This window comes from Phyllobates terribilis, unplaced genomic scaffold (assembly GCF_046119375.1).
Source record: "Phyllobates terribilis strain yellow unplaced genomic scaffold, ASM4611937v1 Scaffold_2__4_contigs__length_985480577, whole genome shotgun sequence".
Classification (NCBI taxonomy): Eukaryota; Metazoa; Chordata; class Amphibia; order Anura; family Dendrobatidae; genus Phyllobates; species Phyllobates terribilis.
The window spans coordinates 266,759,340-266,831,428 of NW_027362762.1; the positions used below are offsets into that span (position 1 = coordinate 266,759,340).

Genomic DNA, 72,089 nt, shown 5'->3' on the forward strand with positions numbered 1-72,089 from the left:
GGTTGTATTTAGTAGTATACAGGAAGAATAAGTTTTTTTCACCAACAGGAGCAAAACAGTAACAATGCAGTGACAAGACAAGAATCTGCAAAACTAATGATATGCTAAATAGTTGTATGTCAAATTTATGTATGAAATAGCCACGATGATTGTCTGTAAAATTATGGTAGTCTCATGTTCAAAGCAGTCGTGGATGGTGAGATATGGATCCTGAAAATCAAAAGTTCAAAACAGTGTGTTACGGATCCGGGTGGTGGAACCTCTGTGCCGCGGTGCAAGGAGGGACCCAGAGGGGCGTGACTAAGTATCAACTCAGACCGACCCTGGTCGTATGGCGGCTAACGACTCCGTGACCAGGGAGGGACCGAGCAGAGGGACCAGGTGCTACTCTGGTGACGACCTTGTAAGAGAGCAGGTGGCTCCCACGGGTCTGCAGACTGGGACTGACCGGTATAGCGGATGGACACAACAGGCAGGCAGAAGTCTCCGGATAGATGACAGGCGGTCACGGCATGTGACGGCAGAGCAGGTTGAAGTCTCTAGGTAACAAACAGGTGGTCACGGCAAGTGACAGCAGGAGCCTCCAGGTAGGCTACGGCAAGTGACGGCCAAGCAGGCTGAAGTCCCTAGGTTAGCAGGCGGGTAGTCATGGCTAGTGACAGCAGGAACCTCCAGGTAGGCTATCAGGTAACAGACAGGTAACAGACGAGTGCTCCCAGGTGAGCGGGCTAGCAGGCACGGCAGGTAACAGGCAGGTAACTGGCAGGTGCTTCCTGGTAAGCAGGCGGACTTGCCCATAGACAGACTGGTGGGTAGAACGGAAGGCAGACTGTCGGGCTGGAGAGTAGTCAGGCTGGCGGACTGGAACAGTAGTCAGGCTGGCAACTGGATCTGAGGGTTGAAGCAGAGGTAAGTATGCTGTGCATCAACTTTTGCTCGGGCACCTCCAATTTGGAGGAGGTGCCTTATATATGGGAGGACCCTTGGCTATTGGCCGGGGACTCCTTAGGACGGCGCGCGCGGCCCCTTTAAGAGAGAGGGAGCATGCGTGCACCCTAAGCACAGTGCCCGGGAAGCTGCGGACACCAGCAGCAGCAGGAAGAGGAGCGCAAGAGGACGCCGCATGGGGGCGGGGAGGTGAGAGGAACGGCATCTCTGCCTGCCAGGGGGCAGAGACGCCAATGCTACACAGTGTTATCCTTTTGCTCGTCACTGTAGGTTCACAAGTTTCAATTGATAGTGAGAAAGATGCCACTGAAACGCCTTTAAATGTGTCTCTATCTCTCAGGCGTTTATCTCAATGGACAGCAAATGTCATAGCCTCCTCTAGAGACTGCAGCCAGGAACAGTAGACCAGTGTAGACCAGCTTATCTTTAATCTGATCCCAAAGTCCCTGGCAGAACTGACTCCAAAAAGCAGGGTCATTCCAGGAGGTCTTTCCTGCAAACAATCTAAACTCTGAGCAGTAGTCCCCAGCTTTATGGCCTCCCTGAACCAACTTACCAATCTTGGATTCAGCAACAATTACTTTATCAGGTCATCATGAATGAGGCAAAGAGCCAAGAAAATTGCCTCAACAGAGGAAAGCACTGGGGAATCCTCAGGCAAAGAAAATGCCCAAGCCTGTGGATCTCCATGGAGTACAGACAAAACAATGCCCATTTGTTGACTCTCCGACCCAGCGAATACAGGACGTAGGTAAAAGTAAAATTTACACAAGGCAGAACAAAAAGAAAACTTACTTCTGTCCCCATTGAAGCATTCCATCAATTTTACCTGGGGCTCCACCACAATGCTCTGTAGGCTTGAGTTCTTCGGAGCAGTAGAACATGAAAGCTGTTGTTGACTCTTGATATTTGCAACCACCAAGAATATAGACTGCAGATGTGTGGCCAATGTGTTAACTGGATCCATGCTGACGCCTCAGAATGCACTAATGAGCTGGCTATAGTGTTATGAACGTGTACACACTCACACACGGGAAACACCACACCTGCACCCATCTGGTCCCTGTACAGATTATAAAGGCTCTAGACACACAACTAAAAACACCACTTTAGACCTAAATCCCTAAAAGGCCATCAAGGGGCTTCTCATACCTCCTGAGGAACCAGAATGGAGGCTGCAACATACTGCCAACAAGGGGAAAGGAAGTCTGAAGAAAGATATGAAAACCCAAGGTGAGAAACTAAGACACATTCATATAGGGTAGAGAAGGAAAGTTAAGGAAAACCAAAAATAAAAGAAACAAGCATAACCTTCCAGAAACTAAACAGTGGTAAAAGGAAATGGTGCTGGGAGGGAAAGCAAACAGAATCACTGCAAGAATAAAAATGGATTTTACCAAGCAAGGTAGACCTTAGCAGAGGCTGGAACTCCTGAACAAACATTCACCAAGAGGTATGGCCAGCAAGGAAGTGCAGTGAAGAGTGAACGTATAAAACCCCACGCAGAATGTGATAGGGCACCCAAAAACAGGAAAATGAGAAACACTTGGAGAGGAGCAAATCAAGAAAGAAAAACAAAGGCAATAGAAATCATCAGCATTTGGACAGGGAAGAAAGTGCAATAGCTCAGCAGACAGTGGAACTGACCACGCAGCAACAGCTCACCGGATCGAATTCTCAAACCAAGCTATGACAATAGATCAAAGGCCTGCATCTCTGATGGTATGGGGTTGCACTAGTGCTTAGTGCACAGGCAGGTTACACATTGTGAAAGCCATTAATAGCTATCAATGCTGAGCATTATACTGTATATTGGTTTTAGAATAACATATGATCCCATGTAGAAAATTTCTATTTCTGGGAAGGAAATTGGTCTCCTCACTGCCTATATGTTTACAGAATGTTGTAAAAAGAAGAGGGGATGCTACACAATGGTAGATATGACCTTGTTGTCATCAATTTCTAAATGATTTATTTTTTTTCAAAAGAAATAGAAAAATGTTAAAATTTCACCTTCTGATATGATTTCTATGTTTTATTGACTAAAATATGGGTAAAAGAAATTTGAATTCTTGTTTTCCTTACATTTTACATAGTGTCACACTGGGAATTGGGATTGTACATATTTTGACATATTTACGCTAGTGATTAGCTCAAGTGCTCATTACTCGAGCTTGCCTAGGGTGCTCAGGTACACACTGAGTATTGTGGGTGCTCGAGTGACATGTTTACGTCTTGGCGGCCGCATGTTTGGTGACTTTTAGACATCCACAAAACATGCAGGGATTGCCTGCCATACACGGTCAATCCCTGCATGTTTTGTAGCTGTCTAACAGCCATTAAACATAAGGCCGCGGGGACGCAAACATGTCACTCGAGCACCGGCGATACTCTGTGCTTACCGGAGCACTGGCGCTCATCACTTTTTTACACCAATACTGTTCCATACAATCTTGCAGTGTAGTAATACAGTATTAGCAGTCTCTCACTTTGTTGTGTATAACATTTTTGTGTGGATCTGCTATACTCCACAAAGTAAATGGTTGATATGCCGCAAACAAAATTTCCATGGTCAGGAGGATGAGTTTTGTGTTAGATCATTTATGTTTTTTTGGGTGTGATTACGGTAGATTTGGCATAACTGTTCCAAAATGAAGCCCGTCTGGATGACTAGTATAGATGAGCAACATACATTGAGCAACGTTTTGAAAAAGTAATTTTTGCAAGATTGCTTAAAAGCCTTTCTAAGATGAGGGCATGCTGAAGGATGTGTCGCTACTGTTAGCCTGAGTGTGCTGTTGACAATTTTTTATTTAGTTTGACTAGCAGTGTACTGGTGACCTGAGCCTAATTGTATTGGAAAAGGGAGTCCTATAGGTGAAAAATTTGATTTTCTTGGCTATCTCAGTTATTGAAAATCTCCAGAAACAATATAGAAGTGCTCTTAAACTTTACAGTAACTTTTTTTGTGTTTTAATTAGATGTTTCCAAATATTTTGAAATATTGACTATGTTTATGAATCAATCAGTACATGCTATGCTTATCAACATATGATACAAAAGCCCACATATACTGTATACTTTACCGTAATGCAAAGGTATTAAAAAGGGACACAAACAATAACTAAAATAGCTTTATTGGTCATTTTAATAAAATTGCATATACTGCCTCATAAAACTTTTATATAAGGACATTTATTTGATTCCCTTATCTGAATGCTTTTTTTTCAATATATAACATAATATTTTTTATTTGGAAAAATAACAACATAGTTTTGTGTTTACCCGTTTTGAATATAAAATACGTCTAAACAGATATAAAATCCATAATATAGTTGTTGTACAAAAATATTACATACCTGCTTAGTCTCCTGCTGAGCTATTGAAGCTCTAGTTACTACAAATTATGTAAGATTTTAATTTGTTTCATAATACATAAATAATTTTGTGCTCATCTCTAACACACATATAATTTAGTTATCATGGCCAATACCAAGACTTTAATCCATGCTTCTATGGTATAAAGACAATACATTTTATTGAATATGCTACTGATTGTCAGATAAATATACTGTAAATGAGGATATAAGATGGTAATAAAAGTAGTGGTTATAAATAATTCCCACCAGCATCCGATGTTCATATTTTGACATATTTACACCAATATTGTTGCATACAATCTTGCAGTGTACTTATAAAATTTTAGCAGTCTCACACTCTGCTGTGTATAACATTTTGTGTATATCTGCTATTTCCCACAAAGTGAATGTTTGATGTTCTGCAAGAAAGATTTATATTTAAAATGTATCTGTCATTTCAGGTATCATTTTAGAATAAGCTGTCATGTATAAACACGATTGGTTAAAGGGGTGGTCCGGCACTTAAAATGTATTTTCTAACATTCTATCTTTACACCCTAAGCACTTTTGTAATTTGCTTTATTACACCATACCCTAAACTTCTCCCTATCTACCTAAGCCCTAAATGTGTTTTTTTTTACTGTACTTCCTGTGACATTTCGTTTGAGAGGAGTCTCAAACGTGACGTCACAGGAGGCCAGGGCTGCACTCACTCCCCAGCATCCATCGCCTCTCCTGGAACAGGACGTCACAGGGGAGACTGCTGCAGTTACTCACTAGTTTCTTGCATTGCTGCCCCCTCTGAAGACAGCCTGGATCCTGGGTGATGGTCGCTATGGCAGAGATAAGTTCAGCACCGGCACTCTGCTTCTATCTCCGCAGATTCTTACTGAAAGAAGACGACATCAGGGGGTGGAAATAGAAGCAGTGAGTGACACTAGCACCTGTGACATCCTGTTCCAGGAGGGGTGTTGGATGCTGTGGGAAGTGAGTGCAGCCCCAGCTTTTTGTGACGTCGTGTTTAAGACTCCTCTCTAATGAAACAAAGTGCAGTAAAAAAAAAACAGAATTATAGATTAGAAAGAAAGGGAAAAGTGTAGGGTGTTAAAAAGTGTAAGAAAGCAAATTACAAAAGTGGTTAAAGTGTAAGGATAGTTATTTAGAAAATACATTTTAGGTGCTTGACCAACCCTGTAAGCACTTTTTCTGGCCATTACATGATTTGTATCCTGTATTTTTCACTAGTTTTGCATGCACTATCTCTAATTTTCAGTTGAGCTAGTGGGTGGAGAATGGCTATAATGATATCTCCCATGCACAGAATACAGAAACAAAGATGTCTGCTCTCCTGTCTCTATGTAGCACACATACAGATGCAGCAACATCATGGAGGACATTATACAGCAGTACTGAGCAGTGTAGCTGTTAATACTACCCTAGAGTTTAAAGTTATTATTTTAATAAAAAAAATAAACTTACCTGGCTATACATTAGACTTTGTGTATACCTGCATTTAATAATAGAATATTAGAACTGTTGAATCCCAGACATGGGGGATATCATGGGGTCTTATTGACTATAATATGCTCCATTGAGTTACTGCCATGATGTTCTATATTCTTGTCTGAATCTGAAAGTGGCCTTCAACACAGGTGTGAACATAGCCTTACCTGGTTATATGTTGTCAATTCAAATGTTTACATTATTTACATGTAAGAAGCCTTTTTCCAGCCTCCTGATCAACATCAGCATCTCCCTCCTGATTGGAATATTATTTACTAATTAGAAATAAACACAATATTTCAACCCTACAAGGAAGCATTTGAGCAGCTGCACCTGACTATGGTGCCTGAGGGAACCCAAAGATCCCAGTGCCACATAAAAAGACACCTCTATAACTGGCACATGATGAGTAGAAGAACTTATTACATATTGCCTCGAAAAATGAAATGTTAGTGTTTAATTTTTATGAATGATTTATAACACAAAATGAAATATTATCTTTAGATTGTCTCCATTACTGTCTCAACTGTAAAACGTCTATCAATAATTTAAATAACAGAAAACTTTTTCTCTAGCTTTGATATTTTACGAAGTCTTCATTGTACATGCTGACTGCTTTGGTTTTATCAAATAGAACTTCATAGCAATATGTAATTGTATGAATTGTATGGGAATATTACAATAAAGTATATTAAATAACTTATAATTTGTAAAAAAAACAAATCTGATGTTGAATATTTTTAGTAGACCACAGTACTTGACAGTTCTTTATGATTAAAAGACATATATAACCCCAAATTTAAACTTCAAACTAACCACATAGCCTTGCAGGAAATGTAGCAACAATCAAATTAATTCTTTGTGTTTTTCAATCTGTTTCTCCGTTGCCTTAAAAACAACTTTATTGTTATATGTGAATGAAGGTGTTCAGTGCACCCTTGGTGTGGCCAAATGCCGCAGTGCATTGTTCCATCCACTTATTTAGATTACTCCCATTCCTATGTTAATTTATTTTGTTGGGTTGCCCAGAGCCAGCTTTGTCTGAAGATAAACCTCAGTTCTGCTATCACTGTCCCTGTGCTGGAGAGAACACACATCACTCTCTCCTTTCAGCTGCCATTGATACACAGCTATATCTGAACGATGTCATCAGCGATGGCGCCCTTCATGTACATATCACAATAAGGTCGTTTTTTCGTCAACGGAGGAACGGATTTAAAAGCAAAAAGAACGCTTTTTATTCTTGGTTCTTCTGGGTTAGTTAGATGTGTAAATTTGTGGTGACAGACTTCCATAAAACTACTTTTTTAACATCAGTATTATTAAACCTAGATAGAATGTGAAAGTGTCTTTGCTTAAGTGCTGATGCAACACTTAAATTGTTTCTTGTATGTTTATAGAGGGTTTTTAGTCCTTTTGCATATTTTGCTAGTGAATTTCAGCCATTATATCGAAATCACATTGTTATGTCTTCTGTTTCATGTAGAATATCTTTATTTGCATGATGGATTGTCTCATACGCATGATCATGTCCTTTAAACTTCATACATGATTGTTTATTTTCCAAATCTTTGGGTTGACACCAACAGCATAAACATGACTGGGGAAAAAACAAAATATAAAAATATTAAAACAGGTTGGTATATACTGTACATCTCTTACAGAGTAAGATGCCATGATAGATACAAAGTATCACAGGGCATACCACATTTAGCTGGTGCTTAAAATATATACCTGACTGCAGAAAAGAAAAGTTTACCATGGTAAAGGTTTGTGAATTGTGAAACTTTCTTTTTTTCTTTTAATGACTCAATTTTTGGGGGCAAAAAATAAAACAGAAGAATGTAAAAAAATCCATGGTTGATGGATTAAGCGTACAGCTATTTGACACACTTGTATTTCTACCTTTAAAAGGAATCTGTCACCATGTTTTTGCTTCCTAATCTGAGAGCATGATGTAGAGACCCTGACTCCAGTGATGCATCAATTACTGGGCTGCTTAGTGTAGTTTTGATAAAATCACTGTTTTATCAGCAGGAGATTATTACTAGAGGACTAGTTAACCTGCCGGCAGGTAATCATGCATATTCATGATTATATTCATGCATATATTCTATATAACCCCGCCTCCATCACTGATTGGCTGCTTTCTGTGTACACTGTATTTGAACCTTAAGCTGCCAATCAGTGGTGGGGGTGGATCTGCTGCAGATAAAATATCAAAATGACAGTATGCAGACCAGTAAGTAACACATCGCTGTAATTAGGGTCTCTTCCCCTATATTTTGATGCTCTCAGATGGGGTAGTATAGTATCATTTTTAATGATGAATGGGTTTTCAGTGGAGTAAGTAAAAAATAAAAAAACACAACATAATAAACTTAGTTGCTTATTTTTTTTATTTCCTAGAGGATCTGTAAATTTAGGTTTATTCAGATTTATCATTCTCAGAAATTCTTAAAAATGGAAACCAAAATGAAATAAAAAATAATAATTAATATAAAATATTTAATATCGAACATAACTTATTTACTATGTAATTTAGTATTGGATTTTATGCTGCACTGTAGCAACCTGTGTCAGTAATTTGCTGCAAAACTGCAAATAAGAGCAGAGGAGATGTGAAAAGAGGCATAAATGCAATAAAAAAAGTGTTCTCCTTTATTTGGGTCACGCGTCAGAAATCACACGGGGCACTATATTTGTATACATTATAATCATCTTATTATGAGATTATATTTAACAAATCCTACTACTTGTGTGAGTGAATTATTTTACATTAACACAACTGATATAAAAGAACTTACCTTGAAGCAGTTTTTATACTTTGTGCTGACCAAATAAAGTGCTATTGGATTAATGCAGGAATTTAAGTTGGCCATATTTAAACCAATGTAGTTTACTGAGATGAAAAAGCTGTAAAAATAAATACATGTAGAATGTAAATTTTATGTAATATTTTACATAATAGAAGTACTACTACAGTCTAGTTCCCTAAATTAGTTTTTTATGTGTTCAAAAACGAAATCTGTCAACAGTCACACAAGAATGATATTGTAGGAATAGTTTTGTTTAATGTTGTTAAAAGGAAGCTCCTGGGACATACAGTGAAGGAAATAATTATTTGATCCCTTGCTGTTTTTGTAAGTTTGCGCACTGACAAATACATGAACAGTCTATAATTTTAAGGGTAGGTTAATTTTAACATTGAGAGATAGAATATCCAAATAAATCAAGAAAATCACATTGTATAAATTAGATAAATTTATTTGCATTTTGCAGTGAGAAATAAGTATTTGATCCCCTACACACCATTATGAGTTCTGGCTCTTGCAGCCCAGTTAGACGCTCCTAATCAACTCCTTAACTACATTAAAGACAGCTGTCTTACATAGTCACCTGTATAAAAGACTCCTGTCCACAGACTCAATTAATCAGTCAGGCTCTAACCTCTACAACATGGGCAAGACCAAAGAGCTTTCTAAGGAGGTCAGGGACAAGATCATAGACCTGCACAAAGCTGGAATGGGCTACAAAACCATAAGTAAGACGCTGGGTGAGAAGGAGACAACTGTTGGTGCAATAGTAAGAAAATGGAAGAAATACAAAATGACTGTCAATCGACATCGATCTGGGGCACCATGCAAAATCTCACCTCGTGGGGTATACTTGATCATGAGGAAGATGAGAGATCAACCTAAAACTACACAGGGGGAACTTGTTAATGATCTCAAGGCAGCTGGGACCACAGTCACCAAGAAAACCATTGGTAACACATTTAGCCTTAAAGGTTTAAAATCCTGCAGTGCCCGCAAGGTCCCCCTGCTCAAGAAGGCACATGTGCAGGCCTGTCTGAAGTTTGCCAAAGAACACCTGGATGATTCTGTGAGTTATTGGGAGAAGGGACTGTTGTCAGATGAGACAAAAATTGAGCTCTTTGGCATTAACTCAACTCGCCATGTTTGGAGGAAGAGAAATGCTGCTTATGACCGTAAGAACACCATCCCCACTGTCAAGCATGGAGGTGGAAACATTATGTTTTGCACGTGTTTCTCTGCTAAGGCCACAGGACTACTTCACCACATCAATGGGAGAATGGATGGAGCCATGTACCGTAAAATCCTGAGTGACAACCTCCTTCCCTCCACCAGGACATTAAAAATGGGTCGTGGCTGGGTCTTCCAGGAAGACAATGACCCAAAACATACAGCCTATGCAACAAAGGAGTGGCTCAAAAAGAAGCACATTAAGGTCATGGAGTGGCCTAGCCAGTCTCCAGACCTTAATTCCATAGAAAACTTATGGAGGGAGTTGAAGCTCCGAGTTGACAAGCGACAACCTCAAAATCTGAATGATTTAGAGATGATCTGCAAAGAGGAGTGGACCAAAATTCCTCCTGACATGTGCGCAACCCTCATAATAAACTACAAAAAACATCTGACTGCTGTGCTTGCCAACAAGGGTTTTGCCACCAAGTATTAAGTGTTGTTGCCAGGGGGATCAAACACTTATTTCTCACTGCAAAATGCAAATAAATTTATCTAATTTATACAATGTGATTTTCTTGATTTTTTTTGGGATATTCTATCTCTCAATGTTAAAATTAACCTACCCTTAAAATTATAGACTGTTCATGTCTTTATCAGTGGGCAAACTTACAAAAACAGCAAGGGATCAAATAATTATTTCCTTCACTGTATGGCAAAAGTATTCGTAGCACTCCATGCACCCAGTGTGTATGGTAAAAGAGTATACATTATCTCATACCCTGAGCTGGTATGTAGCAGTTTATACCTTATTTACTTTATATGAAAATGTAGTCTATTTTATTTCCTTATAAAAATGGATACCATTAAAAAATGAAAAAAAAAAATAAAACAAAAAAACAAGCCATATATTTTGGATGTTTTAAAAATATGTAACTGTGCTGAGATAATCATATAAATGTGCCTCTGCTATATACTGTATAATGGCTGTTCACGGTCAGTGCATTCCATAGCTCCTGGTTACGGAAGGAAGCATAAGTCTGATATCATAAGTGATTATACAGATAAAACAGCAGGGGCTTGCAGCTGCTACTTTCTGAGGTAACACATTTCCCTGTTTTATCACAGGAGTGAGTGATTTTGCCATGTCAGCAGTCCATATATGCTCAGCAGCTGGAACTCCTAGTCACTTACTTGACTTATGATGAGCTCAGTGTGCTGGAGATGAGACAGAACTGCTCCTGTGATGAAACAGGCAGTAAAATGTTTTACTTCACAAAAAGCAGCAGCTGTGAGCCCCTGCTGTTTTATCTGGTATAACAAAGGACTTATGCTTACACCCCTGGCCAGGAGCTGTAGTATCTGCCGACAATGAATTGGTGCACCTTGCACAGTCGGGCTCTGCCATAATACATAACATACCATGGGCACATTTTTAAGATTTTCTCCACACAGGAACAATTTTTTAACCCATCCTATTGTGGAAGTTATTATTAGTTCAAAATCTATTAATTAAAGTGTTCTTTGTTCTTGGGCCATCATATTCTACTGTATGCCTATTAAGTGGCATATCTTCAAGACTTCTGTCTGGGATATATCTTCTACTGAACCAAAGAACTAAAAGAAATAATGGGGGAATTCCTCAAGAGTGACTTTATTATATGGCAGTCTTGAACCAAAGACCGCTGGAGGAAGATGCACCAGATTCATTAAGAGGCGTCTGAATTTGGCACATACAGTATTTGAGCTGCCGATGAATCAGAGTTAGAAAAAGTATACTAACAATGGACTGGAGAAATTTGTGCTATAATTTACGCAAACTTTGTAGGGTATATTATCTGAATATGTTGGGCTGGACCTCCTCCCACCAAGCTCCATTTACTTCTGAACTTGTTTAAAGAGATTATCTCACTAAGACAACCCATTTATATGTGCCACATTATGGGATATGGGCATCATAGAGGAGGGTTTCTAGATCATAAACCCCTCTAAAAGTCCCAAAGCAATGGCACTTAGTATCAAAGGCTCCTGTTTTGGTGGACGTGGTCTGTCTGTATATTACAGGGCAGCTCATTAATTTACCATGTAATACTGCATTGGATGGTTGGCTTCTATTTCCACTGGTAAATATATTTTATTGTTGGAGTTTTCAGAAACCAAAAATGGAGTAATTAACTGATTACTGGGGTAATTTAGTTACAAAAAGCAATTGTTTTTATGAAAGTGGGACAAATGCCAGAGAAACAATCAAACCATTGTGGTAAACAGTATCATGAGAGGTTTATTCTTACACAAATTATACAAACATGACATACAGCATTTTCACTGCAATCCACTCTTACCTCAGAAGATCACATGTCATAATGTATCCTCTGTAGTCAAATATAAACCTGATCATCTTACTGAGGTGCAGAGGTAGCCAGCAAATGGCAAACACCAACACTAAGCAAAAGACAGTTTTAGCTACATCACGTCTCTGAAAAAAAAAAACATGTATATGACATACTGTATGCAATTATTTATCTCATTGATTAACTTTCTCACTTTAGTTGTAAAGATCAAGTGCAATCATATTAATTTTAATTTCACAGGATACAAGCCCATGGCAAAATGGCAATACTGGGCAAAAGCTGAGTCAGGCTTGTTTGTTCTGATTGTTGGCTACCACATGGTTTTACAAAAAGCAACTTTTTGATGTTTGTTTGTTAGTATAAATCAACCAGCCGTATTTCTTGCAGGCCGCTGGAGGCTTTTATTTTTTGCTGATGAACAGAATACATCTTCAGTGGGGATAAGGAGTAGAAGACAACTTTCCAGTTCAATAGCTCTGTGTGGAATTGGAGGAAAAGGAACTGCTATAACCCTTTTGATCATGGTAAAATGCAATGATCATTTCTATCATTATTTGGTAACCTAAAGAAACGACACATTTCTTTAGATGACTGCTCCACCCAGTGGTCTTAAAGGGGTTGTCCACTACTATGACAAACCCTTCTTAAACTAAATGTTTGGTCCTGATAAAATAATAAAGCCTGTACTCCCCTCCCATGCCGCCTTTGTTTCAGCGGTGACGGCATTCGTGGTCCCGGGGCTGTGATGCGGTGGAATGACATGTGATGCCCGGCCCCCAATCAGCGCTGGCGTCACTGGACCCATCTTTGGACAAACTGAACATGAAGTGGAAGTCCGGGATCAGCTGCAGCCTTGGCTTCCTCTTCATGTTCAGTTTGTTTGAAGATGGAGACAGTGATGCCAGCACTGATTGGGCGCCGGGCATCATCTGTCATTCCTCCACATCACATGTGGACCACGAGTGCTGACACTGCTGGAACGGAGCCGACACGGGACAGGAGTATAGGTGTTTTTATTTTATCAGAGCCGAATATTTAGCTTAAGAAGGGGTTGTCCTAGTAGTGGACAACCCCTTTAAGAGAGGACATGGTTCATTATTTCATTCATTTATCTATATTGACACACTGTTAGACATTCAACTAATAGTCATGAATGAGATTTGTAAGTAAATTGACTAGTAATCAACCTCCATTGAGCCAATTCACCAATTTATGACAACCTTTGCCATATGCCATTGTAGGTCATGGCAGAAGTGACTCCTCTATTTCACAAAGTAAAAAGCTAACAAGTAAGAATGTATGGCTATTGCTATGGTATTTAGTCTGGCCAATATTTCAATATAGATTTGATTGGTCACTGTGTAATTGTATCATTCTAGCTGAAGAAGCCTTTTTCAGGATAATGTGTAACCTGAGACCTGACAATATCAGCCAATTGCCAGAGTTCCAGGAACCAGTGTCACATTACTATAGAATATTAGTTTTCTTAGTGTGACTACTCCTTTAAAAGGAATCTGTCACCAAATCTGAGGGCATAATGTCTAGACAAAGATCCTGATTCCAGCGATGTGTCACTTACTGGGCTGTTTTTGGTAGTTTTGATAAAATCACAGTTTTAACAGCAGGAGATTATCACTAGATGATTATTAAACCAGATGCCATGAAGTCCTCCATATTCATGAGCTCTGTATAACCCCGCCCCCACCACTGATTGGTTGCTGTCTGCCTATGTACAGTGCACACAGAAAGCTGCCAATCAGTGGTGTGGGCAGGGTTATACAGGGCTCAGCTTCCAAAGAACTGGTAGATCTGCAGCAGAGAAAACTGTGATTTTATTTAAACTGACATAAACAGCTCTGCAAGTGACACATCGCTGGCATCAGGATCCCTGTCCCTACATTATGCTGCTTTCAGATGACAGATTCCCTTTAAGGGATCAATGAAACAGGAGGTGTTTACAAGAGTTAGAGAGAGGTGGTAGGTATGTATACTCTATACTGTAGCTCCTGTCAATATAAATATGAAACACATGTATACAATATACCATTTGTAAATTACTGGATATTACATTGATCATATATTTAATTTTGATGCTATAAACCACTGCAGTCCTTACATAACAAATAAGCATTGCAGTCACTTATAAGACAGATGCCCTAGGACTGTACCTGTTTTATATGGTCATTCAATGAGATTGTAATTCCATTTTTCTTTCGTAGCAACTCATATGTCATCAGAGTATAAAAAACTGCAGTAACAAGCAAAGGAAGGCAAAAATAGAAGCTGAAAAGCCATGGGTCTTTATAGGTCTTGTAAAACTGAAAGAAAAATGTAAAATATACAGTACAAATAATGATCAAATCCCCTAACACATTTGACATGACATTTTTGATAATAACTTTCTATGTTCAGCAAATGTAAAATCTACCCCGTTTCTCTTTGGAAACCATCAACAAGCAGGCTAGTTGTTGCCTTTAGGCTGGATAAGGTGTTAACAATGTATCATCCATGAAGCTCTAGTATGATTAGGGATTGATAGGTCAAAAATTTTGTTTCAATAGATTTTATAATACATCTTTTAGGGGGGATGACGTTTTTCTTTACAAAAGTTTACTGTCATTATTTTATGTCTACGACCACCAGCACTAGGAATCTCACTGCATTCACGTTTTTACAGGAGTCGTTGAATTCCTCACTAATTGTATGCAGGGTTCCCTCTAGTGGCAGTTCTAAAACTATGGTATCTCTGCTATCCCTACAGGTGGGTTCTTTAAGACCCTGACAGACCCACCAAGGTTTTCCTAGGCAAAGCCATTTTAGGAAAAAAAAACACTTCAAGGTTTCTGAGCCCTGAAACAGTTAAAAGAAGTGACAAACGACAAAACATGTGCACAGTAATCTCGTTTTAACATTACTGTGCACTATATTAGTTTTCTGTGGCAGTGTTTCAATGCTTTTTGTTATGCACACGCCCGGGCTGAGCGGCGTGTGCGTGTGATTGTAGTGATTCCACTGGACCATGAACCGGAGAGTGCCTGGAGGGGCGTGACTAAGTATCTGGCCGATCCGACCAAGATGGCACGACGGCATACGACGCCAGTGCACCAGGGAGAAACCGGGCAGAGGGACCAGGTGCTACTCCAGGTCAAACTCCGGACACGGGGGTTGACCCACACAGGGATTACTGGATCAGGCTGGTTAGGCTGGCGCACAGACTGGAGGGTATAGGCAGGCACGACTGGTATGCAGGCAGGCGGGTAAAGGCAAGCGCAGCTAGAGTGCAGACAGGGAGGCACTAGCAGGTAGGAACACAGGCGGGATAGGACCCAGTACACACTGGGACTCAGGAACAATACAGGTAGAGGGGTACAGGCAAGCACAGCTAGAGTGCAGACAGGGAGGCACTAGCAGGTAGGAACACAGGCGGGATAGGACCCAGTACACACTGGGACTCAGGAACAGGCAGGTTAGGCTGGCACAGACTGGTGGATATAAGCAAACACGGCAGGTATGCAGATGGGTGGATACAGGCGAGTATGCAGGCAGGGAGGTACTGGCCGAAAGGACGGGCTGGAGCACAGAAAGGTTAAGACCCAGTACAGACTGGGTCACAGAACCGCAGATGCGGTAGACAACCACAGCAGAGAGGGAACGCCCGAAGCGGTGGGCAAGAACAGAGCAGGACGGGGCTGCAGGAGCAGCGAGCACAAGCAGGGCAGGACAGGACTGCCGGAGCAGCGGGCAGAAGCAGGGCAGGACTGCCGGAGCAGCGGGCAGAAGCAGGGCAGGACAGGACTGCCGGAGCAGCGGGCAGAAGCAGGGCAGGACAGGACTGCCGGAGCAGCGGGCAGAAGCAGGGCAGGACAGGACTGCCGGAGCAGCGGGCAGAAGCAGGGCAGGCTAGAACCGCCGGAGCGGTAAGCAAAGGAGTCAGAGCAGACTAGAACCGCCGGAGCGGTGAGCAAAGGAGTCAGAGCAGGCTAGGCTGAGTAGGGGGCACAGGGCTCTGTTCACACGGAACAGACAGGAAGGGAAAGGCAGAGCCAGACACCCACAGGGTACTAGCAGAGAAGTAGCGAGTGGACCACAAACTCACAAACGGGAGTACAGAGACAACAAGCAGGAGTTAGGTACGAGTTCAGACTCTGCAGAAAAAGGAAGGGAATGGACATAGAGGCAAAACAGGTAAAGGATAGGAGAGAGTACAGACTGGAACTGAGTGTACGGAGGAGACCGACACTGCAGCGGAATACAGGAGCGGGTCTGGGAATACGGCCCCCAGAGAGGCAGGACGAACAGGCAAGGTGCGTGTTCAGACAGGACAGACAAGATACAGGAGCAGGTCTAGGTAATCGGCCCCTAGAAGGCAGGAGGAACAGGCTAGGAGCGTGTTCAGACAGGCCTGGAAATACAGCCTCCAGGATAGGCAGACAAGAGAACACAGAACGGGACCTGGCACCTTCAGAGTGCAAGCACACACTGAATGAAACACTATGCTCAGGCAGGAATAGATGGAAGCAGCTGAGCTATATACCAGGTGACAGACAGCAATAGGCTGAGGACGCACAAGGGGTGTGACCCACAGCAGGTACAAAAAGCAGGAAGTGATCGGGAGCCGCCCTTAAGCAGCAGAAACAGACACAAACAGACAGCATGGAGGGAAGCCAGAGAGACATTCTGGACAGGAGATCAAGTGCGCGCTCTTGCACAGTGGGAGATGGACCACTATGCAAGGACGCCGCCAGGTATGTTACAGTACCCCCCCCCTTACGCCCCCTCTTCTTCAGGCCTGCCAGAATCTTCCGCAGGGAATTCGAGGTCCAATTCTTCACTTCGAAGAGATCACTTCCCCTGTCCACCGGAAAAACTGGTCTCCTCTGGGTAGCTAGGATGCTACCTCCCATCCAGCCACCCTTAGCAACAGACGAAACGGGTGGAGTACCAGGAACAGCACACAAGGAAGTCTCTCTCCACATATTTTCAGGTGGCACCCCAGAGGGTACAGGAGACAACTGGAAGTCCTCCACCGGGTTGGAGGGGGACAGAGACTTGGGGGTAATCTCTGCTTCGAGGTACATCTTGTCAAGCTCACAGGAAGAAATAGACGGGTTATCAGGTACATAATGAGGAAAAATCACTGTCTCTTTGTTTTCTGGTGGTACCCCGGAGGATTCAGGAAACAACTGGAGGTCCTCCGCCGGGTCAGAAGAGTGCAGAGGCTCAGAGAAAACATCTGCATCAGAGTACACTAGGTCGGACTCACTGGACGAAGCAGGCGAGGTATCGGGTACCGAGTATAGGAAAGTCTCTGTCCATTCTCCACCAGGTGGCACCCCGAAGGGTTCTGGAGACAACTGGCGGTCCTCCGCCTGGTCAGAGGGGTGTAGAGACTCACGGGTAACCTCTGCTTCAGAGTACACTAGGTCGGACTCACTGGACGAAGCAAGCGAGGTATCAGATCCAGGATATAGGAAAGTCTCTGTCCATTTACCACCAGGTGGCACCCCGAAGGGTTCTGGAGACAACTGGAGGTCCTCCGCCTGGTCAGAGGAGTGTAGAGACTCGGGAGTAACCACTGCTTCAGAGTACACTAGGTTGGACTCACTGGACGAAGCGAGCGAGGTATCAGGTACAGAGTATAGGAGAGTCTCTGTCCTTTCGCTACCAGGTAGCACCCCGAAGGGTTCAGGAGACAACTGGAGGTCCTCCGCCTGGTCGGAGGGGTGTAGAGACTCGGGAGTAACCTCTGCTTCGGAGTACACTAGGTTGGACTCACTGGACGAAGCGAGCGAGGTATCAGGTACAGAGTATAGGAGAGTCTCTGTCCTTTCGCTACCAGGTAGCACCCCGAAGGGTTCAGGAGACAACTGGAGGTCCTCCGCCTGGTCGGAGGGGTGTAGAGACTCGGGGGTAACTACCACTTTGGGGTACCCATTGTCAGGCTCACAGGACGAAGCGGACAAAGTATCGAGTACCGGGTGTAGAGAATTCTCTCTCCATTTGTCATCGAGTGGTATCCCGGAGGATTCAGGAGGCAACAGGGGGTCCTCCGCCAGGTAGTAGAGGTGCACAGACTCTGAGGTAACCACAGCTTTGGAGCATCCTTGGACATGCACACCGGTTAAAGTGGGTGAAGCATCTGATGCCGGGTGCAGGAAGTTCTCCTGTGTGGAGTCTGGATGGGCAGAAGTCTCTTCGGGCAGGAGAACTGGTGCACTACCCACGCACATTACCCGTTGGGGCTTCTCCGGGATACAGGGAGATGAAGCTTCAGTAGGGACTTCAAGGTTGGGGTCAGGAGGTCTCAGGGAGGACAGACCCTGGCGTGACGGCTTGCCTCTACGTCTAGCACGTCTGGACTGCCTCTTGAGGTTGGGAGAAGTATTCCGGAAAGCGTAGTCACCCTGTGAGGATTCTGGGTGGGCAGTAGTCTCATTGGGCTGGAGGACTATTGCGCTACCCACACACATTACCCATTGGGGCTGCTCCGGGATATTGGGAAGTGAAGCTTCAGCAGGAGCCTCCGGGTTAGGATCATCGAAGACCATTAGAAAGGCCACCAGGAAGGCCATTAGGTCCAGGAGGATCGGATCCTGTGTTTCATATAGGGGGTTGATCCATTCCAAGGCATCACCCGCCAGGTAAGACATAATGAATGCCACCTTAACCCGATCGGTGGGAAAACATAGAGGGTAGAACTTGAAGTGTAGCATGCATTGCTCCACAAATGCACGACTTTGTCTAGGATCCCCATAATAACGTAGCGGATCCGCGGGAACGAGAGCAGATAGATCCATCTGGACGGGTGCGTAATTCGCCTGGAACTCAGCTAAAGGAAAAAAAAAAAATATTTATTTATTTATTTTAATGCATGTATTCGCTGGAAAACTTCTCAGAGAGCGAAGGCCGTGGGGCTCAACGGGAACCATGGCCTGAGCATGCTGTTATGCACACGCCCGGGCTGAGCGGCGTGTGCGTGTGATTGTAGTGATTCCACTGGACCATGAACCGGAGAGTGCCTGGAGGGGCGTGACTAAGTATCTGGCCGATCCGACCAAGATGGCACGACGGCATACGACGCCAGTGCACCAGGGAGAAACCGGGCAGAGGGACCAGGTGCTACTCCAGGTCAAACTCCGGACACGGGGGTTGACCCACACAGGGATTACTGGATCAGGCTGGTTAGGCTGGCGCACAGACTGGAGGGTATAGGCAGGCACGACTGGTATGCAGGCAGGCGGGTAAAGGCAAGCGCAGCTAGAGTGCAGACAGGGAGGCACTAGCAGGTAGGAACACAGGCGGGATAGGACCCAGTACACACTGGGACTCAGGAACAATACAGGTAGAGGGGTACAGGCAAGCACAGCTAGAGTGCAGACAGGGAGGCACTAGCAGGTAGGAACACAGGCGGGATAGGACCCAGTACACACTGGGACTCAGGAACAGGCAGGTTAGGCTGGCACAGACTGGTGGATATAAGCAAACACGGCAGGTATGCAGATGGGTGGATACAGGCGAGTATGCAGGCAGGGAGGTACTGGCCGAAAGGACGGGCTGGAGCACAGAAAGGTTAAGACCCAGTACAGACTGGGTCACAGAACCGCAGATGCGGTAGACAACCACAGCAGAGAGGGAACGCCCGAAGCGGTGGGCAAGAACAGAGCAGGACGGGGCTGCAGGAGCAGCGAGCACAAGCAGGGCAGGACAGGACTGCCGGAGCAGCGGGCAGAAGCAGGGCAGGACAGGACTGCCGGAGCAGCGGGCAGAAGCAGGGCAGGACAGGACTGCCGGAGCAGCGGGCAGAAGCAGGGCAGGACAGGACTGCCGGAGCAGCGGGCAGAAGCAGGGCAGGACAGGACTGCCGGAGCAGCGGGCAGAAGCAGGGCAGGACAGGACTGCCGGAGCAGCGGGCAGAAGCAGGGCAGGACAGGACTGCCGGAGCAGCGGGCAGAAGCAGGGCAGGACAGGACTGCCGGAGCAGCGGGCAGAAGCAGGGCAGGACAGGACTGCCGGAGCAGCGGGCAGAAGCAGGGCAGGACAGGACTGCCGGAGCAGCGGGCAGAAGCAGGGCAGGACAGGACTGCCGGAGCAGCGGGCAGAAGCAGGGCAGGACAGGACTGCCGGAGCAGCGGGCAGAAGCAGGGCAGGACAGGACTGCCGGAGCAGCGGGCAGAAGCAGGGCAGGCTAGAACCGCCGGAGCGGTAAGCAAAGGAGTCAGAGCAGACTAGAACCGCCGGAGCGGTGAGCAAAGGAGTCAGAGCAGGCTAGAACCACCAGAGCGGTGAGCAAAGGAGTCAGAGCAGGCTAGGCTGAGTAGGGGGGACAGGGCTCTGTTCACACGGAACAGACAGGAAGGGAAAGGCAGAGCCAGACACCCACAGGGTACTAGCAGAGAAGTAGCGAGTGAACCACAAACTCACAAACGGGAGTACAGAGACAACAAGCAGGAGTTAGGTACGAGTTCAGACTCTGCAGAAAAAGGAAGGGAATGGACATAGAGGCAAAACAGGTAAAGGATAGGAGAGAGTACAGACTGGAACTGAGTGTACGGAGGAGACCGACACTGCAGCGGAATACAGGAGCGGGTCTGGGAATACGGCCCCCAGAGAGGCAGGACGAACAGGCAAGGTGCGTGTTCAGACAGGACAGACAAGATACAGGAGCAGGTCTAGGTAATCGGCCCCTAGAAGGCAGGAGGAACAGGCTAGGAGCGTGTTCAGACAGGCCTGGAAATACAGCCTCCAGGATAGGCAGACAAGAGAACACAGAACGGGACCTGGCACCTTCAGAGTGCAAGCACACACTGAATGAAACACTATGCTCAGGCAGGAATAGATGGAAGCAGCTGAGCTATATACCAGGTGACAGACAGCAATAGGCTGAGGACGTACAAGGGGTGTGACCCACAGCAGGTACAAAAAGCAGGAAGTGATCGGGAGCCGCCCTTAAGCAGCAGAAACAGACACAAACAGACAGCATGGAGGGAAGCCAGAGAGACATTCTGGACAGGAGATCAAGTGCGCGCTCTTGCACAGTGGGAGATGGACCACTATGCAAGGACGCCGCCAGGTATGTTACACTTTTTATGAAACCTGGCTGAAATAGACCCGTGTGGACATTCCCTTAATACGAAGAACCCTCCTGAAATCTAATAAAAACATATTACTGTGTATTACAAAAGTATTATAGCAATATTGCAGTCTATCATACAAACTAAGAGCTTCACTTCAAATGCACGTTTTTATATTTAAGGATAAAACGATTAGTTCCAAATGTAATCCAGTATTTGGAGAACTTTTTCCTGTTTCTGTATATTATTCATGCTTATTTCACATACTGTACATAGATTTTAGGTGCAGTAAATTCCAGCTTACCTCTAAGAATGATGTAGCTTGGTTTGGCTGAAACATGCAGGTTTTCATTTCTTGTCCATTGTAGTCATATTGTAAAACATTAAAGCCTATGGCTTCTGGGATTGCCAGTGTGACTGATATAGTCCATATACATAGAATTTCCAATACAGTCCACTTAGTAGCACGGCTGCCACCAATGTGATTCCAGGATGCAACTGCTCTGTATCTGAAGTGCAAAAAATATATATATATATATATTTATATTTTTTGGAACATTTATTTGTAATATGTTCATATTTTTTAATAAACTAAATGTTTTTGTTGATATAATATGGTATGGTTTAACTCTTTGCTTACATTAAGTAGTGTTTCCTTTCCAGTTTTCTCTTCGGAACCTTATGTAAATAGCTTTCTATTAACTCATGTCAGGGTGCCCTCTACTGGGTCTTGATATCATAGGTGGTGTACCGATCATTCTATATACATAGCTCTCTACAATCCATGTCAGTGCGCCCTCTACTGGGTCTTGATATCATAGGTGGTGTACCGATCCTTCTATATACATAGCTCTCTACAATCCATGTCAGTGCGCCCTCTACTGGGTCTTGATATCATAGGTGGTGTACCGATCTTTATATATACATACTGTAGGTCTCTACAATCCATGTCAGTGTGCCCCCTATTGGTTTTTCATATCATAGGAGGTTTCCCCTTCTTCCCACTATACAAGTAGATTTCTGTTAGTCTGTGTAATTTGTATTCATATGCAATGTGCACCCTCTTGTGGTTATTGATATTGTTATTTTCTGAGAGCTTGGCCTTTAGTGAAATGGTTGCTACTTTTAATATTGATTAACGTGCTTGAACTAGTCTCCCTGAACATGGTTTTGTGTTCCCATGACGCCTAGGCATTCCAGCGAATAGGTACGTCCTCAGCTGAGCGCCTAATTAAAAGGAATCTGTCACCAGGTTTTTGCTACCTAATCTGAGAGCAGCATAATGTAGGAGAAAAGACCCTGAATCCAATCATGTATCACTGAGTTTACTGGGTGCAGTGGTTCTGACACAATTGAAGTTCTTAGATTTAGCATGTACAGATCTGTATTTACACTGTCTATAGACAGTGAGGTGCTTATCACAGGAGGGGGCGTGTTTGTACCACTGCTCATGTGGTCTGCTAGTCACAGCCATGATAATGTCCTAGTGATGAAACCTTTATTGTAAGTAAACAACAGCACACAGCTTAATAAATTACACATCATTGAAATTTATGTTTTTACCCCTACCTCATGCTCTCCTCAGATTACGTATACAAAACCTCTAGACCAATTCCTTTTAAGCATTGAGTACTTGCAAGCAGCCACCAATATATTGCTTAAGTTTATGGTACTAGAAGTCCCTGACCGGTGAACAGAATTTCTTGGAAATCATGTGACACTGATTGAGAGAATGCCAAGAGGGTGTAACTCTGTTATCACAGTAAAAGGGGGTAACTTTTAGGAATCTAAGGTTTATTACATACTGTATATGTAGTTTTTTCACCCATATTTCTTTACTATTTGTTTCCATATGTGTACCTTTGTGGTTTCTGCTGTCTTCTGTCTGAATTTGCAATGTGCACATTCCAATAAGAACAAGGAAAACCAATGCATAAACAGGTGTGCTGAAATTTTTGACTGGCACTGTTTATAGATCAATTTTAATACAATGTTAATATTCACATCTGTTTTCTGTGTAGTATAGGTCATTTTTAAGAAATATAAAGATGTAATCAGTTTGATAATATACACTGTTATTATATTATTCATTATAATAAGTACCTGTCAATACTAAGTGCACAAAGGCTGAGAACTGTGATTCCAACAGAAGATTTTTGCAGGAATGGCATCAATTTGCAGATTTCAACTCCAAAAGGCCATTTTTGAGATAACAGCTTTAAATATAAAAGGAAAGAAAAGATGCGGTTTTTAGATTTAATTTCTGTCATAATAATTGGACCAGAGGATTTAGATACCATTTTATAAATCACATGTTAAAAAATATTTACTAGTTGCTACTGTATGACTATAGAATATCTCATGTAAATGTATGCTAATAAGCTAATTCAATTTGTTATACAATTCCTAATTTTCCAAAAAGAAAAATTGTGTAATGAAATCACAATTTTCTTATAATTGAGAAGCATTTCTGCAGTTATTTGGATGTCCCTGAAGGCAGAATTTCATTCAATAATCATAAAGGAGTATTCCCACCTACAAAAAGTGTTACACATCCACTGGATAGATGATAATTGGTGTGGGTATTGCTGCTAACCCCTTCTCCCCTGGCTTCCTTGACCAGACAATTGCGCATGATAGTAGAGTGCTGCACTTGACATTATCATCACCCACATAAGAAGTCAATTGAGTGGCAGGTCTCATGCATGACCAGATGTGAAAAAATTCTATTAACCTGCATATATAGGTTTATCTGTATGTTAATAGCATTCTGAATCTGCCCATTGCCGGCACTGAGAGCCCCGCTGCCGGGAGGAAATTAACTTTATTCCTCCTGGTAGTGTTTGGGTTTCAGTGATGGGGCGGTGCCGGCATGGGTTCAGTCACTGCTCTATGTATAGAGAGAGGCAGTTGTAACTGTGACCCTGGCACTGACTGACAGACGACTCTAAATACTGAGCTACTGTCAGTCAGTGCTGGGGTTGCAGTTACAGCCGCCTCTCTCTATACATAGAGCAGTGACTGAACCTGTGCCGGTTTGAAACCCGAATTCTACCGGGAAGAATAAAGTTAATTTCCTCTTGTCAGTGGAGCTCTAGGTCCAGATATTGGGCAGGTTCAGAACGCTATTAATCTGCAGATTAGCCCCATATTTGCAGGTTAATAGCATTTTTTCATGTGACATGTTCCCTTTAATACATAACGACTGAAGCACCAGCAGCAAAGCTGCTGCAAAAGAGATCAGAAAATAAGAAATGTTGGTTCAGAAAAAACACTGTCCATGTGAAGTGTCTTTTGTAGGAAAAACCCAGCTGGTACGTGGCATATAGACATAATAATAATAATAATAATAATAATAATAATAATAATAATAATCATATATACCCATATAATCAAGTTCTGACTGCAGCTTTCCCACCAAAGACTTTGATGACATATGTATTGACTAGATATGTCATCAAATCTGATTGGTTAGGTATAAGTTCTGAGACCCCACCATTACTGAGACCAGCAGAATGGTTCTCATAGTCATTTCATTAGTTTGTACTGTTACTAGAGATACACCTTGAATTACATTGAGCTTAATTTATTATAAATCTGAGCCTCCCTCTTTGCCAACTGCAGCTGCATATACTCAGCCCGCGCGTGCCTCCCTTCTCCTCCAAGTCTGAGCGCAGCACACCTATGTACAGCTGCTATGTGACTATGTCATGTGTTTGCTTCATGCAGTACCTCTGGCTCTGGACTATGCACAGCTGTGACAGCTTTTCAACGTGACATGTGCACCGCTAGTTACCGTAAAAACCTCAATGTGCAGACGGTTATGTTAATGTTTAACATACATGAACACTGTGAAGATCAAAGCAGCTTCCTTTGATGCATATTACAGCAGCGTTTATCTGATACAGGACAACTAAACTTTAAAAGCCAGCTATAACATGTTTACATGTCTCCATATAACCATTCTTACTGACATGCTGATTAAAATTGCACTGACCACTTTGTAATGAAACTGAGGTATAACTAATGCAACAGAAGATAACTGAAGGGCAGTAGAAAAGCCAGAGCCCCTCATGCTATTCTTGGATGTCCAATTGGAGCTGTAGCTGTTAAAATACTTTCTTAGAAAAGCCTGCAGCAAGATGAATAAAAATTCAGCTGTATTTTTGGAAGCCGCAATTGCAAAATAATGGCTGCACATGGACCTTCGATCACCAGTTGGACGTCTTTGGCAGATGTGTGGCCAGACTTTGCTGTAGGACATTTGAATTCCTCTATTTCCATTTACTGGCTAATCAACCAATGAGCTAATGATTAAATATGATGGTTTGTAAAATGCTGCAGAGATAATCTCCAGCATATCATTAGAGAATGACTGAAAATATCTCCAGAAACATGTTTTCTATTAGCACAGTTTGTTATCTTTTTTTCTGTGATGTCTTGGATTTTGGACTTTACTGATCCTGTTTTTAATTATTAATCAATTTAGCATTTAGTTCTTAAATCTACTGTCATATGTCTGGCTATATGTGGGTGTTAGATTTTACTGAATTATAAAACAGTAGTAGGATAAGTGTTTGCAATGAGAAAAGGCCTGCATTTGTCATATTAAAAGGAACCCATCATGTGAAAAATGCTATTAATCTGCAGATATGGGATTAATCTGCAGGTTAATAGTGTGCTGAAGCCATACGGCTGCTGCACATGAGAGGATGAGCTTTATTCCTTTCGGCAGCCTCCGACTTTCAGTTATAGAGGCACATCAGTGACCCCTGTTACGCCAGCAACTCGCTTGGGCGGTAGGCGCAGCCCTATCCACTGCGGTCACCACTCTGCTCTCCCCAGTCATGGGCTGTCTCGCTGAGCTGCCCTTTGTAGCATTTCCAACACTGGTGCTTCCCCTTGCTGCTGGTAAGTCTCCACCTGGCTATAGAGAGGCATGGCCATTTTCTGCAGGCATTTAACCCCATCATGTCTTGCAGAGGTGAGATTCTCTGGCCTATCCCCATACAGAAGGGGGTTTATTAGGCAGCTCCTCCCACCACTCCCCACCTGATCTAAGTACAATACAAGTGAATTGAGCGAGGCTGTGCATGTTTAGTCGGAATGTGGCTGGAATTATGCATATTGCATACTTGCAGTCATACGACCGCCGGATCACGCTGCATCAGAGAATCCTGACACTGCGCACTGTGTGTGATGTGAGGATTCACGAGTCTGTAGTCACATAAAGTGCAAACTTGGACAACCCTTTTAAGCTGGCCATACACATTAGGTGACAGTCAGATGAACGATGCTTTGTCCGACAGCCATCTCAGATGACTTTCCCATACATAATTATGCTTGCTGTGCCGAGCAGTCCTGTGTCCTCTATGAAAAAGCAACTGTCTGCACGTCGGCTGGCGTCTTATCTCCAGGAGATTAATGCAATTGGCAGTCTGAAATCAGACATGCACGATCGACATCTCTCCCAACAATCAGATGGCTGGCGCCACCATACATGATATCGGCAGGTTCGGCCTCAAATAGTCTAATGTGTACGGAGGCCTTTAGTCTCCTGCTTCCCATACAATAATTATTCTCTAGATGTCTGAAAGGAGAATTTAGACAATTTTTCCAATGACTTTTTGTTTTGAAATTATTTTTAACTTATTGTTGGGTGCAATCGCTAGAATATATAGTCAATGATAATTCCATGGATCCTAAGGTACAAAGGGTAATTGTTGTAACTTGTCAACACTGATATATAGCATTGTCATTCAAAACATCAACCATATATTATCACCTGGATGTGATTATCACAGCTCAGCTGCTTATTTTCTAACATAACATATTAGGAAGAGGCAAAACCCTTGAAAATATTCTGCTTGTTTCTTTTTTTACAAATTCATTACAATTCCCAACTGTACATATTTGCCAGCAGGCAGATACAATAACATGCATGGCTGATAAAGTATGGTAAACTAAGGCTAGTAGAAAGTGCTGTGATGCTGCTTAGTGCTTGTGTTGAGTACTTGAATTTCATAGTTTACAGATCTTTTCCTGTTGAGCAACACTCAATAAAAATTTTTAGACTCCAAGTAAAATACATGCTGTTAAAAGTACTAGTAGATTGGGTTTCTGTTGATGAAGTGACTTTCAACCAGTAGATCAACATGTTCTTCATTTAAAATATATATATAGTATATATAGTAACTAGGCTTTTCACCCCCTCCAGCACCCAGTCTAACCAATATCCATCTTCTTTCCTCATATCTATGTATAAGGAATAGTAATGCAAGTCCTAAACACCATGACAAGATGCAGCATTTATGCTGTTATTCTTATGATAGGTAGCAGCAAGGTAAGAATAATAAAACTCCGTTTTTCATGTACATAGATAAAATGAACAGACCGCCAATGGTCATACATAATACATATAAAGTATAAGAGGAAATACCAACATATTTACATTCTCGGATGGAAAAAATTGGAAATCTCTCACCCAATATTCTGGTCCATATGGAGTTCCTCCTCATCCAAGGTAGCAATGAACATAATCCTCAACAGGTCTGGAAAGGGTAGAGATGGGAGCAATTAGCCCTATTAAGTCCTATGGGTCAATATCATAACTCTGCATGCCCCATAACTCCTGGCCTTACAAGGGCAGTCCACAGTTTTCCCTCAGCTGGACTGACCCTAAACAGCTCTGCGTTTCTCCCAATGGGTCATCGGGGAGGACATTTGCATGTATCATGACAGATTAAAGGCTGAATATCCACTGCCCACCCTGCTGGTTGTCAGAATAGTGTGGCTACAGGGTCATGATATTGACCCACAGGGCTTAATATGGCTAAGTGCTCCCATCTCTACCTTTCCCAGACCTGATGAGGATTCTGTTCTTTGTTACCTTGGATGAGGATGAACTCCCTATTTACCTAGTAGACCAGAATATTGGGTGAGATATTTCCAATTTTTTGAAGAAAAATATAACTGTTGGTGCAATAGTAAGAAAATGGAAGAAATACAAAATGACTGTCAATCGACATCGATCTTGGGCACCATGCAAAATCTCACCTTGTGGGGTATCCTTGATCATGAAGAAGGTGAGAGATCAGCCTAAAACTACACGGGGGGAACTTGTTAATGATCTCAAGGCAGCTGGGACCACAGTCACCAAGAAAACCATTGGCAACACATTACTCCTTAAAGGTTTAAAATCCTGCAGTGCCCGAAAGGTCCCCCTGCTCAAGAAGGCACATGTGCAGGCCCATCTGAAGTTTGCTAATGAACACCTGGATGATTCTGTGAGTTATTGAGAGAAGGTGCTGTGGTCAGATGAGACAAAAATTGAGCTCTTTGGCATTGACTCAACTTGCCGTGCTTGGATGAAGAAGGATGAGTACAACCCTAAGAACATCATCCCAACCGTGAAGCATGGTGGGGGAAACATTATACTTTATGGGTGCTTTTCTGCAAAAGGGACATGACGGCTGCACCGCACTGAAGGGAAGATGGATGGGGTCATGTATCGCAAGATTTTGGCCAACAACCTCCTTCCCTTAGTAAGAGCATTGAAGATGGGTCTTCAGCAAGACAATGATCCACAACATAGAGCCAAGGCAACAAAGGAGTGGCTCAAAAAGAAGTGCAGTAAAGTCATGGAGTTGCCTAGCACGGTGGATGTTTGAAGACAATACCATCCGATTAATGTTAGAGTGGATAAAATAATTAAAAAACATTGGCATATTTTGAGGGAAGCTTTCCCACCTGTGAATGAATTCCAGACACCTCCCTGAATTTGTAATATAAAGGTTCCTAACATCAGGGATAAATTAGTGCGTGCTGACGTGGGTAGTGATTTATTGATCCCCAGACAGACATTCCTTAGTACATAAAGTAAAGGAACATATCCCTGTTTCGGATGTGCGCAATGTAACAATGTTATCAGAGGAGAATATTTCTGCCACCCCCTTACTTGGAAGAGATAAATCTTCCAACGTTATCTATTTGATAAAGTGCCCTTGTGGCTCTATTTATATAGGCGAGACTACACAGGCAGTCGTGTACGCATTAATAAGCATAAATCTACTATTAGATGTTGCGATACTACACTGCCGTTACCACTGCATTTTAAAGAAAAAAAACACTCTGTGGCACAATTAAAATATCAAGTAATTGAAGAAGCAAGTGTACCCAGAAGAGGGGGAAGCCTCAAAAAACTCCTTTTGAGGAGAGAGGCATTTTGGATTTTCACACTTAATAGTTTATCTCCCAATGGTTTGAATAAAGAATACAGTGTAAGCCAAATGTTCTAAATCATTATTTTTCCTTTTTTCAGACCATTCAAAATCAATGAATATTTTTTCGGGATATTACAGTATTGGATGAGGCCAATAAGAAGGCAATCTAAAGATATGGCCATATCTTGCAGCAGTGAAATATATTATATTGGGCATAATATTATATTCTTGTGATCGCTCTCATTTTTTATTGGTAATAACTTGATGTAATCCATTTTGACAATAGAATTAGTGGTAGGAGTGACTATGAATATGATTAGGTGGAAATTTAATGGTTTGTGATGCTATAATTATGGCATGACCCTATACAAAATTATCTGATTATTGGTACTTTTTTGAGGATTAGTGTCAATGAATTAAAAATATTAATTAAATTGAGTGAGCATTATAAAATTAATAAAATAAAATTAATAAAAATTATAAAAAGTTTTTAAAAAAATCTTTATAAAAAATCTTTAATAAAATAACTTTCAAAAATGTTTTATATAAAATGGCATTAATTGTAATAATTATGGATTGTTTATTTATATATTCTAGATAGGTGAATCAACAATGGGATATTTAATATTTGGAGGAATTTTTGGTGTTATATGCAAGAATGTTTAGGTTTTTGTATTTAATATTTTGTTGTACTGGTATGGAGATACTATTTATGATGTCATTTTTTGACGTCTATTTTTGTTTTTTGTTTTATTGTTTATTTATGATGTTTATTTATTATTTCAAGTATGATGTTATATTTTGTGTAATGTTCAGTTGTGGTTTTCTATAATATTTTTCTTTGTATGATGTAATTTCCTCTAAATTTTTCTATATATGTGTGGAATTTGTCTTGTTATCCATAATTGACAAAAGCCTGCAAGCGGCTGAAACGTTTTGTTATAGTTTTCCTACATGTGGAATAAATGAATTGATCGTATACACGTGAGTGCCGGGATCCTTCTACTTTGCTTGCAAATCTATTTCTCCACGTTCACCACCATTACTAACAAGGACTACGGAGTGCCGACTATTTCTTTATATCTATATGCTGATGACATTCAAAACTACCTATCTGGCCCAGACGTCACCTCTCTGTTGTCCAGAATCCCAGAGTGTCTATCATATTCTCTTGCTTCTCATCACGCTTTCTAAAATTTAATGTAGACGAAACTGAACTAATAATCTCTTCACCGTCTCATTTAACTTCCCTTCCAGACATATCTATCATGATAAACGACTTCATACTTTCCTCTGTACCAGAAGTCCACTGCCTCGGAGTATCCCTTGACTCTGCTCTTCGAACCACAAATAAAAGCTCTTACCACCTCCTGCAGCCTCCAACACAAAAAATATTCAGAATTCGTCCCTTCCTCAACCCTGAATCTACTAAAATGTTAGTGTATCCCCTCATCATCTCCCGCCTCGACTACGGCAATATCCTCCTTTGTGACCTCCTATAACTAACACTCTTGCACTTCTTCAGTCGATCCTTAACTCTGCTGCCTGACTAATCCACCTCTCCCCTTGCTACTCCTCTGCCTCTCTGCTCTGCAAGACTCTTCAGCAGCTCCCAATTACCCAACAGATAAAGTTTAAAAAACGAATTTTGACCTACAAAGCCATCCGTCTAATATCTGTTCCTCCATATATCTCCGAATTAATTGATATCTTCCCACACATAATCTCCAGTCCTCACATGACCTCCTTCTCTCCTCCACTCTTGTACGTTCCTCATCCAATTGCCTTCAAGACTTCTTGTGAGCATCACCCATCCTCTGGAATTCCATGCCCCAACATGTCCAATTGACTCAAACATTCGGACCCTTCAGACAGAACTTGAAAACCCATCTCTTCAAGAAAGCTTATAGCCTGCAGTGACCTTGCTGTCACCTACTGCAACCCTCCAACCTACTGTCCCCTTCCCCATTACCTTGTAGACTGTAATCTAGGCTCCTTTCCCCCTCTGTACCAGTCTGTCACTGTTAGTTTGTTCATTGGAATTTAAATTTGTATTTGGTGTGTAAACTAGTGTTGCGTGAGCGTGCTCGGTTAACCCTTTCACTGAGCATGTTTGTTAGGCAATACCTGCTGTCTAACATCTGCGACACAAGCAGCCGAGGCGGCTCGAGCATAGACGCCGAGCACGCCGAAAATACTTAAGCAGCACCCGAGCGTGCTCAGTGTAAGAGTTAACCAAGCATGCTCGCACAACACTAGTGTAAAGCCATTTTCACATGTACAGCACCATGGAATCAGTACATAATGATAATCATAATTAATAATAATATCATTGGACTTTATTCAACTGCAAGACCAAATACGAGAGTGGTTTGATTGATGAAAGTGAAGAACTGCAGGTAAGCCCTTTTATAATTAATATTTATTAGGCTTTACATTAACCACTAAAAGGAAAAAAAAACGGACATACAACAGCTTTTAATAAGTAATATAAATATTAAGAAAGTACATTAAAGATTATGTTTTAAACAAGTGCAGATAGTAGGAGTAAGGAAATGGCCTGTAAAATAAAAGGATGAACTAGGAACCTTCCTCTATAGTTTCTTGATTTTTAGGAAACTACAAACAAATACTGATCTTATCTCATGCATTGAAGTTGACTAAACTAGAAACGTGTTTCACATTAATATGGGTATTATTACCAAAAGTCATATCAAGTGATAAATTATCTTTCATTGGATTCAAGTTTGTAAAATGAATCCATCTTTGTGGATCACTGGTCATGGGCTGTTAACTGTAACTTAGTGCAGTCACTGATGGGGAAATGTAGTATTTTGCTTGCATTTAAATGAATAGGGTGTGGCACCCCAGGGGTCTGGTTACCACAGTAATAGCAATATTACGTCTGAGAGCAGGTGGGAGGTCTCCTGGTCAGGAACCCTAAGCATGCAACACTTCCTGCCCAGTCCTGGGAGGGGAAGAACTTCCCCTATATAAACTGGGACTGAGGCGGGGTTAGGAGAAGAAGAGGAGTCCCAGACAGAGACACAGTCTGGTCTGGAGTGGAGCAGATACAGAGAGAGCAAGATCAGGAGCTATGTGGGAGCAGTGATAAAAGGGGTCAGAGACTGGAAGCTGTAGAGCTCGTCCTGACTGAAGAGATCTCACCGGACACGGAGTCCGAGGCAGTGGGGACTGATCCATACCCAGCAGCAGAAACCGACCGGCAGGGGATTTCAGGTCCTCTGGCCAAGAAACCCGAAGGCACGGTCACACGCAAGGGACCAGCACCGCCGTTGTGGAGCGGAGGCTACCAGAAGGCCCCGAGTCACCGGCCATACGGGTGAGCACCACACGGTACACTCAGGGACGTGGGCTACTTTTACCCGCTTCTAGCAAGGTAGCCAGGGAGAGTACAATAAGTCGGGGAGGCCTACAACTCCGCCTGGCCGGGGGAGATCCTATCTGCTCACAGACTGACCAGGCCCCGATCGCTAGCCAGTACTCCCGGGAGGGTCTACCTTTGCCACCAGTAAAGACCCTGAACTACACCGCACCGTCTCTGAGTGGTTCCTAGTGCCTGCGTGCAATTCTGCTATCCCCATCATCCACGTCCGCTGTCCTGAGGCCATACCCCTCCCGTTGGGGGTTATACTATCCACGCTGCACACCCGTACCACCGGCCTCAGCGGTCTGCCCTGCAGCGGCGGCTTCATAGCCGCAATCAACGGGTGGCGTAGTCGAACAATATAACATCTTATTCTAAGTTCTGCCACTTGGTTTGACACCCTGGGCACGGACCGGGTCACCGCCACGAGGACTCCTACCCCTATCAGATCCGGCTCCGGGTATTCCCCGCATGCGCAACGCTGCACAACAGAGGCCCAGGGGGCGCGTCAACTTTGGCGTAGTCGGCAGGATCTCGTGCCCACAACCACCGGGTACTGCGTGCCTGAAAAAGAGACTTTTAAACTTACCTGTGGTGAGGATTCCCGCCATCCGACGCCATCTTCTGCCTTCTTCCCGCCATCCGTGGAGTTTTCCCGCCATCCGACGCCATCTTCTGCCTTCTTCCCGCCATCCATGGAGTTTTCCCGCCATTGGACGCCATCTTGAGGACGCCGCGCGGGAAGAAGAGGGGCATGGACTCTGAAAGCGCGCGAGAACTGAAGCTCCGCCTCACGTCCGGACGTTGCGTAAGGTCCTGGAAGGAGCCCAGCAGACGCCGACGTCACAGGAGCGCGACGGAAGGTCCTCAACCCTGACGATCCACTGCGGAGCCGCAGCCTACGGAAGAGGATCATCGCAAGGTAGGCCACGGTCCACTAGGGGGGAGGAGGATGTCGGATACAGAGGAGAGCTTCACTGCCACAGCCACCGCCAGCGCCACCGCTGCTGCGGTCATGCCTTTCACTATGCCCTATATCCCGGGGGCAGCCTGGCTACCCCAGTACTCAGGGGAGTCACATACCCTAAATGACTTCAGAGAAAGGCTGGATAACCTCTTCCAGGTGTACCCCCTCACAGAGGAGCAAAAAGTGAGCATCCTGGTGGCTCAATTAAAAGGGGCAGCCCAAAGGGAGGTAAAGTCCTGGCCACTCGGGAGGAGGAGGACTGTCGCAGAGATACTAGCCCGGCTGAAGGACACCTTTGATACCCGTACCTCAGCCGAGATCAAGCTTAGATTCTACGGGTGCAAGCAGCGAGCACATGAGAATATAAGGGACTATGCACTAAACCTACAAGAGGCCCTGAGAGCCATTAAGCAGGCCGACCCTGACGGCGTGGGAAACGAAGACAAGCTGTTGACTGAACAATTTATAGAGGGTCTACATTGCAATGCCCACCGAACCCAGTTGCGGGCAATGGCCTTACAGGACCCTCATCTGGACTTTGCACAGTTCAAGGACAGAGCCATCCGGGTGCTCCGAGAACCGGCACCAGGTGGCGCTGTGACCCACAGACGCCCTACTACCACTTACCACCAGGAGACGGCGCCCTTGTCGGCAGGGCCTGTGGGAGCTGATGCGCAGGCTTTAAACAGTGACCCGGCTACAGACCTGCACCATCAGGTCCAAGAGCTGACTAAGAGCGTTGCCGTGCTAACCAGAACTGTGCAGTCTTTACAGGTCTCTTCTCCAGGAAAGATCCAGCTGGCATCCGGACCGGAGGACGTCCCGTGGCGCCGACTGAGGAGGACCCCACCGGCCAGAGGAAGACCCAGCGACAGATACAACGAGGATGGACGACCCATCTGCCGCCGCTGCAATCAACCCGGACATGTGGCAAGGTACTGTCATTTAAACGGGCACAACCTGGGGTAGAGGGCCAACCCCCAGGCATAAGACCATCAGGCCCATCAAACTGGCGTGACACTGGGTCACAGGTGACCACCATCCCGTACGTGCTCTTCAAGCAGTACTGGAATGACTCGGACATAACCCGCTACCCAAATGACGACCTGAGTATCATCGCCAGCAATGGTCAGCCCGTGCCGCAGGTGGGATTCAAAGAGGTGACCATTAAGATTGGTAAAGTCGAACTGGCGGCACAAGGACTGATAATAGTGGACATAGACCGTCATGAGAGTCACCCTAGAATAACCTTGGGAACTAATGTGATTGAAAATTGTCTTGCAGAGGTGATTCTCATTTTACAGCAGGTTGCCAAGAACGCCAGTTCCGGCCAGCAGCGAGTGCTCCAAAAAGAGATCCGGGCACTGATGCAACGGCAACAGGTGGAACTCTCCGGTGGTGAGATTGGTAGCGTGAGAATGTGTGACCCTTTCCCTATTGCCATGCCCCCGAAAAGTGAAATGATGATTTGGTGCCGGGCAGCTATTGGTCTGAGAGGTAGAGATTACCAGGCAATGGTGGAACCAGTCTACTCAGACAGTAGGCCCACCATTTTGACAGCACGGGGGGTGGTCGATGTACGCCATGGGAGGGTGCCCGTTCGCATCATAAATATCGGGGAGAGAGAAGTACACCTGCCCCGGTATGCCACGCTAGCCAAATTGTTCACCATAAACCAGAATTCTGTACAGGCCGTGGAACCCTTGCCTCCATCTCAACCAGAGGAAGGTAACGGCTCTAAGCAACAAATGGAGGACTGGTGTCAGCAACTACATTTGGGTACTGACTCCACTCCCTCACACCAGAAACAGGGAGTCTATCGGGTGGTTCAAGAGTACGAGAGAGTGTTTAGTAAACACCCGTTAGACTTCGGGCGAGTAAAGGGGGTAGAACACCACATCCCCACGGGAGACCATCCTCCCATAAAGGAGAGATACCGACCCGTACCCCCTGCACACTACCAACACGCCAAGGGGATGCTTAGAGACATGAAGGAGGCTGGGGTAATCAGGGATAGCTGTAGCCCCTGGGCAGCTCCACTAGTCTTGGTTAAAAAAAAAGACAACACCATGAGAATGTGTGTAGACTACCGGAAAATCAACCGTATCACACACAAAGATGCGTACCCCTTACCAAGGATAGAGGAGTCTTTGGCTGCTTTAAAATCTGCTAACTTCTTCTCCACTTTGGATCTCACTAGCGGGTACTGGCAGGTTCCTGTAGCAGAGGCGGACCGGGAGAAGACCGCATTCACCACCCCGATGGGACTTAGCGAGTTTACCTGCATGCCGTTCGGACTCTGCAACGCACCAGGAACCTTCCAACGATTGATGGAATGCTGTCTGGGACACCGGAACTTTGAGACGGTCCTGCTGTACCTGGACGATGTTATAGTTTATTCCAAAACCTACGAGGACCACCTGAAACACCTGGCGGAAGTGTTTGAAGCCCTGGCAAAATACGGTCTGAAGGTGAAACCGTCGAAGTGTCACCTGCTAAAACCAAAAGTGCAGTACCTGGGACACGTGGTGAGTGCTGACGGAGTGGCTCCCGACCCTGATAAGATCACCGCGATTAAGGAATGGCCAAGACCCTCCAGCGTAAGGGAAGTACGGCAGTTCTTCGGGTTGGTAGGCTACTACCGAAGATTCATTCCCGGTTTCACCAAAAAGGCAGCTCCTATGCAGGACCTCCTGATAGGCCAGTCCAGGAAGGCCAAGAACCAGAAGCCGCCCTTCAGATGGGAGAAGCTGGAAGAAGAGTCCTTCTGCCAGCTGAAGATGGCCCTCACGGGGGATGAAATCCTGGCATACCCTGATTACAGCCAGCCCTTTATCCTCTACACCGACGCAAGTAACATCGGGCTAGGAGCCGTACTGTCCCAGATCCAGCAGGGGAGAGAACGGGTAATTGCTTACGCCAGCCGAAAACTGCGACCCACCGAAAGAAACCCTGAGAATTACAGCTCATTCAAGCTAGAATTCCTGGCAGTGGTGTGGGCAGTCACCGAACGCTTTAAGCACTACCTCGCCTCTTCCCGGTTCACCGTGTACACGGATAACAACCCGTTGACACACCTGGACACTGCAAGACTCGGTGCCCTGGAGCAGAGATGGATGGCCCGCCTGTCCAACTATGAATTCACGATCAAATACCGGGCAGGACGCTCCAATACCAACGCGGATGCCTTGTCCAGAATGCCAAACCTACCGGACGTAGGGGAAGATCCAGAGGAACTGGAAGAAGTTGAACTCCCCGCGTTCCACCGTCATGGGACTACCCAGTATTCCCACCATGTAAGGGGTAAGCAATCCGCTACGTTCAACCCCTTACCTCATTACAACTGGGCGGAAACGCAAGACAGTGACCCCACCGTCCGACTGGTGAAGGAGATGCTGACTCAGCCAGATGCTCGCCTTGACCCAGACGCTCCGGAGGAAACCAAGCAACTGTGGGCTGAGAAGAGTCGACTGTTCCTTTACAAGGGGAAGTTGTGCCGTAGAATGGTTAACTCCCAGACGCATGAACTGATCTGGCAAGTAGTGGTGCCAAGAAGAGACGCGGCTATGGTACTGGAGGCATACCACGACGGAGCTGGGCACTTCGGATGGAAGAAGCTGGAGTTCCTGCTGCGCGGGCGGTTCCACTGGGTAGGCATGAGAGGAACCATCGAGAGGTGGTGCAGAGACTGTGGCCCATGCAACCTAAGAAGGAAGGACCGTGCCAGTCAGAAGACTCCCCTGCAGTCCATCGTCACCAGGCAGCCGTTGGAACTGGTAGCCTTGGATCATGTAAAACTGACCCCCAGCAGAAGTGGCTACGTCTATGCGTTAACCATCGTGGATCACTACTCCCGGTTCTTGGTTGTAGTCCCCGTCAAGGACTTAACGGCTCAAACAGCAGCTAGAGCCTTTCAGCAGCACTTCTGCCGTCCACACGGATACCCAGAGCAGGTGCTGACGGACCAGGGACCTGCCTTTGAAGCGGAAGTCTTCTAGGAGTTCTGCACTCTGTATGGCTGCCGGAAGATAAGAACAACACCCTATCATCCGCAAACTAATGGACTCTGCGAGAAGATTAACCAGGTGGTGATAGACCTTCTGAAAATGTTGCCCCTGGAAGAACGCAGTCTGTGGCCTGAGAAACTGCCTGATCTGGTGGACCTATACAACCACATCCCTGTAGGTTCTACCAACTGTACCCCGGCTTACCTAATGAGAGCAAGACCTGGTAAGCTGCCTGTTGATCTGGATATGGGAGTCCTGACACCCGAGGACACTTCACCAGAAGCAGACTGGGACACAGAGAGGCAGCAGCAGTACCGGAAAGTACAGGAGAGCGTTGAGCGAAGTCTCTGTCAAGCAAGAGAAAGACAGGAGAAGACTTACAACCAGTATGCTCCCGCTGTTCCCCTGGTACCTGGAGAGCAGGTCTTGAAAAGGAAGAGACGGCTCCACAAGTTGGACGACCAGTGGGAGAAGGACCCGTACACCGTACTGCCATCAAGCCATGAAAACCCAAAAATCTGCACAATCAGTAAGGATGGAGGAGAAACCACAGCCATTGTCTCCCGAGATCACCTGAAGAAGTGTCCCGAGCAGCTACGAAACCCTGAAGAAGATCAAGAAAACCCTCGACCCGCAGAGGAAAGGGAAGAAATGGTCAGTACTGTACTCGGAGACTTCCCTCGGTCTTGGACACAAGTAAATGGCGCTGTTGTGGTACCCGTCCTCACCTTCCTCCAGCCAGCATCCCAAGTGCCTACGGAAAAACAGGTAGAGCTGGAAGAACAGCCGGTCCAGGAGGCAGCAGACCCCACACAAGCAGACCAGGAGAATCGACCCTCTGCTTATAGTGAGCCTGCCGTGCCCCTAGTGAGCCAAAGAACCCGTAGACAGCTGCCCAGCTTACCTTTGACAGCTCCTACACCCTGTAGCTTAGGACCGGTCAGTAAGCTCCGTAGGTCTACTAGGGCCACTAGAGGCCAGTTGCCAGTACGTTGGAGGATCTAAAGTGTTCAGACTGTTTTACTGGTATTTACCTGTTTACTGTTGCTTGTAAATAATTATGTTTTTCCAGTTATTTTATAGGTGTCTTTTGTGGATTAACCGGGATTCTTTGTATATATGTTTGGAGCGTAACCCAGGAATGGACTAAGACTGCTAAAGACTCGGGGTAGGACAGACCCCCACCTGGTTACGGCTCCCTGTTCTTTGGTGAAATGGACACCCTTATTGCTTCAAAAACTGCACCCGGTTGCGGACACGCTGTGACCGCCCTAACGTGTTTTCCCTTATTGTATTGTTCCTGTTATGTTTTCAAAAATATGTTTAGTCCCGGAGTACTAAATTTTACTAGGGGGGAATGTGGCACCCCAGGGGTCTGGTTACCACAGTAATAGCAATATTACGTCTGAGAGCAGGTGGGAGGTCTCCTGGTCAGGAACCCTAAGCATGCAACACTTCCTGCCCAGTCCTGGGAGGGGAAGAACTTCCCCTATATAAACTGGGGCTGAGGCGGGGTTAGGAGAAGAAGAGGAGTCCCAGACAGAGACACAGTCTGGTCTGGAGTGGAGCAGATACAGAGAGAGCAAGATCAGGAGCTATGTGGGAGCAGTGATAAAAGGGGTCAGAGACTGGAAGCTGTAGAGCTCGTCCTGACTGAAGAGATCTCACCGGACACGGAGTCCGAGGCAGTGGGGACTGATCCATACCCAGCAGCAGAAACCGACCGGCAGGGGATTTCAGGTCCTCTGGCCAAGAAACCCGAAGGCACGGTCACACGCAAGGGACCAGCACCGCCGTTGTGGAGCGGAGGCTACCAGAAGGCCCCGAGTCACCGGCCATACGGGTGAGCACCACACGGTACACTCAGGGACGTGGGCTACTTTTACCCGCTTCTAGCAAGGTAGCCAGGGAGAGCACAATAAGTCGGGGAGGCCTACAACTCCGCCTGGCCGGGGGAGATCCTATCTGCTCACAGACTGACCAGGCCCCGATCGCTAGCCAGTACTCCCGGGAGGGTCTACCTTTGCCACCAGTAAAGACCCTGAACTACACCGCACCGTCTCTGAGTGGTTCCTAGTGCCTGCGTGCAATTCTGCTATCCCCATCATCCACGTCCGCTGTCCTGAGGCCATACCCCTCCCGTTGGGGGTTATACTATCCACGCTGCACACCCATACCACCGGCCTCAGCGGTCTGCCCTGCAGCGGCGGCTTCATAGCCGCAATCAACGGGTGGCGTAGTCGAACAATATAACATCTTATTCTAAGTTCTGCCACTTGGTTTGACACCCTGGGCACGGACTGGGTCACCGCCACGAGGACTACTACCCCTATCAGATCCGGCTCCGGGTATTCCCCGCATGCGCAACGCTGCACAACAGAGGCCCAGGGGGCGCGTCAAGGGCACAATGTGAACCAGACTACAAATTCTATTTAAATTGAATTAATCATGAAATTGGCATTGAATTGATGTGTAATGTTAGTACAGTTTGGCATGACTGAAGTTTAGATTAGTGTGCCAAAACAATAACATATACTGTATTTCTGTGTAACACATAAACCTAGGTTTTTCTTTATAGATGGTTTAATATATTTATCACTGTGTGCCAAAAATGTAGCATATTGCTGCAGCTGTTTTTATTGGTAAAAAGGTTATGAAGACTTATTTTACTTACAAATATTATTATAGTCATGTTTTTATCAATGAAATTATAAGATAATTTTATAACATAAGAAAATAAGCATTAAACACCCATGATCTGGTGTCCTTGCCAGTTCTGCAATGAAGACATCCTGCACATGACGGCTGCAGCAGCTGTAGTTACATGCCATACAAGCAAACTGAGACCAATTTAAAGGGAACCTGTCACGTCCTAGTTGCTATGTACACTGCCTCCATAGCGTTGTTAGTGATGCAATGTGCATCACTAACTGTCACGCTGTCTCAGTATACTGGAGGTAGGGGGCCTAAGCTGACCCTAAGCTGGGGCCCTGACTAATCCCTCAACCTGGAGGTACTGTTAAAGGTACAGAGGTCCAGGCCGCCAGCGTAACCCCTACCTCCTGAGGATCCCTGCACCTAAGTAATCTAGTCCTGAGAAGGACCCCGATCACAACAAAAGGGGACAAGAAATAATATGCCCACACACAGTACTTAGACGAACGAGACAGTACAAGGGAAAAACCAAAACCACCTTGCATACAACAACTACACAACTACAACAGAGGGAACACCAACGGGAAAGGAGATAAATGATAAAGCGAGGAAGGGAAAAAACACTCCAAGTACACTTATCTCAGAAACTCCAAACACCACGATCCGCTCTGTAAGTCTGAATGAAATGCTTTCACCGACACTTCCCAAACAGACCAGCAGGCATTTGAAGGAGTCTCACTACAGAAGTATTGATTGCAGCTGGGGGAGGCTGGACCTCGTCTAGCACAGAGAGAGAGAGAATTAACTCCCTCACTGCCGAAAAACACAAAGCACCAACAAGTCAGCTGCGAGAAGTCAGGCTGTGTACTCGTGACGATCTTCGTGGCGACACACCCGTGACACTAACAAGCTGTTTTCATGAAAATCAATTGTAATATAATGATGTTATAATGTTTTATATACTTTGTCTTACCTGCTCGTATTCAGTCATAGGGGTGTGATTCTCAGATTCAGTCATGGGCGGTTGCTGCGTTCAGTTAGTGCTGGCGCCGCCCATGACATTTAAATACTGCTCCTGGCAAGCGCTAGATTTGAGGGGCGCATGCGCATTTGCACATGTTGGGCCGCTGGTCCGGCGCGTGCGCAGTGATGCTATGTGATTACCAGCTTCAGTGCCCACGTGCTGTGAAATGTAGCTCCCGGCGCGGGCGTAATCAATGTATCGTGTGGTCACCGCTGCAGTATAACTGCGCATACGGTGATCGCAAGATACATTGACCACACACGAGCCGGGGCCACAGGTGACAGTGCGTGCGCACTGAAGCTGGTAATCACACAGCCTCAGTGAGCACGTGCCGGACCAGCGGCCCGACATGTGCAAATGCGCCCCTCAAACCTAGCGCTTGCCAGGAGCAGTATTCAAATGTTATGGGTGGCGCCAGCACTAACTGAACGCGGCCACCGCCCATGACTGAATCTGAGAATCACATCCCTGTGACTGAATACGAGCAGGTAGGACAAAGTATATAAAACGTTATAACATCATTATACTACCACCGATTTTCATGAAAACAGCTTGTTAGTGATGCATATTGCATCACTAACAAAGCAATGGGGGCAGTGTACATAGCAACTAGGACGTGACAGCTTCCCTTTAAACTTTTACTTTGTAATGCAATGATTTTAATATAAAGAACCACATTTGCTACTTTCATTACTTTTTCAGTCGTGTTCATTCTAATATTTGTTTTTGCTTTTTTTTACATAAAAATGGAAAAGTAGGTATCTTGCAATTCTATGGGAAGCAAATAAATATAAAATGTGTCAGCTTACATCATTTTGCATCATGTCAGTCAGTAACCATGCGTTGCAAGATCCCTGCATGTGAAGTGGAAGAAACTTTAACCCCTTAATAACATCTGACGTACTAATACGTGTCTGTGCCCTGGGACTTAAGAGCCAGACCCGTATTAGTACGTCATCGCGATCGCGCGCGCACACAGGCTGTGCGGGCGCGATCGCCGCCGGGTGTCAGCTGATTGTCACAGCTGACACCCGGTACTATGTGCATGGAGCGGTCCTGCACCGCTCCCAGCACATTAACCCCCGCGATGCTGCGATCGAAGTCGATCGCGGCATTGCGGGGGCAGGGGGAGGTGATCGGCGATACTCACCTCCTCTTCCGGCTTCCAGCGCAGTCTGCAAAGGCTTCCCGGGTGTTGCCATGATGACCCGATGTCGTTATGACAACATCCGGGTCACCAGAGAGCAGGAAGATTGCTTGGACATGCGCAGTGCATCTCCAAGCAATCTTCACACTGTGCACTTCTGACAGCCTTCATGGCATAGGGATGGTGCTCCATTCCTGTGCCATGCAGGCGATCAGAAAAAAAAAAGTGAAAGTCCCAGAGTGGGACAAAGTAATAAAGTGTATAAACTGTGTGAAAGTGGAAAAAAAAAAAAAAAAAAGTGCAAAAATATTATAAAAAAATAAAAAAAATAATACACCAAAAATAAAAATATAATGTACCCATCAATAAATATTATTATAAAAAAAATAAAAAAAAAACAATAAAAGTACACATATTTGGTATCGCCGCGTCCGGAACAACCTGACCTATAAAACGGTCCCACTAGTTAACCCCTTCAGTGAACACGGTAAAAAAAAAAAAAAAAAAAACCGAAGCAAAAAACAATGCTTTATCACCATACCGCCAAACAAAAAGTGGAATAACACGCGATCAAAAAGACGCATATAAATAAAAATGATACCGCTGAAAACGGCATCTCGTCCCGCAAAAAACAAGCTGCAACACAGCTCCATCAGCCTAAAAATCAAAAAGTTATAGCTCTCAGAATAAAGCGATACTAAAAAATATTTTTTTCTATAAAATAGCTTTTATTGTGTATAAGCGCCAAAACATAGAAAAATGATACAAATGTGGTACCGCTGTAAACGTACTGACCCAAAGAATAAAGCTACCTCATCAATTTTACCACACACGGAACAGAATAAAAAAAAAAAAAAAAACAATTCCTGAATTGTTGGTTTTTGTTTATTCTGCCTCCCAAAAATCGGAATAGAAAGCGATCAAAAAATGTCACGTGCCTGAAAATGGCACCAATAACAACGTCAAGTCATCCCGCAAAAAACGAGCCGTCACATGACTGTCTGCCAAAATCTGGAAAAATTATAGCTCTCAAAATATGGCGATGCAAAAACTAGATTTTACAAAAAATGCGTCTTTTAGTGTGTGACAGCTGTCAGTCATAAAACCCCATATGATTCTGGCATTGCTGTAATCACACCGACCCGAAGAATAAAGTCGTCTAATCACTTATACCGCACAAGGAACGGCGTCAAAAATAAACTCTTGGGTTAGGATTGGGCTAGGGTTAGGGCTGGGTTTGGGGCTAGGGTTGTGCTGGGGCTAGGGTTGTGCTGGGGCTAGGGTTGTGCTGGGGCTAGGGTTGTGCTAGGGCTAGGGTTGTGCTAGGGTTAGGGCTGGGGTTGGGATTTTTTTCAAAAGTAAGAAAAAAAGATGACGATATGGCGACTAGTGTTGAGAGCAAGTGCTCGCTACTTGAGTTTGCATCGGGTGCTCTGGTATGCATTGAGTATCGTGGGTATTTGAGTGACATGCTCGAGTCTCTGCCCCATATGCTTCGCGGCCAAAAAACTTTGCGGGGATTGCCTGCCATGCACGAGCGATCCCCGCATGTTTTTTTTTGGGTGTCTAATAACCGTGAAACATGCGGCGCAGGGACTCGAGCATGTCACTCGAGCACACGCTGTACATGGTGCATACCTGAGTACCCGATGCAAACTCAAGTAGCGAGCACTTGCGCTCAAGAATAATGACAACTTATTCAATATGATGACCTAATGTAAACAAATTCTGTGCCGTACCTCTGGGATCAAAATGTTCACTATACACCTTAATAAAATCCTTGAGGGGTATAGTTTCCAAAATGGGGACACTTGTGGGGGAGCTCCACTATTTAGGCACATCACGGGCTCTCCAAACGCGACATGGTGTCCGCTAACAAATTGAATGGAAAATCGGCTCAAATTGTTAGCGGACGCCATGTTGCGTTTGGAGAGCCCCTGTGTGCCCAAACATTGGAGCTCCCCCACAAGTGACCCCATTTTGGAAACTAGACCCCCTAAGGCACCTATCTAGATTCACAGTGAGCACTTGGAACCCCAGGTGCTTCACAAATTGATTTGTAAAAATGAAAAAGTGAAAAAAAAAAACTTTTTCATTTTTATGAATTAATTTGTGAAGCACCTGGGGTTCCAAGTGCTCACTATGAATCTAGATAGGTGCCTTGGGGGGTCTAGTTTCCAAAATGGGGTCACTTGTGGGGGAGCTCCAATGTTTGGGCACACAGGGTCATTAACGTGCAAACCACCCGCGGGGCTTAAGGGGTTAATACAAACTCACATTGCACGCAACAATGATTTTACAAATTTGCTTCAGTTGTGCACAAATTAGTCAAAAAGATAAATGTGCAACAAAAGCTGATATGAGTGTAGACAAACCCTGTTGTCTGACGCTAGACGGAGCAATTAGTGTCAGGGAGGGAGTGATTGGTACTCAGAAATGAATTGTCAGTTAAGAATTAGTTGCTTTGTATGCAGGGCACAAAGGTTGTGGTAGCACACAAGAACACAATTTAAAGACATAGGGCCAAGGTGATGAAACAATGCAGAATATTCAGAGACACAGATATGGGACCACATAGTGTAGATGAGAAGTGACAATGAGTAACGTCAAAAGTAATCGCATCTTCCTTACTGCAATGGAAAGGCAAGTGGCAAAAGAAAGTGGAGCAGCAGGTGGTTGAGAGCATCAGACAAAAAGACTTTTTGTTGAGAAACATGAAGGAAAAGAGAAAACAGTTTAATATGAACTTTGGATAATAAAGGGAAAGAGAACATTGAGGACAGAAAGGTAATGCAGGGCATTATGAAAGCGAGGTAAAGGTTGAGAGGAGAATAATGCTTTTCTCAGACAAACAGGTGGACACTGGCATAGAATCTATGGTCTTATATATCAGGAGGTGTACTCTGGACTGAGATACGTAACAGTGTACATAAGAAACACACAGATTATTGAGTGGTACCTAAAGGTGAAGAGAAACATAAGAACACAGATCACCTAGTAAACTCCAAGGAAAGCTTTCCACTATGTTACCATACTGTTCAAGTTATTATTTCATACAGCTGGTGAAGTAAGTATTGAACATGTCACTAATTTTCTAAGTAAATATATTTCTAAAGGTGCTACTGACATGAAATTCTCATCAGATGTTGGTAACAACCCAGCCAATCCACGCAGGCAAAGAAATCAAATCATTCATATCCATAAATTAAGTTATTTGTAATAAAGATGAGAAATGACACAGGGAAAAAGTATTGAACACATGAAGAAAGAAAGGTGCCAAAAAGCCATGGAAAGTCATGATACCAGCTGAAATCTATAAGTAATTAGAAAGCAATTCTGACACTTAGTGAAAAATAATATCAGCTGGTTCAACTGAATGCTTATAAAAAGGTGATTCATTACCAAGGTGTCACACAAGAAACATCTCTTGATGAGTAAAACCATTGAGCTGCCTCAAGACCTTCACAACCTTGTTGCAAAACACAATGATGGCATTGGTTACAGAAGAACTTCTAAACTACTGAAGGTTCTAGTGAGCACTGTTGGAGCCATAATATGGAAGTGTAAAGAACATAATTTCACCTTAAACCGTCTTTGACTAGGTGCTCCCTTCAAGATTTCAGATATAGGAGTGAAAAGAATTGTCAGAGGAGTTGTCCAAGGGCCAAGGACCATCTGTGGAGAGCTATAGAAAGACCAGCAATCAGCAAGTACAATTATTTCAAAGAAAACTAAGTAATGCGCTCAACCTCCATGGCTTGGATGCACGCTCACCATGCAAGACTCAATTGCTGAACAAAAAGCATGTTCAAGCACTTTTAAAGTTTGCTCAACAATATTTAGACAAGCCTGTGAAATACTGGGAGTCTATAGTCTGGTCAGATGAGACCAAAATTGAACCCTTTAGGCGCCATAATACACCCCATGCTTGGAGTCCAAAAAGCACTGCTTATCACTCCAAAAACACCATACCAACAATGAAGTTTGCAGGTGGGAACATCATGGTGTGGGGCTGTTTTTCATCATACGGCACTCGGAAACTTCATGTGATTGGAGGAAGGATGAATGGACAAGTGTACCGAGACATTCTTGATAAATATCTGCTGCCATCTACCAGGATTATGAACATGAAACGAGGATGGTTTGATTTCTTTGTCTGTGTGGATTGGATGGGTTGTTACTGAAATCTTGTGAGAATTTCATGTCAATAGCACCTTTAGAAATGTATTTACTTAGAAAATTGGTGACATATTCACTACTTATTTCACCCTCTGTAAGTAAATTTTATATCATACCTCTTGTAAGTATTCCAACTACCAATTTTACAGAAAACTACATGTCTTCTGTGCTTTGTATAAGCCTCAAAAACTTGGAAGAAGTGCTCACTCTCTCCTACACCCAAAATGCAGACATCTTTTCTGTATCAAACATTTTAGCAATCTAGCAAGACTGCTTGTATACAAATGTATTTCATGTTTTTAATATCTACTCTACATACCAAAATAGTTTAATATACTTTGGAGCCAGATTTCATTATTGCATTTGCGCCTTGTTTGTGTCTATTTTTTTGTGTTTTTTACCTGTTTTTCATTTGCTCCTAATTCCTTTATTAGCACAATTTTTAACATCTATTTTTTATGCATCTGCCTGTTGTTTATTTTATATAAGCTATTGTGTGAGGAGTTCAGGGTTTCCAGATGTTTTCACCCCATTTACCATTTGCGACTTTTTGAAAAGTCGCAAAATTTGATGGCAAATATACTCCAGTCCCTCCCTGGAATAATTTAATGTATGCAATGTTTTCGCCATCTTAACACTGTATGGGTTAAAAAGTTGCAAAAAAAGGTTAAAGGCAGAAATAAAGACCATCATTTTGACTTTGGCTCAAAATATGTGCATCACAAGCTTCATTTTGAAGAATTTGGCTCACATAACAGCAAAGTATATTTCAAGACAAAAAAGTGACTTAAAAATGCATATAATGAAGCTATATTTCAGGTAGTAGTACATGAAGGGTAGAAGGATAACAATGCTCACATATTCACTTTGTTATTCTTTTATATTGCCATATTTTAATGTATTTTTTAACATTAAACGCTGTACACATGCATAATGATGGTAAAATATTACCTATATATCTATGCATCTATCTGGCAATCTATTTAATTTAAAAAAGAATTTTTTCAAAATTTTTATTATCAGTCTTATTTTAATTGTTATTTTATAGAAATTTATTTATCTGAAATGAAATAAAAATAAAAGACAATGGCCATAAAATATTTTGCATGCTTTTCTGAATATTCAGTTTTTATATAGTAGTTTTTATTTGTTCATTATAATTGCTAAAATTACGACTACTTTGATGCAGGGATGATTGATTTTTACGATATGTACAGTAGGTTCTGCACTTCCAGTGAGTGCTTGCTTTAAATGGTAAGTTTTGGCCTTGTTACACACCCCTCTGTCCATCTAGAAATGACCCCACTACTACTCTTATAGTATACTATACTCTATAGATAACCATTTATGGAAGTCAATATAAGTGTGGCTAAAATAATAGTGTCATTTTTTTAGTTTATTTAAGCAGTATAGTTTAAATCAATTTTGATAAAACAATAAAGAAAAAATCACTAATGAGCCATCATCTCATGTTGCAAAAACCCTCACTAAATTCCATTTTTTTCCATTAAATACCATTTAGGATAACAATGATTATCTCCAGAAAGACCTTCGTAAGAACAGTCTATAAATAGACCATAAAAAAACTACTACATTACATTATCCATTATTAATATTTTCACTAATTAATTATTTAATTAATTCTAACGAGATACTTTTGCAATAAATGACTAGAGCATACACAAACAATCTGCATGTAAAAAATAAGGTATGCAAATATTGAAGTTCTTAGTAAAACACATCACGGATTACAACACTGCTTACATGAGCGCTTCATGCATAGTTAATGCTAGTTATGCTCTTATGTAATGTTTGATCCATGTTAGCATTGTAGAGGACTTGTCTAGCATTACAAATTGCTTCCTCTTTGATTTAACCTCGGTGTCAGGCTTGGTATATTTACAGTACTTGCCGCCCTTCTCCTTCCGCTTATGTTATAGCACATTGCTCAACATTTCTTCAAAAGTTTGTAATTGCCTTGCTGAATAAATGGCTGGCTTAAGGGAGTTTACAGCTAACATAACAAGCAGGAATGCTTCAAAGACTGTTTGTCAGTAACACCAAAACTATGCATTAATTATACAAGTGAATTATAGTAGTTTTAAAGCATCAAAACATACAGGAAAGACTGACACAGTCGAGGGAAGGTAAGGGGGTTGGTAGAATATGATACAGGGGTAAGAAGAGTGCCGACGAGCCCCCCTACCCTCACCAGGGTATTTAGATTCACGGCTGGTGCAGAGAACTCAATATTTGCGCTGCGTGAAAAAACACATTTCTTTGACTCTCTATGTAAATATCTGTTAAAATAAAAGCAATACACATGATAATGTACCACTCCACTTTTACTGACTCACAATAAAACATACAAAAACAAAACCAAAATGGATTTTCCTGGGAAATACGTTGAGGAACATCCTTTCCAGGGTAATGACTTGTGTATATAAGGCAAAATAAATAGCCAAAAACAAAAATGCACCTCCACACCTTGGGCTATATTCATACGTACTGTTTTTGATGTGTTTTGCACTTTTGCATTGCTTTCCACCAAGACAAATACATTCACCAGGAAATGTAATTTTAACATTTTACAACCTTATTTGGCCATGGTGTGTGACACATCATCAGAAACATGCATACAGTGCTGAAAAGACATGGGAACAGCATGGGGAAGACCCCTGGAAGCAACTCTGACTCCCAGGTCAATGACTAAAAGTGTGCCCATCATAAGTGATCCTTGGCGCATGTGAAGATGCCTCCCGCCATGCGTCTGTTGTTGCAGAATTGCAACAATCACCTTCCACGTACTTGTCCCAGTGCAGCGTTCAATTGTCCCTACCCCATTCCTTGGAATGCAAGCACAAGTATGCAGTCAGCAACCCATCCACCCACAGGCTAGAATACTATACTGCCAAATTTTTGACAGCTGCTTGCACTTGAAATGTGGTCTTTTATGCTCGTGGAGACGGAAGCTTTCCACTACCTCAAGGCGGCGGCAGCCAGGTGTCCATACTCGGTCCCCAGCCGCCACTATTTCTCCCGGTGTCTTCTCCGCCTTATACAAGCACGGGTCCCACAGCATTACCTGTGCCCTCCCCAGTGCACTTAGCAGGCCAGTCATATTCTTTAGCTCGGTGAAAGAACTGGCATAGAGGGAATCCGTATCTATTCTGGGTGTCATTTCTCCCAGGAAGTCCTCTAATGCAGCTTGTTGCATAAGCAATGGCAGCCTGTCCAGCATCAGCTTGCACTTGTCGATGGTGCTTCGACACACAAACATCTTTCTTTGCACTTTTAATTTCATGACTACAGAGTTGGGCAATGGCCTGATCTGCAATGTGGTTTGAGAAATAACATGCATAAGCACATCCAATCCACATTAAAAAAGCAGCCATGGAGTGACCGGGAACCTTCCCACACACTTTTCTTAGCCAGGGCTGCTTCTCGGCAGGGTTGAACTGGCCCAACAGAGAACCAGAGACTCCTCCAGTGGGCCCTGGCTTCTCCTTCAGGAGATTTCATAGTGCCGAGGTGAGGCCATGATGATGATAGAGGCCGCCATTTGCTTAGTTTTCTGTTACTTGGAATGCAAGCGCACGTATGCAGCCAGCCACCCACCCACAGGCCGCAATAGTAAACTGCCAGATTTCTGGGCAGCTGCTTGCACTTGAAATGTGGCCTTTTAGGCTCATGGAGGCGGAAGCTATCCACAACCTCTTGGCGGTAGCGGACTGGTGTCCATACTCGGTGCCCAGCTGCCACTATTTCTCCCGGAGTTGTCTCCTCCTTCCACAAGCATGGGTCCCACAACATTACCCATGCCCTACCCAGTGCACTTACTGGGAAGGACCGCCTAACCACAAACACGTGGAAAGGTGAATGTGTCCAGAGACGGTATGGAGCCAGTCCACATTAAAAATGCAGCCATAGAGTGTCCAGGAACCTTCCCACACACTTTTCTTAGCCAGGGCTACTTCTCAGCAAGGTTGGACGGGCCCACCGGAGAATCCTCGGGTCGACCCTAGCTTTTCCATCAGGAGAGTTCATGATAGGCGCAAACTTTGCAGCTGCTATGGGGCTCTTGAGCGGGAGAGAAAGGTGGGCCCTCAGAATCAAATCCTCTGGTGGGCCCAATGTTTTTCAGTCTGACACTGATTCTCAGTGAGAATTGTATTTCACCACAGCCATATTCTTCAGCTCAGTGAAAGGACTTGCATAACGGGAAACCACATCTACTCCGGGTTTCATTTCCCCCAGGAAGTCCTCTAATGCAGCTTGTTGCATAAGCAATGGCAGCCCGTCCAACATCAGCTCGCACTTGTCAGTGGTGCTTCGACACACAAACATCTTTCTTTGCGCATTCAAGGACTGGCATAAAGGGAAACCATATCTACTCTGGCTATCATTTCTCCATCACAACCAGTTTCCGCCCATTGTCACACATGACCATGCCTGGCTGTATGTTCAGCAGTGAGAGCCACAGATCAGGCTGCTGTGTTACAGCTTTCAACAACTCCGCAGCGGTTCGCGGTTTGTCAATTAAGCATGTTATCTTCAGCACAGCCTGTTGCTGCTTGGCCAAGGCAGTGCTGCAGTGCTTTCAACTTGTGACTGATGTGGTCATTTCGGAGATGGAAACCGAACAGGAGGGGAGGAGGTGCAGGAGATGAACAATGTGATTACATTGAGGTCATATTGGCGAGTCTGGTTTTCATACTAAACAAAGATCCTACTGTGTTGTTATTTTTTATTTATTAGTTTTTTTATGTTATTTTTTAAGACAAATGCATTCGCCAGGAAATGTTATTTTAACATTTTACAACCTTATCTGGCCATGTGGTGTGTGACACATCATCAAACACATCCTGTTTCATTTATGATGGAGGGACTCTGAAACTCACAAAGCCTATTTTTATAGGGTTATCAGGTGGCCTTTTGCTATTCTTAAAGGGCCAGCAGTCAGCCCTCGCTATTGTTAGAGAGCCATCAGCCCGCTATGTTTTGTTGCTCCATTATTAACGAGTGGGTTTCCTATACTGTTATTGCGTATGCAGTGACTGCAAGGGCTGCCAAAAATTTGGATGCAACCTAATACACCTTTGACGAGACATAGAGGAGGGTCTCAGTAAAAAAAAATGTTCCCATTGTAAAGGAGCGGGTCTCCTATAGTGGTAATGCCCATGCTGTGACTGCAAGGGCTGCCAAAATTTGGGAAAAACCCCACTAACAATTTATAGACACATAGAGCTGGGCCACAGTAACGACATGTCCCCATTAGAAAGGAGAGGGTCTACTAAACAGTTAAAGGGTATGCAGTGAATGCTACGGTTGACAAAAATTTGGAGGCACTCCAATGCCCCTTGCAAGGGATGAAAAGGTTGAAGGGACTCCTGAAAACAATTTTTCCATTATTAGGAAGTGTGTCTCCCATACTGTTGCCCATGCAGTGAAGCAACGGCTGCCAAAACTTTGGAGGAGCTCCAATGCCACTTCCAAGAGACGTAGAGGTCGGAGGGCCTCCTGAAAACAATGTTCCCATTATTAGGAACTGTGTCTCCCATACTATTTGCCTATGCAGTGAAGCAACGGCTGCCAAAAATTTGGAGGAACTCCAATGCCCTTTGCAAGAGACGTAGAGGTCGAAAGGCCTCCTGAAAACAATGTTCCCATTACTAGGAAGTGTGTCTCCCATACTGTTTGCCTATGCAGTGAAGCAACGGCTGCCAAAAATTTTTAGGAACTCCAATGCCTCTTGCAAGAGACGCAGATATGTTGATATGGTACATATGGTGGTGATATGGTGGTGGAGGATGAGGATGTGGAGAAGGAGGAGGACAAGAGCAAATAGACAACATCAGGAAGTGTTTACACATATCTGGATGTGAAGACAGAAGTGCATGGGAATAGAGTTAGACCTCCCCCCAAAAAAAAAACTGTATTTGAGTTTATGTTATGCTGCTATCATTCAGTGGTGTGGAGAAGAATGGCCCAATCGAGCCCTTGTTCATTTTTATAAGAGTCAGTCTATCAGCATTTTCAGTTGACACGCAGATGTGCCTATCGGTTATAATGTCACCAGCGGCACTAAAAACCCGCTCTGACAAAATGCTGGTGGCAGGGCAGGCCAGGACCTCCAAGGCATAGAGAGCCAGTTCATGCCACGTGTCCAGCTTGGATACCCAATAATTATAAGACACAGAAGAATCACGGAGGTTGTGGTACAGTCGGCAAGGTACTACCTCACCATCTTCCAAAACTTTGCACTCCTTGTGAGAATACCACGCGAATTAGGGCCTGTGCGATGGGAGCGTCTGAGAAAACTGTCCTAGAACTTTGACAGTGTTTCTCTGCCTCTGCTGGATTGAATTTGTGGCTCTATAGCCTGTACTCCTTGGTTGTCCAACGAACTGTGACCTCTGCCACCTGCATTTTCAGATGGGATTTTTTTTAATAATTCTGCAACAAGGGCCTTCTCCTACTGAACCATTTTATTAGGCCTGTCCTGCAAGGGAATAAGAGACAGAAAGTTCTCTCTGTTGCGTGGGTCTAGAAGTGTCACCAACCAGTAATGACTGTCACCCAAAATTTGAACAACGCGAGGATCATGAGAAAGGCAGCGTAGCATAAACTCAGCTATGTGTGCCAGACTGCAAAGGGGCAAGACTTCTGTGTCCTCACCAATAGGATGACTGGCCATGCTCTCCTTCTCATCCTCTCCTCTTCCTCCTCCTCCCTGTCCTCAAGCTATCCACGCTGAATAGACGGTATGACAGTTGTGCAGGTAGTACGGTCTATAGCGCAGGAAAATAGCTCCTGTTCTTCTTTCTCCTCCTCTTTCTCATTGTCACCCAATCCACGTTGGGATGAGATGAGGCTGGGCTGTGTGTAATCACCCTGTTCCTTGCTCCATCTCATCGTGTTCCGCCTGCAATTCATTCTCTTTAATTGCAAGCAGAGAGCGTTTCAGAAGACAGAGAAGCGGGATGGTTACACTAATTATGGCATCATCGCCGCTCACCATCTTGGTGGAGTCCTCAAAGTTTTGGAGGATGGTACAGATGTCTGACATCCATGTCCACTCCTGAGGTTTTATGTGTGGAGTCTGACCTGAATTCCGACGGCCATGTTGATGCTGGTAGTCAACAACTGCCCTTTTCTGCTCACAAATCCTTCCCAACATCTGCGATGTAGAGTTCCAATGCGTGGGGACATCGCAGATCAGTCAGTGAACTGGAAGCTGCAAACGCTGCTGAAGCACAGCAAGGGCAGCGGAAACTGTAGCTGACTTTCTAAAATGGACACACAGGCGGCGTACTTTGACAAGCAGGTCCGGCAGATCCCGGTAGATTTTAAGAAATCGCTGAACCATGAGGTTAATAGGCCAGGAATGGTACATGTGTGAGCTTACCTCACCTAAGAGCCGCCACCGTATTCCGGCCATTGTCACACATGACCATGTCTGGCTGTAGGGTCAGTGGTGTCAGCCACAGATCTGCCTGCTCTTTCAGAGCTGTCCACAACTCTTCAGCGTTGTGTGTGTTTTGTCACCTTAGCTTCAGCACAGCCTGTTGCCGCTTGACCGAGGCAGTGCTGCAGTGCTTCCAGTTTGTGACTGATTTTGTCATTTCGGAGATGGATGTTGCAGAGGAGGAGGAGGCGCAGATGCTGTAGAATATGGGGGCAACCCTGATTGACCCCAGGCACGCAATCCTTGGCTTTGGGAGGACGTGATCCGTCTCAAGGTCCGACTGGGTCCCGGCTTCCACTTTATCAACCCAGTGTGTCATTAGCAAGATGTACCATCGCTGTCCACATGCACTTGTCCACGTGTCTGTGGTTAGGTGGACTTTCCCAGTAATTGTGTTGTTGAGGGCATGGCTAATATTGTGGGACACGTGCTCGTGTAATGCGGAGACGGCACAGCGGGAGAAATAGTGGCGGCTGGGGACTGAGTACCGAGGGACGGCCACCGCCATCAAGTTGCGGAAAGCTTCCATCTCCATGAGCCTAAAAGGCAACATTTTGAGCGCAAGCATTTGCAAAATGTGTGAATTAATTAGTGTGGCCTGTGGGGCGTTAGCTGCGTATTTGCGTTTGCGTTCCAAGGACTGGGGTAGGGACAACTGAACGCTGTGCTGGGACAAGGACGTGGACGTGTTTGCTGATGGTGCTATTTGAGAGTATGCAATGACAGTAGCATGGTGGGAGGCATCTTGGAATGAGCGATGAACAGGGGATTGGCATGCACGCACAATAGCGAAAGAAGCAGTAGTGTCACCCGCAGACTCTGCTGCTGGACCCTGGAGTTCGGCCCACTTAGTCAGGTGCTTTGCTGCCATGTGCCTGATCATGCTGCTTGTGGTCAGGCTGGTAGTTTTGCTACCCCTGCTGATGCTGGCCTGGCAGGTACTGGAAATGGCCTTTTTGGGGTTATCGGCAGAGTCTTTAAAAAATAACCAGACTCGGGAAGACCTAATAGTTGTACTGGCAACTTCCGTCGTGTTGGCTTTAAGAGGAACGCTTTCCCGCCTTGTGTCTGTGGCCACCACATTGGTTCTTCCTGCCTGTTGTGGTGCTATGCCTCCCTTCCCCTGTGTGCTGCTGTCCTCGCTCTGTGTGTCCCCCTGCCAGGTTGGATCAGTTACTATATCATCCACCACCTCGTCTTCCACTTCCGCACACTGGTCCTCCTCCTGACTTTCTGGCAATTTTGTCTCATCATCATCAGCCAAATCTTGCGTCAGTAATTACACTTTACCACCGTCTCCTTCATGTGACCGTGGCTGCTCCAATATTTGGGCATTGCTACATTCGTTCTCCTCTTGACTCGCTTGAAGCTTGCCGGGCGAGAGGCCCGAATCTACAAATGGAAAAGTGAACAACTCTTCTAAGTGTCCAAGTGTGGGATCAGTTGTCTCCGGGAACTTGGCATGGTGGGAGGAAGGAGGATCAGGGTGAGGAATATGCAGTCCAGGCTCACGGCTCTGAGACTTGACCGTGTGGAAGACAGGGTGGAGGTGGTGGTGGCCAAGTGACTTGAAGCATTATCTGCTATCCATCCAATAACCTTTTCACACTGCTCTGTGTTCAGTATTGGTGCTCTGCAGTCCCCTAGTAATTGAGACGGGAAGGTCGAGCGACAAGATGTGGGTGTTTGTTGTGGCACAATTTCACCTTGCCCACGGCCACGTCCTCGGCCTCTGCATGCACCATCACCATCACGTCCACTTCCCGTCCCTTGCCATGCACCTTGACCATTTTAAACGGAGGACAATATTTTCCACGTTCACGAGAAATTGCTGATCTTGGAATGCAGTTATATTTGATATGTCTGACAGAGAACCACAATTTTAAATAGCAAGGCCTGTAATTCACTAATATTATTCTACACGGAGAAGTAGTGTGAATAGCTTCACTGACACACTGCAACAGAATGAAAAAGGAAGAAATGTATGGTTTTTGAACAGTCTTTTAAGTGATATGTCTGACAGAGAACCATGGCTTTAAATTGTAGGCCTGTAATTTACTAATATTATTCTACACGGAGACCTAGTGTGAATAGCTTCACCGACACACTGCAACAGAATGAAAAAGGAGGCCAATATTTTCCACGTTCTATTAAAATTTCTGGATTTTTATCGCTGAAATATGGAATAGATCTGGATTTATTCTGCAGTAAGCAGAAAAATGGTGTACTCTGGATTGCTTTTTAAGCAAATAACCAGGATTAAGATAAAAAAAAATTTGCCTTTCTATGTCTAGAAATATTTGTAATTAGAATGTTCAATGAACCCTCTTGTTCTGTATCATACACTGCAGTCTGCCACATACACTGCCTGCCTGTCTAGCACTGATTATATGCAGCTGGATTAGTCCTCAGAAGGACTGTTAGTTCAGATGGAGATATATATATATATATATATATATATATATATATATATGTCGTGGAGTACCAAAAGTAACAGGATGTTCAATGGACACTCTTGTGCTGTATCATTCACTGCAGTCTGCAACATACACTGCCTGCCTGCCTAACTCCTGCCTAGCATGGATTATATGCAGCTGGATTAGTCCTCAGAAGGACTGTTAGTTCAGTTGGATATAGATATATATTGTGGAATACCTATACTTACTATAAACAAGCAAAGCTCTCCCTGACGCAGCAGCTCTCCCTACTCTGACAGATTCTGGGGTAGACTGTAGCCTGGCGGCACCTGGTCTTATATACACCTGATGATGCTGTGCAATCAACCAATCACTGTAATGCCCACAACCAACATGGCTATGGCTTTACAGTGCGTGGCAGGCAATCCCTGCATGTTCATTGGCTCTGTAAAGAGCGCCAAACATGCAGGAAGGGGGCCCGAGTTCCCGTCCGAGCAACCCGGAAATACTCGCCAAGCTCGTCGAGCACAGAGATGCTCGGGCGAGTACCGAGCAGTGGCGAGCATGTTCGCTTATCACTAATGAATAGTTAAAAAAATATGCTAAATACTTGTTATAATAGTAATGATAGATATCAGCCAATTAAAATTAACCTAAAACTTATAAGTAAATGACTCCCTTAGATCCACCAACTGATTATACTTAGGAAATAAATAGATAATATATAATTATGAAAACAGCAAATCAGGTTCTACCTTTGTTAACAATCAAAATTGGCTTTAATAGAGCCAGATCTGTGGCCGTATGTGATAAGCAACATTTGTCATCTCAACAGGTAAGGGGCGTGGCTTAATTGAAATGTGGGTGTGGCTTATACCAAATTGAGCCAAAATTTTGCCCAAAAAGTTGATATAAAATTAGACAAAACTGTTTAAGAATAGCGTAATTTATCATCCTGCAATAAATTGGGCATATCTAGTCTAATTTTAACCCTTTACACCCCAGGCCATCACCCCTGTTCAGCACGAGCTCCGGCGCTGAGCCCGCACTGAATCGGGCACATGTCAGCTGCTTCTTACCTTACCTTACCTATTAGATTAACCTAATACACAGTATTACTCCAGGCAAATTTCAGTGTGTGCAATAGTAGAGAAATCTACACAGGCTTGTTTTAGTGGTCAATTGCATGCAGAGCAACTGGAAATTAATATCTTCGACTTAGTTTGCATAGATTGAATGGGGTTTACTATTTTTGTTAGTATAGCTTTTAATTGAAGCTTATATTGATAAGTAATGCAAAGTTATAATAATCTTTGTTTCCATTACTTACAATATTTAATATCTTTGCTGTCAGTGGATAAAAATATATCCAACACAAACTTAGTTAGCTGTCACTTAAAAAGTGGACATGACTATGTTCACTCTAGGATGAAATAATAATAATATAATAATAATATTTTTTTTTTTATAGTGACAACATATTCCGCAACACTTTAAATTTTTGAGGGAACTTATTGATGTAGACAGCCTCAACTTCAGACTTAAACATTTAAAAAATATTATTTAATATATTATATATTAAATATTATATATATTTTTCTATTTAATAAATATTGTAGCAAATGAGATTAGTGCTGCTGGTTGTTTTTCGCTCACAGTTTATTGACCAGATTGAATATAATCATATCCACCTTTTATGTGAGAGCAGAGAAAGGTTTGTGCCTATTTTCAGCCTCTTTCTATATAAAAATAAGTTTCCATTCAATGGCAGCAAAGATCATGAACACTTTTTTGGATTATTCACATAAAAATGGAAGAATAAAATGTAAAATAAAAATGCAAGTCTTAATTTGAACAATTTAATGAAATGGTGCCAAAGCAACCTTGTTCTTACCTTATACGTGTTGATTGGTATATCAATTATGACATGAAGCAGATCTCCTAGAGCTAGGCTGGCAATTAGCAAGTTGGTTTTATTTCTCATGCTCTTGTTTTTATAGATTATCCTCAACAGGGTTGAATTTCCAATAATCCCAACTATAAATATCAGGCATGACACCACTGTGGTAATGTATTTGAAAGTGTCCTGAATGTCGAGCTTCTGTCCACACACTGGATACATCCTACTCTTCCTCAATTGATAACTTTTATTCTCCGTCATATTAGGATTTGATAGATGAGGAGCATGTGAAGTCTTGCTTTCATTTGACTTTATTGTTGTGGACACACTTTGCTGCAATGGTAGCTCTTCATAAGATAAGGTTTGAAGGGAAGGAATATGTTCTTCACCAAAGACTACTACTGTAGAGAACACTACCGCCAGTCTTACGTAGTGCCACAAAATCTCCATCGTGAGTATGGATTGCAATATTTTGTGTAAATACACCACTTAATGAAACAATTAAATTATATATCCACGTAAGACCTATACAAAAGGACAAAATGTTACTACTTGTGCTTAGTTTTACAACATAAAAACTTCTTCTATAATGCAGATATCTACCAAATGATTTGTATCACGTTCTTTTATCCTAGTAAATACAGGGAACATTTACATTAACATGTATTATTTTTTTTTATTTGATATATACTGCAAATATAGTAAAGCTAAGCTTGTCTTTTAGTTTTTTTGGGGTTGAATTTTTTGTAATTCATTTGAAAAACATGACAGAGCTGTAGTTCTACATACACCCAAGTATCTTAATATCAGATATCACATAATCAACATAAGCTGCAAATGTAAAAAAAAAATACTTTTTTTAATATGTACAGTATTTTTAAACTTATATATACACATATATAAATACATATGTGTATACATATATATATAAGTATGTATACATATGAGATATATACATATAAGATAGATAGAGGTAGATATATGAATATAGATAGATATTCTTTTTAACTAGAATAAAGAATAGAATGAGTAGATACCTTTTGAAATAATGATAATGTTATTGATATATTGTATATGTAAAATTATATATGTAAAAGTTATATTATATATGTTTTATTCATTATATATGTAAAGGTTATATGTTAAATTATGTGAAATAAATGTATCTTATTTGCTAAAGAATACCAAATGTAGCAAATAAACCAGACATTAATATTTTAAAAGCGAGAAATTAGAGTAAAATGGTAATTTACCTTATTATATCACAGTGTGAATCAGTGAAGATGTGGTGAGGTAATGAGTCTTCTGCAGCCAGTGAGATGTCCTGGGGACTTACATCAGGCTGGGGATCTTCTGACCTGTCTCAGTGGACATGGATGGAATGAACATTTCAGACCTTTCTCCTGGTATGTGTGTGAGTCTGAAAACCACTTGTTAAATACTTGTACATCAGTCACTGACAGACCCCGCCTGCTGCCTCCTACAGCAACCTATCCCTAGACCACTCTTGTCCCTGTAGTCTGGACAGCATCATTGAAACAGACCTGAGATCAAACCGGACTGCATTCATAGACATGTTTTGTTTGGGAACTAGAATATAAGCGTGTTGTTAGATCATAGGATAAATCACTTGGAAGGTATTTATTGTATAGGCTCCAAATAAAAGCATTTGTTTCTGTATCTCATAAATGAAAAGACTGAATATTAGCAGTTTTGTGACTTTACAAGACCTAATCATGAATGTGACATCACCTAAATAAAATGATTAATTATTTGGGCTTATATCTATCGCAGATCTACATGTATAGGACCTGCGCTGTAATATGCAGGTTTCATGGTTAGTACACGTGCCACAGATTTGCAGAAATTTCTATGTCTGTCCTGTTCCTTTGCAAATATCCATAGACAGGCTACAGAAATTATTATTTATTATTATGCTTTGCTCATATAGCACCATGATATTATCATCATCATCACTCTCCTCATAACTCCTTTTAGATGTATGAAATAAATGTATCTTATACATAAGATTTCCGCTGACTCCTTAGTACCATATATGCAGCGATTGTATTAGCTCATTCTTTGACAGATTGATGTTGTTGATATATTGCCATTGTTTTATTTGTAGCACTTACATTTTCTATTGTAACTTGTCAGGCTCAGTGGCTGTAACAAATCTAATAGGGGTTTTGTGTTTCTATATTTAGTGTGAGTCCTGGTGATCTTGTCACATAACTAGGTTGCATGGACTGACTCGTGAATGGAGCTGAATAAGACTATTGTAACGAAGTGTGGTGTCCTGTATGGACACAGACTGGAATGTTAGTGAGGATATGAGGCAGAATTCAACCCCCGGGGCACAGATTGACATCTGTGCGTGTCTCTCTTAGCATCAACATAAACTTTGTCAGTCTGCATTGCTATTCGTTTATCTTGTTATTTTTTCATCAACTTTATATGAAGTAATATTATATATAAATCACGCGGAGCTGCAATTGTCATTTAATCCTTACACCCCATTCACATATTTGTGTTTCATGAATTGAACACATACAGGTGCATCTCACTAAGTTAGAATATCATCAAAAAGTTAATTTCTTTCAGTTCTTCAATACAAAAAGTGAAACTCATATATTATATAGAGTCATTACAAACAGAGTGATCTATTTCTAGTGTTTATTTCTGTTAATGTTGATGATTATGGCTTACAGCCAATGAAAACACAATTCTAATTCAGTGAGATGCACCTGTACCTAATATATTCTAAGGGTGCATTCACATGTCCGAGTTTGATCCAATTTGCAATCTAAACTCATATGTGAGTGGGTTCATGATGTAGTGGACAGCACATGATGTCATCCATATAGCTTCCATGTGCTGTCCAATGAAATGCAGGGACATGCGATTGAGGCCTTATTTGTATTACGAGATAAAGGGTTTGTCCAGTAGTTTTATGTTAATGTCCTATTCTCCTCAACATAAGATCAATGAGAGTCCAACAACCAGCTCCCCCACTGATCAGCTGTTATCACTTCTGGCAGTGGTTGGATTTAAACTGTGTATGGAGCACAACACCACAGCTCCACACACTGTATAATGGTCACTGTTGGGTACTGCAGATCAACTCCAATTTTTTTTATTACAAGCTGATCTGCAGTTACCAGCAGCGGCCACTAATGTGTGTACAGAGCTACGTTGTTCTGCTCCATGCACAGTTTACATTCAGCAATTGCTGAAGGTGATAAGAGCTGGACTGTTGGGCTGTCGGGTGTGGAATCTCCACCATTCTTATATTATTATTATTATATTCTTAAATTGATTAGTAAACCTATTCTAATGATTGGTCAACAATATAAAAGTAACAACCGCTTTAAAATAGAGCACTAGGCTTCTCTGACAACTTTATAAAACAATAGATAACACATTGTGATATCACTGTGACTGTGTGACAACTCAGCTCTACTACTGTATATATTTTCCTAATTTTTCAGTAAGAATTTGCCAAAAAAGCAAGGCTCGAAAACTGAAATATTCATTACATTGTGTTAATCCTTTTATCATTGAATCTTTGAGTTGCATGAGAGGCATTAAAAAACAATTCAAAACAAAATTGTAATGGACTGGGTGGTGGAACCACTGTGCCAGTACCTGAGAAGAGCCTGAAGGGGGGAATAAATGCCACACCAAGACTGACCCTGGATGCACGGCAAATGATGGTGCTGCGATCCGAGGAGAGCCCGGGGAAGCGAGACCAGGTGCCACACCAGGACTGACCTCGGGTGTACAGCAGCTGACCCCCAAGGGACAGGTAGCTGGAACAGTACGGTGGAAGACTGCAGCTGATACAGGCAGGCACGGCAGAAAGACAGGAACCACAGATGCAGATGGATCTGGCTGATATACAAACTGGTACGGCAAGTGAAGGCGGGTCCAGCTGATATGCAGATTGGCATGGCAGATGCAGACAGGTTCCGGCTGAAATACTGACTGACAAGGCAAGTACTAGCAAGGGGGCTAAGGACGGACAAACTTAGCGAAACTAGCAGGTACTAACGAACAGAGACCTGAAAACTAGCAAGTGTGTTTGGGAGACAGACTAATGACGCTGCACAGGCACGTCCATGCAGGTGAAGGTGCCTTAAATAGTAAGTGTTTCCCAGCCATTGGCTGGGGAAACTTTAGGACAATGCGTGTGCAGCACCTTTAAGAAAGAATGAGCGCACACGCACATGCTTGCCCTAAGCACACTATGCGCGTACCCCAGGCAGCAGCCAACAAGGAAGGAGAAGGAAGTGCGGGAAGGGGGCTGCGGAGGTGAGTAAGATGGCATCCCTGCTGAGGGAGAGGAGCTGCATGCAGGGACATTGGCGCTACCAAAATATAGTTGTATAAATATAAAATATACTTAAAGTGCCGTTTTTCAGTGACTATGACTATCATAACATCTGGTATGTGATGGCATAAATCAGCTAAAGTGTGGTGACTGACCTTGAACTGTATATAGACGTTGCCCGGTAAGATAAAAGGCATAACCAAACAAGTTAGTCTAGAGACATCTGGCATGAAATAGAATTTTGACAGTGTTCTCAAAATCGTTGAAGGATTTAGTCTCAGAGCTGCTCTGATAGTTCTATACTCTATAACTACATAGGTTAGCCCTCTGAGGCACCAGCTTATTCACAACAATTTAAATAAGGAAAACGGAAAAAACTTTTATTGGAGGTGTCATGGGCATTATAGAAAGACCAGGAGATGAATTATGAACCAACACATTAATATTTGACAACAAAAGTGTTCAAAGCATATGAAGACCACCTGACCATGCACTGCACAGAGCGGCTTTAATTCTGCAGATTATGGCACATTTAGTTATCTGGTTATCCTTTTCATGTTCTATAAACATTATTAAGTGTGAAAGTTGGGTGAAGATGTTGTTAATGTTTAACCACTGACTTGTGCTATTACCTACTGATCTCTGGATCCTTGCAAGATCCACACTGATAAAATTACATATTGAAATTTTAATGTGGTGCGCTAGTATCACTCTCCCAGGCTATCATACAACAGACCCCATACAACATATTCATAGACATAGAGAGGGTCTTAAAATTATTTTTATATACTGTATATATATATATATATATATATATATATATATATAGATAGATAGATAGATAAGAATAAAACAATATTTTTGCAAAATATCTTAAAGAAAAATACCTCTTTTCCCACCCAGACTTGACATTATTTTCTACCACTTTTTATCCTGCAATGTCTGTTGGACTACAGTATAAAATTTAGCCAAAATGGAAGGGATACCACATTCTGTAATGTAGCTCATCCCACAATATGTGCACAGATCTACAGGCTTTAGGCACTGTGGTCAGTTAGCTATGTCACAGGATCATTGATGTGACATCACTGTTGTCCATCTTACTAACCCCTTCCCTGTAGAGAATAATTAACAAAGGATAGATATAACCAACTGTGGGCCAGCTAGATTTATTTTTAATTTTTTATTTTACTCACTTATACAGCGCCATTAATTCCACAACACTTCACAGACAATATTGGCACTGTCCCCATCGGGGCTCAGAATCTAAATTCCCTATCAGTATGTCTTTCGAATGTGGAAGGAAACCGGAGAACTTGGAGGAAACCCAAGTTAACGCGGGGAGAACATACAAACTTCTTGCAGATGTTGTCCTTGGTGGGATTTGAACCCAGGACCCCAGCGCTGCAAGGTTGCAGTGCCACCGTGCTGCCCCTAGATCACTCAATCATTCTATTCAGGTAGGTTTAAATGCAATGTAAATTGCTAAGTATCTGACACAAATTTCCATCATTCCATCATTATCAGGAAGCCTTGCATTGTGAGGCCTCTATAGAGAACCGTGCACTAGACAGCAATAGATTCTGATAAATGATACTATGATAATGATGATAATGATGATTTTTATATCAGAATAATCAACTAGGATTGATAAAGTTTTATCCGGTAGTTTCTTTAAAACATATAAAGTGATTATTTTTACCCTTTTATGCTTATATAGTTGTCATGGAGAGCAATTATGGAAGTTCAATACTTTTGTCCTACGCCCGATGCATTATTATTAGTGTTGAGCGAGCACTAAAATGCTCGGGTGCTCGAAGCTCGGGCAACGAGCCCAATGTTAGTCTATGGGAGACCGGAGCATTTTTGCGGCGGCACCTCCGGCAGTCTGTAGAAAGCCTAAAAAGTGCCCAAAACGATAGTGACAGTGCTCAAAAGACAAGGGGACAGCATGGGCATCGCCCCAGGAAGCATTTCTGACCCCAGGTCACTGCTGTCAACAACATGGTCAGAGGTATTAAGCCACTTTTATGGGCTCACAATAAAACGTTAGACAATATCAATGCCCCTTGGAACAGTGGTGGAGGACGCAGTAGCTTAACAAGACGGTTTTAAGGCCCCTTGGAAGAATGGTGGAGGTCGCAGTGGAATAAAAAGACAATATCAATGCCCCTTGGAAAAGTGGTGGAGGTCGCAGTAGCTTAACAAGACGGTTTTAATGCCGCTTGGAAGAGACGTGGAGGTCAGAGGGCCTTAACTAAACCGTTTTTTCCATTTATAGCAACTGGGTTTCCTGTGCACTGTTGGCCTAAGAAGTGAATGGAAGGCTTTCCAAAAATTATGAGGAACTGCAATGCCAATTGAAACAGACGTGGATTACAGCATACTAAAAACCTTCTACCCATTATTGGGGAGTGGGTCTCCCTTAGTGTTCGGCTATGCATTGAAAAGCAAAAGCTGACTAAAATTAGGAGGAAATGCAATGCCAGTTGGAAGAATAGTGGAGGTCGCAGTGGAATAAAAAGACAATATCAATGCCCCTTGGAAAAGTGGTGGAGGTCGCAGTAGCTTAACAAGACGGTTTTAATGTCCCATGGAAGAGATGTGGAGGTCGCAGTAGCTTAACAAGACGGTTTTAATGCCCCTTGGAAAAGTGGTGGAGGTTGCAGTAACTTAACAAGATGGTTTTAATGCCCCTTGAAAGAATGGTGGAGGTCGCAGTGGAATAAAAAGACAATATCAAAGCCCCTTGGAAAAGTGGTGGAGGACGCAGTAGCTTAACAAGATGGTTTTAATGCCCCTTGGAAGAGACGTGGAGGTCGCAGTAGCTTAAAACAATGGGTTTAAAGCCCCTTGGAAGAGACGTAGAGGTTGCAGTAGCTTAGAAAGACGGTTTTAATGCATCTTGGAAGAATGGTGGAGGTCGCAGTGGAATAAAAAGACAATATCAATGCCCCTTGGAAAAGTGGTGGAGGTCGCAGTAGCTTAACAAGACGGTTTTAATGCCCCTTGGAAGAGGCGTGGAGGTCGCAGTGGCTTAACAAGATGGTTTTAATGCCCCTTGGTAGAGACGTGGAGGTCACAGTAGCTTAACAAGATGGTTTTAATGCCCCTTGGAAGAGATGTAGAGGTCGCAGTAGCTTAACAAGGCGGTTTTAATGCCCCTTGGAAGAGACGTGGAGGTCGCAGTAGATTAACAAGACAGTTTTATTGCCCCTTGGAAGAATGGTGGAGGTCGCAGTGGAATAAAAAGACAATATCAATGCCCCTTGAAAAAGTGGTGGAGGTCGCAGTAGCTTAAACCTAGAATGCATACCTGGGGCCTCGCAGGCCCGCCCTGTTAATTGTTTTCTATTTTCTGCAAGATTACTTTAGTTAGAATTTTGAAACTGTAGGTATTGCTCAGGTATATAGTTGTTTGTCATTTTTGTTTGAGTTATTCCATGTTATTAGCACACGGGCCTAAAATGCACCAGGTATGTGAAAATGTAGATTTTTATGGCCATGCGTTCTAGGGTTAACAAGATGGTTTTAATGCCCCTTGGAAGAGACGTGGAGGTAGCAGTAGCTTAACAAGACGGTTTTAATGCCCCTTGGAAGAATGGTGGAGGTCGCAGTGGAAAAAAAAGACAATATCAATGCCCCTTGGAAAAGTGGTGGAGGTCGCAGTAGCTTAACAAGTCGGTTTTAATGCCCCTTGGAAGAGACGTGAAGGTCACAGTAGCTTAACAAGACCGTTTTAATGCCCCTTGGAAAAATGGTGGAGGTCGCAGTGGAATAAAAAGACAATATCAATGCCCCTTGGAATAGTGGTGGAGGTCACAGTAGCTTAGCAAGATGGTTTTAATGCCCCTTGGAAGAGACGTGGAGGTCGCAGTAGCTTAACAAGACGGTTTTAATGCCCCTTGGAAAAGTAGTGGAGGTAGCAGTAGCTTAACAAGACGGTTTTAATGCCCCTTGGAAGAATGGTGGTGGTAGCAGTGGAATAAATAGACAATATTATTGCCCCTTGGAAAAGTGGTGGAGGTCGCAGTAGCTTTACAAGACGGCTTTAATGCACCTTGGAAGAGACGTGGAGGACCCAGTAGCTTAACAAGACGATTTTAATGCCCCTTGGAAGAGACATGGAGGTCGCAGTAGCTTAACAAGATGGTTTTAATGCCCCTTGGAAGAGACGTGGAGGTCGCAGTAGCTTAATAAAATGGTTTTAATGCCCCTTGGAAGAGCCGTGGAGGTCGCAGTAGCTTAAGAAGACGGTTTTAATGCCCCTTGGAAGAGACGTGGAGGTCGCAGTAGCTTAAAAAGACGGTTTTAATGCCCTTTGGAAGAGACGTGGAGGTCGCAGTAGCTTAACAAGCCTGTTTTAATGCCCCTTGGAAGAGTCGTCGAGGTCGCCGTAGCTTAACAAGACGGTTTTAATGCCCCTTGGAAGAATGGTGGAGGTCGCAGTGGAAAAAAGAGACAATATCAATGCCCTTTGGAAAAGTGGTGGAGGTCGCAGTAGCTTAACAAGACGATTTTAATGCCCCTTGGAAGAGACGTGGAGGTCGCAGAAGCTTAACAAGATGGTTTTAATGCCCCTTGGAAGAATGGTGGAGGTCGCAGTGGATTAAAAAGACAACATCAGTGCCCCTTGGAAAAGTCTTGGAGGTCGCAGTTGCTTAACAAGATGGTTTTAATGCCCCTTGGAAGTGATGTGGAGGTCGCAGTAGCTTAACAAGACGGTTTTAATGCCCCGTGGAAGAGACGTGGAGGTCACAGTAGCTTAACAAGATGCTTTTAATGCCCCGTGGAAGAGACGTGGAGGTCGCAGTAGCTTAATAAAATGGTTTTAATGCCCCTTGGAAGAGCCGTGGAGGTCGCAGTAGCTTAACAAGACAGTTTTAATGCCCCTTGGAAGAGACATGGAGGTCGCAGTAGCTTAAAAAGAGGGATTTAATGCCCTTTGGAAGAGACGTGGAGGTCGCAGCAGCTTAACTATACGGTTTTAATGCCCCTTGGAAGAATGGTGGTGGTCGCAGTGGAATAAATAGACAATATTAATGCCCCTTGGAAAAGGGGTGGAGGACGCAGTAGCTTAGCAAGATGGTTTTAATGCCCCTTGGAAGAGACGTGGAGGTCGCAGTAGCTTAACAAGACGGTTTTAAAGCCCCTTGGTAGAGACGTAGAGGTCGCAGTAGCTTAACAACACGGTTTTAATAGCCCTTAGAATAGATGTGGAGGTCGCAGTAGCTTAACAAGACGGTTTTATTGCCCCTTGGAAGAGACGTGGAGGTCACAGTACCTTAATAAGATGGTTTTAATGACAACTGGAAGAATGGTGGAGGTCGCAGTGGAATAAAAAGACAATATCAATGCAGCTTGGAAAAAAGGTGGATGTCGCTGTAGCTTAACACGACAGTTTTAATGCCCCTTGGAAGAGACATGGAGATCGCAGTAGCTTAACAAGACGGTTTTAATGCCCCTTGGAAGAGACGTGGAGGTCGCAGTAGCTTAACAAGTCGGTTTTAATGCCCCTTGGAAGAATGGTGGAGGTCATAGTGGAATAAAAAGACAATATCAATGCCGCTTGGAAAAGTGGTGGAGGTCACAGTAGCTTAACAAGACGGTGTTAACGCCTCTTGGAGGAGACATGGAGGTCGCAGTAGCTTAACAAGATGGTTTTAATGCCCCTTGGAAGCGACGTGGAGGTCGCAGTAGCTTAACAAGCCTGTTTTAATGCCCCTTGGAAGAATGGTGGAGGTCGCAGTGGAAAAAAAAGACAATATCAATGCCCCTTGGAAAAGTTGTGGAGGTCGCAGTAGCTTAACAAGACAATTTAAATGCCCCTTGGAAGAGACATGGAGGTCGCAGTAGCTTAACAAGATGGTTTTAATGCCACTTGGAAGAATGGTGTAGGTCGCAGTGGATTAAAACGACAATAACAATGCCTCTTGGAAAAGTGGTGGAGGTTGCAGAAGCTTAAGAAGACGGTTTTAATGCCCCTTGGGTGAATGGTGGAGGTAGCAGTGGAATAAAAAGACAATATCAATTCCCCTTTGAAAAGTGGTGGTGGTCGCAGTAGCTTAACAAGACGGTTTTGATGCCCCTTGGAAGAGACGTGGAGGTTGCAGTAGCTTAACAAGACGCTTTTAATGCCCCTTGGAAGAGACATGGAGGTTGCAGTAGCATGAAAAGATGGTTTTAATACCCCTTGGAAGAATGGTGGATGTCGCAGTGGAATAAAAAGACAATATCAATGCCCTTTGGAAAAGTGGTGGAGGTGGCAGTAGCTTAAAAAAACGGTTTTAATGTCCCTTGGAAGAGACGTGGAGGTCACAGTAGCTTAAAAAAACGGTTTTAACGCCTCTTGGATGTGACGTGGAGGTTACAGTACCTTAACAAGATGGTTTTAATGCCCCTTGGAAGAGACCTGGAGGTCGCAGTAGCTTAATAAGACGGTTTTAATGCCCCTTGGAAGAGAAGTGGAGGTCGCAGTTGCTTAGCAAGACGGTTTTAATGCCCCTTGGAAGAAACGTGGAGGTCGCAGTATCTTAACAAAACGGTTTTAATGCCCCTTGGAAGAATGGTGGAGGTCGAAGTGGAATAAAAAGACAATATCACTGCAACTTGGAAAAGTGGTGGAGGTCGCAGTAGCTTAACAAGATGGTTTTAATGCCCCTTGGAAGAGACGTGGAGGTCGCAGTAGCTTAACAAGACGGTTTTAATGCCCATTGGAAGAGAGGTGGAGGTCGCAGTGGAATATAAAGACAATATCAATGCCCCTTGGAAAAGTGGTGGAGGTCGCAGTAGCTTAACAAGATGGTTTTAATGCCCCTTGGAAGAGACGTGGAGGTCGCTGTAGCTTAACAAGATGGTTTTAATGCACCTTGGAAGAGACATTGAGGTCGCAGTAGCTTAACAAGACAGTTTAAATGCCCCTTGGAAGAGACGTGGAGGTCGCAGTTGCTTAACAAGATTGTTTTCATGCCCCTTGGAAGAGATGTGGAGGTCGCAGTAGCTTAACAAGACGGTTTTAATGCCCTTTGGAAGAGACGTGGAGGTCGCAGTAGCTTAACAAGATGGTTTTAATGCGCCTTTGAAGAATGGTGGTGGTCGCAGTGGAATAAAAAGACAATATCAATGCCCCTTAGAACAGTGGTGGAGGACACAGTAGCTTAACAAGATGGTTTTAATGCCCCTTGGAAGAACGGTGGAGGTAGCAGTGGAATAAAAAGACAATATCAATGCCCCCTTGAAAAGTGGTGGAGATCGCAGTAGCTTAACAAGACGATTTTAATGCCCCTTGGAAGAGACGTGGAGGTTGCAGTAGCTTAACAAGACGCTTTTAATGCCCCTTGGAAGAGACGTGGAGGTCACAGTAGCTTGACAAGACGGTTTTAATACCCCTTGGGAGAATGGTGGATGTCGCAGTGGAATAAAAAGACAATATCAATGCCCTTTGGAAAAGTGGTGGAGGTCGCAGTAGCTTAAAAAGACGGTTTTAATGTCCCTTGGAAGAGACGTGGAGGTCACAGTAGCTTAACAAGATGGTTTTAATGCTCCTTGGAAAAGTGGTGGAGGTTGCAGTAGCTTAACAAGACGCTTTTAATGACCCTTGGAAGAATGGTGGAGGTAGCATTTAATGTTGAACCACCCCCGTAGTGTTCGAGTACGGTTCGGTTCATCGAACACCTGTTTGTTCGCCGAACTGTTCGTCGATTTGTTCGTCGAACACCTTCGAACACCGTTAAAACCAATGGCAGGCAAACAAAAACACATAGAAACTCATAGAAAACACCTTCAAATGTGTCCAAATCCTGACAAACTGCTCAGAAGACACAGCTAACACATGGAAAAGTGACAAGTACATATAGTCATGCGAAAAGAAAAGAGGTGGAGGAGTAAAAGGAGGGGGAGACACAGATATAGGCATGTCTTGCCCTTCTAAAACCAAAAAAGTTCGAAGCCGACACGGCCAGTCCGTTCCTGCCCGTGCCACCTCCGTGTCACCGGGTTTGTGCCAGAGCCGCGGTGGACCCTGACGGCCAGCCCCCCTCTCCCAATACTGGTGTCTGTTCGCTGGTGGGTCGAGTGAGCCCCCCTGTGGTGGAGGCAGGTCTAAGCTTTTTAATTTAAATTGTCTCTCTAATTTGAATGAGTACACTTTAAATCCTTTTACAAGGATCTATTGGAGGGCAAGTCTCATGCCAGCAGCCGCGGTAATTTCAGCTCCAGTAGCGTCCACTAAAGCTGCTGCAGTTAAAAAGAATTTATAATGATCGAGCTTGGCGGTCCACCGCAAGGCTTCCTACCGCCAGTCCCAGCCCCTGTGCCTTGGGGTGCCTCCCCGATGCTCTTCACTGAGTGTTCCGGGAGCCCGAACCATTTCCTTTGAAAAAGTTAAGTGTCCAAACTACTAGTGGTGTAGCTTGCTTAACAGCTGGGATAATCCGCTGACTAGCAGACATTGCTACTAGGCACAAAGTATTTCCTGGGCTAGATGCAGTTAAAAATTTGTAATTAGATACTCTCGTTGGATGCTGAGAAAGCATTCCAAAGAGTCTCCTGGCACGCCATATATTATTCTCTTAAATAGCTTGGGGTAGGGGTCTAGGGGACCCGTTTATAGGCAAAATCACGGCCCTGTATCGCAATACGTCACCTAGGCTGAAGATAAATGGAATATTTTCATCACCTTTCATAATCACCAATGGGACAAGGCAGGGATGTCCTCTGTCCCCTCTCTTATACATCCTAGTGACTGAGCACCTGCTCTCATCAATTCGCCATAACCCCAATATTAGGTGGATTGAGGTGGGAGGCACCGAGTACAAGTGCTCTGCATTTGCTGATGATGTCCTAGTATATATCACTCAATCACATATATCCATCCCTGCTGTTATGGCTGAAATAGATCACTTTGTTACATGGTCAAATTTTAAAATCAATGCAGCGAAGTCTGAGGCCCTCGATGTCTCCCGCCCCAAATCCATACAGGATTCCATCCAGTCCAACATTCCCTTTGCCTGGCCCTCACAGGGTATCAAATACTTAGGAATTCCTATTCATAGAGACCTCTCCCGTATATGTTATCTTAATTTTGGGCCCTTTATTGAACCACTCCATACAGACCATGGTTGGCAAGTTAGAACTGTAAGATTCACTACGTGAACCACTGGTGT

The 72,089-nt window shown here is 43.6% G+C and overlaps 1 protein-coding gene across 1 annotated transcript; it reads right to left on the reverse strand.

Annotated features, from left to right (window-relative positions):
- Positions 1-4,094: 4,094 nt before the first annotated feature.
- Positions 4,095-60,022, reverse strand: EDNRB (endothelin receptor type B). The gene is made up of 8 exons (XM_073664085.1): positions 59,846-60,022; positions 58,587-59,117; positions 23,322-23,434; positions 21,523-21,727; positions 14,316-14,465; positions 12,139-12,272; positions 8,618-8,726; positions 4,095-7,410 (listed from the first exon to the last, which is right to left on the reverse strand). The coding sequence occupies exons 2-8, from the start codon at positions 59,040-59,042 to the stop codon at positions 7,267-7,269; spliced, it is 1,311 nt and encodes a 436-aa protein (XP_073520186.1). The 5' UTR covers positions 59,043-59,117; positions 59,846-60,022; the 3' UTR covers positions 4,095-7,266.
- Between the last annotated feature and the right edge of the window lie 12,067 nt (positions 60,023-72,089).

Excerpts from the sequence above, each read along its gene's own strand:
- EDNRB (XM_073664085.1), bottom strand. The coding sequence starts at position 59,042 with ATGGAGATTTTGTGGCACTACGTAAGACTGGCGGTAGTGTTCTCTACA. Across the intron at positions 21,728-23,321 it reads TGTGCACTTAGTATTGACAG|ATACAGAGCAGTTGCATCCT; the intron begins GTACTTATTATA and ends TTTGCACTTCAG. Across the intron at positions 14,466-21,522 it reads AAGCTACATCATTCTTAGAG|TTTTACAAGACCTATAAAGA; the intron begins GTAAGCTGGAAT and ends TTTTTCTTTCAG.